The following is a 62,120-nucleotide window of genomic DNA, read 5'->3' as shown; positions in this document are numbered from 1 at the left end:
GCCATCAGCTACTGATGGAGGCTGAGAGGGCGTAACTTGAGGCTCCTCCGAAAGAGAGGCTGAGACAGACCACTCTCCATTCCCCCCAGGGGTCCATGGTGCAGCCTGCCGCGTGGGCCCCCCCGGAGCCCCACGCTTGGGTGAACGTCTGCTCTCGTCAAAGACCGGAAGAAGACCCTGTTGAACAAGGTTCCTTCCTGTTTTCACTGTTTCCAACGTTCTTTCAGTCAGACAGAAGAACCGTTTACCTGCTTGACTAGTTTCGACCACTTCCTTTTTTTTTTTTTTATATATATATATATTTTTTATTTTTTGACCACTTCCTGAAGCCTTTGCGTCGGCGTCTGTCTTACGAAAAAGAATGTTTTAAAACAGTTACACAAGATAGTACTGAGTAAATAATAAGATACACACCTTATTATTTCTAATAAATCGAGCGTGCTTTGAGGGAGCATCCTTCCCGCTGACCCCAGCCAGCCATAGGCTTCGTCTTCTCACATCCATGAAGTCCAATGTAAAACCTGTATACTATACACTATACACTATAAAAACCTGGACCCCCAACACAGTTTAAACATCCATTGACCCAGCAGGAGACGGAACCTTTCCACTTTGTTTTATCTCGACACTCGGTTCACAGCTGCCCGAATTGTCCGTAGATCGCGAGCTAATGCCCACCGTCACGGCGCCGGATGTCCTGACGTCACGTGGGAACTGTGTACGGCGTGCACCAAATCTTTTATTGTAGCTACAGCTCAAGTTCAGACAACAGGAATGTTTCTCCACAACCGATCGTTCCTTCGCAGTAACGGAATGACCCTCGTCAGCCTGTACTCAGTGTACTCAGTGTACTCGGTGTACTCAGTGTACGAAACACACAGACGCTGAGACGACCCTCGTCAGCCTGTACTCAGTGTACTCGGTGTACTCAGTGTACGAAACACACAGACGCTGAGACGACCCTCGTCAGCCTGTACTCAGTGTACTCGGTGTACTCGGTGTACGAAACACACAGACGCTGAGACGACCCTCGTCAGCCTGTACTCAGTGTACTCGGTGTACTCGGTGTACGAAACACACAGACGCTGAGACGACCCTCGTCAGCCTGTACTCGGTGTACTCGGTGTACTCGGTGTACGAAACACACAGACGCTGAGACGACCCTCGTCAGCCTGTACTCAGTGTACTCAGTGTACTCGGTGTACTCGGTGTACTCGGTGTACGAAACACACAGACGCTGAGACGACCCTCGTCAGCCTGTACTCAGTGTACTCAGTGTACTCGGTGTACTCGGTGTACGAAACACACAGACGCTGAGACGACCCTCGTCAGCCTGTACTCAGTGTACTCAGTGTACTCGGTGTACTCGGTGTACTCGGTGTACGAAACACACAGACGCTGAGACGACCCTCGTCAGCCTGTACTCAGTGTACTCAGTGTACTCGGTGTACTCGGTGTACGAAACACACAGACGCTGAGACGACCCTCGTCAGCCTGTACTCAGTGTACTCAGTGTACTCGGTGTACTCGGTGTACTCGGTGTACGAAACACACAGACGCTGAGACGACCCTCGTCAGCCTGTACTCAGTGTACTCAGTGTACTCGGTGTACTCGGTGTACTCGGTGTACGAAACACACAGACGCTGAGACGCGGGCAGGTTTTAAACAAGCAGCTTTATTTCCCCATAATACTGTACAGCTCAGACGTTCCCTTCATCAGCTCCACATGACTTCTGAACACAGATTGATATTATCAGTGTCCACTCTGCAGTTCTTTTATTGCTCGTCTCATCAGTCTTCCTAAAGCCCCCCCACCCTGCCTGTCACAAACATCTTATGGCTTAAAAAAAAGGATTTTAAAGCATGTTCAGAAAATCTTCATTTTTGGAGTCTTTTTCCAAAAATGTTCCTTTAAATGTTTTTTGGGAACCTCTCTCTCTTAAAGGTTGTGATCTTTTATGATAACATTACAGTTCACATTGACTTACAAAGTGTTAAGTAGAAAAGCCCAGATGAGTGTTACAGAAACAGACTGCACCACTCGGAATGTGCTGCATCCATAAAAAACAACTTCCTGATTGTCTCTCGTCACCTGATGCGACAGCAGACCTTTAAAACGTTCATGTCTTTGAAGTCATGCTGCCGAGTCAGCTGTGATTGTCAGTGTCACATCACGCATCCCTAGTTTGACCTTCCAGCAGGAGCACACGGGCCGTTTATCTCCTTTAAAATAAAATGCAACGGGAGGATGTCCGATGGCTGGTGTCCTGCAGCCCTGCGATCATTGATCAGAACCAGCAGTCAGACTTTCCCATTCAGTGGGACCGTGCCGTGTCCGCCGCCCGAGTCAAACTTGGTAGTAGTTTTGGTTAAACTCCACAGGATTAAGACACCTGAACCGTTTAAGCCAGAGACAGACAAATCTGGATCACAAGTTAAGAAGCGACTAGCCAGGTTGGTAAACGGCTGCCTACGCTGGCATTAAACTACCCGTACTGTAAAACCGCAACCTCAGCTCAAACTCATTCAATCATCTATTTGATTGGTTGTCTAATCAAAGCTGAAGAAACTGAAGCGGGGAATCAACAGAACACAAAGACAGATGTAAAGAAATAACTACGGATCACTGAGAGGATCAAACAAGTAGAAAAGATTGTCAACATACTCACATACAAATACACACAAGCGTTTTCTCTGAAATCAGGTGCTAGCATATGGCTCATCCTGCAGTGGTAAATGATCTGGGTAGGGGGCTCCCCCCCCAGCTCTGCATAGAATCTACAACACTGTGACCAGGAAGTGACGCAGCTCATAAGAGATGCTGCAGTTCAGACTTCCTGACTCAGAGGGGATCCACCAGGTCTGAACACAAGCGAGTTCCCTCGCAAACTGATTTAAGCTCCAGGAAGTGAAAACAGATTTCAAAATAAAAGTTCCGGATTGGTTCAATGTCACAGGACTCAGACAGAAGACTTGGGCAGACTCGCCCCAAGTCGAGCGCACGGACTTCACATCCGGTCAGTCTCACAGAGCTAAACACAGACGCTCTACTGACAGAACGAGAAAACACCAGAGGAGCGAACAAATTCATTCTGTCACACATGAAAACTAAAAGGGAGGAGGAGAAACGCATTTCTCTCACCAGCGGAGCGAACAAATTCATTATGTCACACATGAAGACCCAAAGGGAGGAGGAGAAACGCATTTCTCTCACCAGAGGAGCGAACAAATTCATTATGTCACACATGAAGACCCAAAGGGAGGAGCAGAAACGCATTTCTCTCACCAGAGGAGTGAACAAATTCATTCTGTCACACATGAAGACCCAAAGGGAGGAGGAGAAACGCATTTCTCTCACCAGCGGAGCGAACAAATTCATTATGTCACACATGAAGACCCAAAGGGAGGAGGAGAAACGCATTTCTCTCACCAGAGGAGTGAACAAATTCATTCTGTCACACATGAAAACTAAAAGGGAGGAGGAGAAACGCATTTCTCTCACCAGCGGAGCGAACAAATTCATTATGTCACACATGAAGACCCAAAGGGAGCAGAAACGCATTTCTCTCACCAGAGGAGTGAACAAATTCATTCTGTCACACATGAAGACCAAAAGGGAGGAGAAACGCATTTCTCTCACCAGAGGAGCGAACAAATTCATTATGTCACACATGAAAACTAAAAGGGAGGAGAAACGCATTTCTCTCACCAGAGGAGTGAACAAATTCATTCTGTCACACATGAAAACTAAAAGGGAGGAGGAGAAACGCATTTCTCTCACCAGCGGAGCGAACAAATTCATTATGTCACACATGAAGACCCAAAGGGAGCAGAAACGCATTTCTCTCACCAGAGGAGCGAACAAATTCATTATGTCACACATGAAAACTAAAAGGGAGGAGAAACGCATTTCTCTCACCAGAGGAGTGAACAAATTCATTCTGTCACACATGAAACCCAAAGGGAGCAGAAACGCATTTCTCTCACCAGAGGAGCGAACAAATTCATTCTGTCACACATGAAACCCAAAGGGAGGAGCAGAAACGCATTTCTCCGGGAGTGGAGCGTCGAGTTCGCTCAGACGGTGCAGATGCAGCGTCGCCGGGTTCCTGCTCCGTCAGCACGGCGGCCTCTACGTTTCTATGGAAACACAGACAGCGTTAAGCGACCTCGAGGGCCATCAACAACAACCTGCAGCTCTCAGGTAGTACTCAGTACTCAGTTAGTTAGTACTTCAACCGCACTGGAAGCTACGGAAACGAGTCGTGTTCAGCAGAGCTCAGCGACACGTCTGAACTGCCCTACTGCCCCTGTACTTTAATATGAACTGCCCTACTGCCCCTGTACTTTAATATGAACTGCCCTACTGCCCCTGTACTTTAATATGAACTGCCCTACTGCCCCTGTACTTTAATATGAACTGCCCTACTGCCCCTGTACTTTAATATGAACTGCCCTACTGCCCCTGTACTTTAATATGAACTGCCCTACTGCCCCTGTACTTTAATATGAACTGCCCTACTGCTCCTGTACTTTAATATGAACTGCCCTACTGCTCCTGTACTTTAATATGAACTGCCCTACTGCCCCTGTACTTTAATATGAACTGCCCTACTGCCCCTGTACTTTAATATGAACTGCCCTACTGCCCCTGTACTTTAATATGAACTGCCCTACTGCTCCTGTACTTTAATATGAACTGCCCTACTGCCCCTGTACTTTAATATGAACTGCCCTACTGCCCCTGTACTTTAATATGAACTGCCCTACTGCCCCTGTACTTTAATATGAACTGCCCTACTGCCCCTGTACTTTAATATGAACTGCCCTACTGCCCCTGTACTTTAATATGAACTGCCCTACTGCTCCTGTACTTTAATATGAACTGCCCTACTGCTCCTGTACTTTAATATGAACTGCCCTACTGCCCCTGTACTTTAATATGAACTGCCCTACTGCCCCTGTACTTTAATATGAACTGCCCTACTGCCCCTGTACTTTAATATGAACTGCCCTACTGCCCCTGTACTTTAATATGAACTGCCCTACTGCCCCTGTACTTTAATATGAACTGCCCTACTGCCCCTGTACTTTAATATGAACTGCCCTACTGCCCCTGTACTTTAATATGAACTGCCCTACTGCCCCTGTACTTTTTAGAATAAATAAACTCTTCACCATGTACATGAAGTATTAGTGATTGAAGTACATGTTTCAGTACATTGTTGTACTCCTCGTTACCTGATTGTTGCTCCACTTCTTCTGCTCCTTCTGTCTCTTCCTCCTCTCCTACATCTGACGGAGCTTCCTCTTCCTCCTCCTCTTCCTCCTCTTCTGCTCCTAGATTCTCAGCAGCTTCTCTGGTTGCAGGCTCCTCTTCATCCTCTACAGCCTCCTCTTCATCCTCTACAGCCTCGTCTTCAGCAGTCTCCTCCTCTTCATCCTCTACAGCCTCCTCTTCATCCTCTACAGCCTCGTCTTCAGCAGTCTCCTCCTCTTCATCCTCTACAGCCTCGTCTTCAGCAGTCTCCTCCTCTTCTACTTGCTCCTGAGGAGATTCCTCTGAGAGTCCCGTCTCATCTTCAGTGGGCTCCTCCAAAGGATCCGCCTCCTCTTCGGCGTGCAGGTCCAAAGGATCCGCCTCCTCTTCAGCGTGCAGGTGCAAAGGATCCGCCTCCTCTTCAGCGTGCAGGTCCAAAGGATCCGCCTCCTCTTCAGCGTGCAGGTCCAAAGGATCCGCCTCCTCTTCGGCGTGCAGGTCCAAAGGATCCGCCTCCTCTTCAGCGTGCAGGTCCAAAGGATCCGCCTCCTCTTCAGCGTGCAGGTCCAAAGGATCCGCCTCCTCTTCGGCGTGCAGGTCCAAAGGATCCGCCTCCTCTTCGGCGTGCAGGTCCAAAGGATCCGCCTCCTCTTCAGCGTGCAGGTGCAAAGGATCCGCCTCCTCTTCGGCGTGCAGGTCCAAAGGATCCGCCTCCTCTTCTACCACCTCCTCAATACCTTCTTCAGCTGGAGCTGCCTCCTCTTCTGCTTCCTCCTGCACAGTCTGCTCCGCTGCCAGATGCTCCACCTCCTGGTCTGCCATCACCTCCTCTGCAGCAGACTCGTCCTCAGCTGGAGGAGCCTGCACCAAGCAACGTCGTAAAAGGTTAGAGGCACAGGACCAGTTCCACCTTCAATCAATAAAAGGTTAGAGGCACAGGACCAGTTCCACCTTCTCCACCTTCAATCAATAAAAGGTTAGAGGCACAGGACCAGTTCCACCTTCTCCACCTTCAATCAATAAAAGGTTAGAGGCACAGGACCAGTTCCACCTTCAATCAATAAAAGGTTAGAGGCACAGGACCAGTTCCACCTTCTCCACCTTCAATCAATAAAAGGTTAGAGGCACAGGACCAGTTCCACCTTCAATCAATAAAAGGTTAGAGGCACAGGACCAGTTCCACCTTCAATCAATAAAAGGTTAGAGGCACAGGATCAGTTCCACCTTCTCCACCTTCAATCAATAAAAGGTTAGAGGCACAGGACCAGTTCCACCTTCAATCAATAAAAGGTTAGAGGCACAGGACCAGTTCCACCTTCAATCAATAAAAGGTTAGAGGCACAGGACCAGTTCCACCTTCTCCACCTTCAATCAATAAAAGGTTAGAGGCACAGGACCAGTTCCACCTTCAATCAATAAAAGGTTAGAGGCACAGGACCAGTTCCACCTTCAATCAATAAAAGGTTAGAGGCACAGGACCAGTTCCACCTTCTCCACCTTCAATCAATAAAAGGTTAGAGGCACAGGACCAGTTCCACCTTCAATCAATAAAAGGTTAGAGGCACAGGACCAGTTCCACCTTCAATCAATAAAAGGTTAGAGGCACAGGACCAGTTCCACCTTCAATCAATAAAAGGTTAGAGGCACAGGACCAGTTCCACCTTCTCCACCTTCAATCAATAAAAGGTTAGAGGCACAGGATCAGTTCCACCTTCTCCACCTTCAATCAATAAAAGGTTGAGCACACACCATCAGCCTGCTCTAAACCTTTGAACAGGCCACTCCCACTTTGAGCAGCATTTCTGAGCGCTGAGGCTCTGAATGACGGCCGCAACGGCGTTCCACAGTGCAGATGAAGTTTGTAGCCTGGTTAGTAAAAGAAAGTAACAGTAACAGTAACGCCCGGACTGCCGTTACTTTAATCACGAGAACTGGTCTCAGGAGTACACAGGAAACGATCTGTGTACCCATCAGAGGGCTGGCGGTACATGAAAAATGATCTATGCATCAGTTTTGATCAAATGTTTTTGTGCTGATATCAAAATGCTAGTGTAATCAGGTGCACATTAAATGCATCCATTACAAAGACCTATTGGTCACTACGGCAACGGCAGCAGTCAGACAAACATCCGCTCCGCGCGGACAAAAGCGCACTCGTGTTTGCGTTAGGAAATGAATGTAAGCCGTTTTAGAGTACTTCATCTCAGAATGTACGTGACTGTCACTTCCTACTGCGCTCGCTGCTGGTCCTCCGTAGCTGAAGAAGAATCAGGCATGCGTTCCACGCCTTTTCGCCCTGTTCTCCCTCGTCATTGTGAGCTTTTAAGGCCTGGTGAGGGGGACACGTTTTGGCCAGCATGGAATTAATTAAAGGCCTCAGCGCCGGAGGGAACGCAGTCTTCAGCCCTGGAGACGGAGCTATCCTGCCCCCCCCCACGGTTAGGAGACGAGAACGGGAATACGGTAAGAGAAGTGTCTTCTTCATGGCTGTGGACCACTTGGATTCAACATGTGAGAAAAATACATTTGCTAGAGGTTAAATAAATGACAGTTGAAAAGCTAACAGAAAGAGGCACAGATCATTTCTGTAAATTCCTGCTTTTACATTCCTGCCAATGGACAACTGTAGAACAATTCCACTGCCTGCATCCCATCACGTACAAAGACAAATGATATGATCACCAGCGCTACAGCCTACAGAAAACTAATGTAATCAGTCAATGCATTATTATCAATTACCGCATTGGCCCGAATATAACACGATGTTTTTTGCATTGAAATTAGGCTGAAAAAGTCGGGTCGTGTTATATTCGGGGTTTAGACATTATACCCACTCTGAACGCTAGATGGCGCCAGATATCGTTACAACGAATGGTGAACTGAACTCCCCAGGCCAAAGCGAACGCCTATCATTAGTTTATTGCGATGTTTTTCCTTATTCATATGTTGTGAGATGTGTCTGCGTGGATGTGTGTGTGTGCGTGTGTGTGTGCGTGTGCCCCTCCCGCCGGAGCGAGCGAGTGTGTGAGAGAGAAAGAGAGAGAGCACACAGAGCAGCAACAGAGAGAACTAGGAGGCAGAGATATGCGAGCGATAGGAGGAAACGGAGTTTTGTTTAACAGTGCAAGTAAAATAAAGCAGCTTCAGTGATTCAGCACGTCTGGCCGGCGTCCATCTTGCGTTGCCAATAAACCAATAAATTGGTTTATTTACATTTTAAAAACCAGAAGCCATTCATTTACAAATGTGATTGCGCTTTAGTTCACATATTTAAATGTTCAGATCTTAAGATGTGAGACAGTTTTTGCATGATTTGAATGAGGCAAAATAACATGCTTTTTCTCTCGAATTTATTGTTATAATCATTTGTTTCAGACCGTAATTATTTTCTGTATAAAAATTGAATTTGGTCTTCAAAAAGTATTTTCTCAAACTTGTGTCTTGAAAAAGAGGGGGTCGTATTATATCCGGGGTAATACGGTACACACCTCCTCTTCTTCTTCCTCATCTTCCAGCACCTCTGGATCATCTTCAATTGCCTGAAAAGGAATGCACCACCTTAACATCATGCTTAAAAATAACCAATTCCTTATATATTAAACCCTAAATACAGTGAATTGCTGGAGGATTTCCACCTTTAAATTAGAATTAGTCTCCTTTTGCACATTCAGTTCTATAGTTTCCGCTTTGAGCAGTGAAGCTTAACATGAATGACAAAGGCCGTCTGGGTCTGGATCCATTTCCTTTATTAGTTTTGGTCTGGCCTGTACCAACCTCAAAAGTGTCTACGGGTTCTTGTTCAGCCTCAGGTTGTGGTTCAGGTTCAGCCTCTGGAGAGACAACATCCGACTCTAGCGAGACAAAGAGTTGCAGAAATATTGATGCTGGTTTTCAGTATCAGTATCTAGATCAATAACTATCGAAGCCCGTATTGAACTGAGTGAGTGCCTTTGAGTTTCGGTCTGGATCGTTATTGTTATCTCAGAGTAGTGAATTCTCTCTTAATTTAAACATTCCGGATTATATTATTTGGACTCCTTGATGGAAATTAAAGAACAATGCGTGATGAAAGTTTTTAAGAGCCTTTCTGTGACGGAAGGTCTCATTCATTCATTCATTCATTCATTCATTCTGCTCTTGAGATCATGGTGTATTCACAGAGAGAGAAGTGTACTTTGCTTCGGTGACATTTCAAATGTAATATTGAGTTGTAATAGTTTGAGCTGCTTTTACATACACATTCGAGCATCATAAAACTCTGGTTAATTATTAGTTAGTTAAAACCATTAGTTTTAAGAAAAATGTCGCAGAGCCCAAGGAAAACCTCTCAGCATCAGTTCGCAGTCACAGACGACAAGGGTCAAATCATTTTGCTCCCAAATCTGACAGTTCATCAACCACTGATGCGGTAATCATCCTCCTCCTCAAGTCTTTACCTCCGTTAAGGAGGCTATGTTTTCCCCAAGTCGGGTTGGTGGCAACAGTATTGCACAAAAAACTACAAATTTTAAGCCACATTGCAGGTTTGGACAAGGCCCAGTCAGACACGTGTCCTGAGATCTGGATGAACAAGTCAATCTGGGACATCACTCATCCCTTAAATTAAATGTTAAAAAGGCTTGGATCTCATTTTAAGTACCCAAAGACTATTAAACTGCTTTAGAATTTTAGTATTCATGAATAACAAATAATAGTTGCTGATGGGACCGATCATAGTGTGGAAATCTGTCATCCTACCGTGTCCTTTCTTTTTTCAGGAACTACTATCAACTTGGCGCGCCCTGTGTGTGTGTGTGTGTAATGAACATGTGTTTTACCTTCGAGTATTGGTTCAGGTTCTGCGGTCTCCACCCCCGGGGCAGCAGCTTCTTGTCGGGGAGAGACAGCAGTCTCTTTCAGACCTACATGAGATTATCAGGCACATATTGGTGGTGGGAAGTGTGTGTCTATCAGAGACACAGGGTGGGTACATATATACACACACTCTCATGTACATATAGATACATATGTATACAAATATACACTGCCTTGTATGTTGCTGATTGATGTGTGTCTTGTCCTCTGTTCAGAGATGGTTTCTCCAGTCTTTGACTCCTCCCTCAAACCATCTGTCTTCCCTGGCTAACACCTGGGCATTGCTGTCCGCAAAGAACTGTCCAGTTTCTTTCAGGTGCAGGTGGACAGCTGAGTCCACAGTACACTCCATTGAGGACAGTAATGTCCAGGTTTTAGCTAAGGAAGACAGAGGTCAATACTGCATTGTATGTTGACCTCTGTCCCCCAAATCCACAACCCCCAGCAACACCTGGGTGCATCTCACCCAAACAGCTCACCTGAGGGTGGGGGGACAACACCGACTCTTCACCTTACGGATGCTAGTGACTCCCGAGGGTTCGTTAGCCAGGTTTCATGATTGCCTTGGTGATTTCAATTCTCTTTGTTTCCTGCTCCAACAGGAGTATAATGATCTGCAGCCTCGACCAGTCATTCAGAAATGAAGAAGCCTCTTGGATGAGAGGTTAAACACCTTCAATCAAACTTGAACAAGTCCAGTTGACTGTTTGTTTTTTGCTCTTTGTGATTTGAATCAATACCAAAATCTATGGATTGTTCCTCGGTGCGTGCACTCCCGCTACCAAAAATATATCATCTATCAAAATCTAAGGATAAAATATTAGAGTAGAAAACATTACCTCCTCTGCAGAGGTAATAAGGAAATCTGCTGTGTGAGGTCTGCCAGTAGAAAGCAATCTTGTGGTGCGTAAAATGTTTCTAGTGCAGTAAACGTTCACAATTGTGAACTACAACAAAACATGGATCTCACCTACGTTGCACATATTAATTGCCTTAGTAATTTATTGTAATTTATGTAATCTATTGTCATTCATTGTCATTTTGCATCAGTGGTGTAATTTATTTTAGATTGTTTGTTTGCATCGGCGGTGTAAAATCATTTTATTTTTCTAATGTTACTTTGCATCAATGAGTTATTGAATATTGGTTTCATTTTTATTTGTATTGTTAAATTTGTATTGTTAATTGTGGATGATTTATGTACGAAGGACTTTCAACGGAAACAAGACCGCAAGGGGTTTTTAGAAATGCTCCTCTTAGACAGGATGTGTGACTGTACTTGTACTGTAATACATGCTACTGTTTGACTGTACTTGTACTGTAATACATGCTACTGTGAGACTGTACTTGTACTGTAATACATGCTACTGTTTGACTGTACTTGTACTGTAATACATGCTACTGTGAGACTGTACTTGTACTGTAATACATGCTACTGTGTGACTGTACTTGTACTGTAATACATGCTACTGTTTGACTGTACTTGTACTGTAATACATGCTACTGTGTGACTGTACTTGTACTGTAATACATGCTACTGTGTGACTGTACTTGTACTGTAATACATGCTACTGTGTGACTGTACTTGTACTGTAATACATGCTACTGTTTGACTGTACTTGTACTGTAATACATGCTACTGTTTGACTGTACTTGTACTGTAATACATGCTACTGTTTGACTGTACTTGTACTGTAATACATGCTACTGTGAGACTGTACTTGTACTGTAATACATGCTACTGTGTGACTGTATTTGTACTGTAATACATGCTACTGTGTGACTGTACTTGTACTGTAATACATGCTACTGTGTGACTGTACTTGTACTGTAATACATGCTACTGTGTGACTGTACTTGTACTGTAATACATGCTACTGTGTGACTGTACTTGTACTGTAATACATGCTACTGTGTGACTGTACTTGTGCCCTAACACTCTATCTAATAAATATATTCATTCATTCAGATTCATTCAAATGAACAGTTCAGGCTTCTTGGGTAGAAACTACTCTAGGTTCAATCCTTTTAATTAAACTTGAGAAAATGAGCAAACAAATGACATTCCCCCATTACTGAGCAGAGGGACGGTTGAAAACAACCCAGACAGACAACACCTAAAAAGCCTGACTGCAGCAGAACATACTAGTACCTATAAACTGAGAAGTACAGTCCCTCGATATAATGCAGTTCATCTTCCGCAACTTCGCTGCTTCGCGGAGTTTTAATGCAATTTTTCAGATTTTATTTTTTGCACTTGAACGCACCTTGAAACGGCGCAAGATGAAGGGGCGCGGCCGGAGGAACTGTGAAATACGCGCTAGTCGCTATTAATAACTTCTCATGTGCTCAACCTCGTAGGTTGATCATTAAAATTAAATTTGTTATTTCTAAAAGCTATCATGTTTATTTGTTAAGCGTTTGTTTTATAGCGCTCTTATTCTCTGTAAAAAGAGGCTTTTATTTTGTAGGAGCATAAACGTCACGTCCCTTTTGGGTTTTGTTTCTTCCTGTTGATACATGTAGCCGCTGCCGTTCCGCTGTGCTAAGCTATCCAATAAAGCAGCATGAGAGGCTAAAGACAGCACGAGTAGAATATTTGTTCTTCTGCACTCCAAGCGGCTCTTTCCTCGACCTGCACGCCTTAACATTATTAACAGGAAAACGTTTACTGTACGTACTATATATTTATATTCCTCAAACAAATGTTTAGTTCTGAAAAGGTTTTGATCTTTGGTTTCATTCTATAATACTGAAACAATCTATTTAGATTAATGCCTGACTGTTAAACGTGTATAAAGTGTGTGGTGAGGGGTTTTACAGCCTTAAAACATTCATGTACATGTATAATAATTAAAAAATAAAGATTACTACATTGCGGATTTCACTTATTTTTAGACAATTGACAAGTAGACTGGTTATGAAAAACAAACTCCAGCCAAAATAATAAATTGCTTTTTGTTGTTCAATATGCATTCATTTCTTTACATTTAATTGAGTTAAAGTGTCATACTGGAAGCAAATTTAAAGAAGAGTCCAGAGTAAATTTGAACAGGATTATTTTTAATATATTGATGAATGGCTGAGTAAATCAAGACTGAGTACAATTCAGAAACAAGAGACAATCAGAGACTGCAGACCCCGCCTCCAAAAGACTATTGGATCTTGCGAGACAGTAAACAGGGCTTCCGGATCAGAGGGGCCAAACCTGCTCTAGCTTGCTGCTCCGGAACGGGAACAGATACAACTACAACTGTAACACATATGAAACTAGAATGAATTATGAGTGTGCACGCCAGATCTGAAGTCTCTAGCTCCAAAACTGAGGTCAGGATGGACTCCTGAAAAATGTTGATTTTAGAATGAAAATTAGCTCTCAGATCCGGATTGTGATCCGGATCCGGCCGGAATTAGTCCTGGTCATTGACCTTTAAGGAGTACTTATGTGTGATTTATTTCAGATCCATACCGCCATGCATTTTGAAGAAATTAAGAAAAATGTCAAAAAGTGCCCTATCTCGCAATGTTAAAGAATCCTTTAAAACATTCTAGAATCTGGATCCAGATCCGGATCAACGCCATTCTCGGGGAGGACCGAGCCACGGACACAACCTTGCTTGTGTAAAAATATCAAGCCGATTGGGTTACTAGTTTTTGAAGTATGCGCACGGACAGACACAGACAAGCAGACCCAATTGCAATACCCTAAGTCTAGAATAAATGTACTGAGGATCATTTATATGTATCATATATGTAGCTGACAGAATGGGACAATGGAGCAGCTGCTCCAAGAACAAATCGTCTTTGCACATTGTGTTATTTAGTATTGATGGCTGTTTGTGTTCGATATTTTGTGCCTGACTTATTCCCCAGACCAAACCCTGCTTCGCCCAATCACACGATGTTTCGCTCACCCTTTATGGGTGTGGAATGCTCCACCTCTGCTGCAGGAAGATACGAGTAGTGAGGATTCAGACACTTCGTCGCACAGCCTGTGAAACTATCAGTCTCGTTGCAAACTTCTAATCAATGAAAAGGCAGACGACTGTCAATTTGTTTCCTGAACTTTCTTGGTCCTCGTCACATAAAAGAACTCACCATTGATGTGCTCACATTTTTAGTATTTCCTTTTATTTGTACTGAAAACGTTTTCATGAAGTCTTACGTTTCAGAGCGTTCCTGAGTATGTGCAGCCACAGCACAAGGATTGGCATCATCAATAACGTTACGGTCTAGTTCTTGCGGATATAAAAAATGCAGCTTGTTCGTTGAGTTATTGGGGAGTCCAGTCGGTGAACGTCAGAATGGGAGAGACCACAGAGGGGAGACTGGAGGCATGTTAAATCCAGTGTGCAGCAGCAATTTGCCAGAGTGAAATTATAAAGTAGAGCTGCTGGCCGTCCAGACTTTGGGACAACTGCCTTATTTCAGTCGCTCTGAAGTCATTGGTTGTGGAGGCCGACTATGACGAACTTCTGCCCCTGACTTCTATCACCTTTTGAGCCTTGTCTTCTGTCTCTTCCCTCATCCTCGTCCTCATCCTCTTCTTCTTCATGTGCCCCCACAATTCCTACCAAGGTACTGTGCTCCTCCTCCTCCTCCTCCATGGTCTCCAAGGGGTTTATCAGGCCGTACAGGAAAGTGAAGAACCCGTTAAACCAATCAGATCTTCTCGCCTCCACTGCTTCTAACCAATCCAGAACCTCGGATTCACCTTTACCATCACCCTCACTGGTCAAGCCTATGCAAACGGGGAAGGGGGGACAAAAGAATGGAAGCAAGGCAGAAAGAGATGGAATGGAAGTGGAAAAACTAATGAACACAGAAATAAAGGTGGATCAAATCAGAAAAACAATGTAATGAAATAAAGTAGGAAGGAAGAAGGGAAAGAAATAAGAAGGTAAGAAGTTATATGCATAGGTATGAAGTGAAGGACCTAAGCAGGCTTCATCATAAGCAGTTGGGACGTAGACTGCCTGCATATCATAAGTTCACTCACTTCGTGTCTGTGAGAGCCAGTAATTTTATTCATCACTTGCATTTGTCATTAGGGCTTGAAATGATCCCTCAGATAGATAGTGCTTCAATTTCTCATTGAATTATGTGCCTGTTTAAACCCTAACAACACAGCTCACTACTACTCTGTGCTACAACTCGGCCCGCCGCCATCGATTATTTAAGTCATTGATTAATCTATCGAATAATTTATTTGATTAATTGAGTAATCGGAAAAAAAGCAATAAAGTGGTTCATAATGTTTTTAAGAGGTATAAAAAGAAACAAATATTAATGCTTGCAATACTATTGACATTAATTAGCCATATTTTACATATGATGATGATGAATATATTTATTAGAATGTTGGAGTACAAGTACAGTCTCACAGTAGCATGTATTACAGTACAAGTACAGTCAAACATCCTGTCTAAGAGGAGCATTTCTAAAAAGCCCTTGCGGTCTTGTTTCTGTTGAAAGTCCTTCGTACATAAATCATTGAAATTTAACAATACCAATAAAACCAATATTACCGTAATTCCCGGTGTACAAGCCGCTACTTTTTTCCAATATTTTGAACCTTGCGGTTTATGCAACGACGCGGCAAATTTACATATATTTTCCCACTTTTGTTACGAGCCGTGTTTCGTTAAAGCTTATTTATTTTCGTTACAAAATTAACGCCCGCCCGCCCGGAGGGAAAGCCCCGCTTGCGCGTAGCTGGGGAGATCTGCGAGAAGGGCCCGGCGCGCGTCCAGAGTCGCCGCCGCCGGACCGCCGTACCCGGTCCCCGCCGCCTGTCCGCCATCCGCACCCACCCCCTCGACCTCCCGGGCGTGCCCACCCCTGCCGCACTACGCTCCCGCGGACGGAGGATGAGGGGCACGGGGGCAAGGGGGACGGGGACACCTCGCCAGGCGGGCGCGCCGTGCAGCCCCCGACGGGCGGAGAGGGGAGGGCGACGGGGCGACTGCTCCCCCAGCCGCGGCTCAAGCCCAGCCCCGCTTCGCACCCCAGCCCGACCGACCCAGCCTTTAGAGCCAATCCTTATCCCGAAGTTACGGATCTGATTTGCCGACTTCCCTTACAGCTACCTTGATCTAACATGCCAGACGCTGTTCACCTTGAAGACCTGCTGCGGATATCGTTACGAGCCGTGTTCCGTTAAATATCATTTGTCTCAATGCACTTGCGGCTTACGAATATGTGCGGCTTATTTTGGTACAAAATATATATATTTTTTAATTCAGTGGGTGCGGCTTTTTCACAGGTGCGCATAATAGTTCAGCAATTACGGTAAATTACTCAATTGATGCAAAATAACAAAAAAATTACACCACAGATGCAAAATAGCAATAAATTACAAAGACACATAATATGTACAACGTAGGTGGACAAAAAAAAAGGGAGGGGGGTTGTTCCGGAGAGAGTCGTGATGACTATCTCCGTTTCTGTCCCCCTGAAAGGTGTATTTTTAGGGCCGTTTTGAAGGAGGCCAAAGAGGTGCATGTTTTGAGGGCAGGAGTCAAACAGTTCCACCCTTAGGGGGCAGTATTGTCAAAAGATGATTTACCCATGTTAGTCCTGTAGGAGGGGGTAATCAGGTTGTTGTTTGAGCTCCCTCTAGTGTTGTGGCTGTGGAGGTGTTTATTCAGGTATGCAGGGATTGAGGGGACTGAGGGCAGAGCTGCATTGACTATTTTAAATGCCAATCCCATTTTGAGCTGTTTAACCCTGTCTTCTACCCTGAGCCATTTTAGGCTAGCAAAATGTCCAGGAAGAAGGTGGGTCATGGGCCCCAGATTGAGGAGTAGCCGAATCAGTTTGTTTTGGGAGGTTTGGAGCCCGGTTTTCAGGGACATTTTGATGTTGGAATACCAGGAGGTGCTAGCATAGTCAAAGAGGGGCTGAACGAGGCTCCAGCAAGAGTCCGGAGACAAAAGCAGACATTCTGCCCAAAAATCTTGTTCTCTGATTGACTTTTTTGATCACCTTAGTTGCCATACTATCGCCAGACAGGTATTTGTCAAGAACACAGCCCAAATAGGTAATCTCTTCTTTGCTGGAGATTACTGTATTATCGACTGTGACCTTGAAATCATCAACATTTATCTCACTTAGAGAGTGTTTAGACCCAAAAAGAATCGATTCGGTTTTTCCAAGATGTAGTGACAGTTTGTTATCGGTAAGCCAAGTACGGATTCTGGTGACCTCAGAGCTGAGAGCCTCCTCAACCTGCACTTTGTCCTCTCCCGAAATCAGGAGTGCTGAGTCATCAGCAAACAGGAACAATTTGCAGTTACAGGCAGCATTCATGTCGTTAATGTATAGGAGGAACAGTAACGGTCCTAGAATGCTGCCTTGAGGAACCCCACAGCTCACCGGGAGGGACGAGGACAAGGTTCCGTTCATGTCCACCATTTGTTCTCGTCCAGTTTACTGATTCAAGACTCAAGATACTTTATTATCATTATGCAAACATAATAAAATCGTGAGAAGGCCCACGGCTTAAGGCACACATCATAACATAATCAAATCAAAAACTAAATTCTCTCTTAAAGGAACAATATATATATACTAGGGGTGGGACATTAACGCGTTAATTACACTTAATTAATAAGAAGGACGTTAATTAATTCAAAATATTAACGCATTTTAACGCAGTTTGCGTGTCAAAACACCCGGAACGTTTGTCAGTTCACCATGTTCTGGTACGCCACTTATACTGACGCACACAGTCCCAGGCTGGCTTGGGGACGAATGGAGACGGGAGAGAGTACTTTTGTAATGTATTTGGTCCGTGCCTGGATTCCGTAGTCACGTGATGACGTAGGCACGTTAGCTTGTTGTGTGCGTCGATGTAGCATGTAGTTCCGTGACTGACTGCGCCTCATTAAAAGATAAGTTTGTTCCTGAATCTGCCTCCTCCTTCCTACATCCGTAGAGGTGAGAGACAAACAACTCTGCTGGACGGTAAATTCATTTTCAAAAAACGACCAGATGGGAGAATAGACAAAGCCACCGTGTACTGCAAACTATGCAAAAAAGAGTTTGCCTACCACAGAAGTACTTCGCAGCTAGCACAGAAACGGCTCGCGCTAGCGGTTCTGGTCAGCAGCAACTTGACCAAATGACAAATGGATTTAGACGGAAAATGAGCAAGTCAACGTCGGAAACACTGACGAATTCACTCGCAAAGTGGGTTGCCAAAGACCGTAGACCGCTATCAGTGGTAGAAGACAAAGGTCTACAAGATGTGCTACGGATAGCTGCGTGTGATGAAACCTTTGAAATGCCGTGCAGAAAGACTATTTCAAGCAAAATTCTTAAACTGTACCTTTGTTTACAATTTTGAAATGAAATGAAATTACCAGCCATTAAATGAGCTTCAGTTAAAAGTCATGTCTGTGTGTATTATTTGATAAGTCGTCCAATACAATTTATTTGCAGAAAAAAATGTTGCTTTTGAGGAAATTATGGTCATGCGATTAATTTTGATTAATTAATTACAAAGCATATAGTTAATTAGTTTAAAAAATTTAATCAAGTCCCAGCACTAATATATACACACAGAGAGAGTGAGAATCACAGGCAGTAGTGCAAAATAGCAGCAGCAGCAACAGGACCGGCATAAAGTGCAAAATAGCAGCAGCAGCAACAGGACCGGCATAAAGCGTCCCAGATCACTACAAGGGAACGACTGCTTTCACAGCTCGGGGGAAGAAGCTGTTCCTGAGCCTCGCTGTGCTGCTTCTTATTGTCCTGAACCGCCTCCCTGATGGGGGCGGGACAAACAGTCTGTGGCCCGGGTGGGTGGGGTCTGTGGGCGGGACAAACAGTCTGTGGCCCGGGTGGGTGGGGTCTGTGGCGATGTGTCTGGCCCTCCTCTGGACTCTGGAGGTGTAAACAGAGTCCAGATCAGGCAGACGGTGACCCACAATCCCCTGAGCTGTCCTCACCACCCGGGATAGGTCCTTCCTGTCCTGCGCCGTGCAGCTGCCGTCCCACACGGTCGCACTGAGACACAGGATGCTCTCTATCGTGGCCCGGTAAAAGTCTTCAAGCAGCACAGAGGAGAGTCCAGCCCGCTTCAGCTTCCTGAGGAAGAAGAGCCGTTGCTGGGCCTTCTTCACCAGGTGTCTGGTGTTGAGTGTCCAGGAGAGGTCAGAGGAGATGTGGATGCCCAGGAATTTAATGTTCTCCACACGCTCCACTGCTTCCCCTCGTATGCACAGGGGGGCGTGTTCAGTCCTCCTGGACCTCCTGTAGTCCACTATGACCTCCTTGGTCTTGCTGGTGTTCAGAACAAGGCTGTTCCTCGAGCACCACAGCATCAGGTTCTGGACCTCCTCTCTGTAGTGGGTCTCATCGTTGTTGGAGATGTGACCCACCACGGTGGTGTCGTCAGCAAACTTCACAACCATGTTTGTGGAGTGGATGCAGAGCAGGGCTGAGAACGCAACCCTGGGGGGTCCCAGTGTTCAGGATCAGAGGGGAGGATGTGGTGTCTCCTATCCTCACCACCTGGGGCCGGTTGCTGAGGAAGTCCCTGACCCAGGAGCAGAGCGGTGGAGACAGTCCCAGGCTGTGGAGCTTCAGAGCCAGCATGTCCGGTGGGACGGTGTTAAAAGCTGAACTGAAGTCCACAAACAGCATCCTGACGTAGGTGTTAGGCTGCTCCAGGTGAGTCAGGGCCGAGTGCAGTGTCAGCGAGACGGCGTCCTCCGTGGAGGGGTTCCCCCTGTAGGCGAACTGCAGGCTGTCCAAGCCAGCAGGGACGGCGTCCTTGATGTGTTTAAGGAGGATCCTCTCGAAGCACTTCATCTCCACCGGAGTCAGAGCAACAGGGCGGTAGTCGTTGAGGCAGGAGACGGATGATTTCTTGGGTAGACGTGTGCGGCCAGTTGGTCAGCACACGTCTTCAGTGTCCGGCCTGACACGCCATCTGGTCCCGCAGCCTCGTTGGTGTTGATCCTCCTCAGGGCTGAGGAGACCTGGTGCAGCTGCAGTCCGGTCGGCGCGGAGCAGCGAGCGTCCCGCTAGCTCCACCTCTGCGTCGGGGATGTTGGCGTCCAGCCAGGTCTCGGTGAAGGTCGCCACGCAGCTATCGGTCCGGTTTGAGACGATCCTCAGCCGTATTTCGTCCATCTTGTTGACGAGCAACCTGGCGTTGGCGAGGAAGATGCTGGGTAGCGCCGGCCTGTGTGGGTTAGCACGTAGCCTAGCACGCACGCCGCCCCGCTTACCCCGCTTTTGTTTACGGTATCTTCTTCGCCTCCTCGGCCACAGAGGGGGGATAGTGGGGGGCTCTGACGTTCGATGGAGCTCGGAAGGGAAAAAATCCAAAATTCATCCAAGGTTCTGTACGGGTTCTGACCCGAACAGCTGTTATGGGTGCTATCTTATCGATTAGACAGAAATGCAGATTTAAAGGAAGACCAGGTCCCCTCGACAGAGGCGGAGTTTAAAGTTTCAGACCAATCAGTTTCCTCCAGCGCTGTTGTTAGAGCTTCTGGGGAGTAATGCTTCATGGTTCTGCAGTTTATTGTGGTATGGCAATGGGCTGCAGGTCTATGAATTTTTCGAGTGCAGAAGATCATGTTGTGATCACTTAGACTGCACTCGATGACACCACTGTTTTTGATCCTAGATTTGTCCGATGTCAGGATTAGGTCTATGATGGTTCTAGAGGTGGTGCTTATCCTTGTAAATTGCTGAATCAGCTGGGTAAAGTTATGCAGATTACAGAAGCTGCTGAAGGATTTGAAAGTGGGAGTGTCTTTCCGATGGACATTGGTGTTACAATCTCCTATCAGAATGACCTCCGAGCTTCCCAAGCCGATCACATGCTTCTCCAATAAATCATAGAATGAATTTTGGTCTGGGGGTCTGTACACTGCGCCAATGACCAGAGGTTTAGCTCTGGGATAAATGATCTTTACCCAGACAGACTCTGTGTCTGTTCCTAGTTCTGGTAGAACGGTGAAGTTGAGGTCTGATCTGACATAGATGCAGACCCCGCCCCCATGACGGTCCCTGTCCTTCCTGATAACAGTGTATCCCTTAATCTCAATCTCAGTGTCTTTACAAGAATCATCCAGTTTGGTTTCAGAAAAGGAGAGAAATCCAGCCTTACGTTGCCAAACATCGATGTTAACACCCTGTGTATGAAATGATTATACGCACACAAAATGAATCAGACAGACAACCTTCGACACTTTACCGGCCGGCCCAATGAAAATGAAATAATAACTGTAACAATGTTAAGCTGTTCACGTTGAGATGAATAATGTTCATCATGTTATTCATATCCTCCATGGAGTAGAAGGCTTTGTCATTCACCGTCTCCGCGGGGATGCTGGGGGGAGGAGGGGGTATCGGTGAGGGGTTATTGTCCACAGGTTCGCCGATTGGGGTAGGGAGGGGCGGGTGGGGAGCTGGGGTGGCGGTATCGTTCGTAAACAAAGGGAATGGCCAACCTGGGGGGTGCAGATGTTGTTTTCAGGCGTTGCGTCGTGACGAAAAATTCCTGAGTAATAATCCACGTTTCCGAGGCCTCTGCTCGATGTGACCTCGCCTGTGTTACCAGGCTGGGGAGGGAAGCCCCCACCGTCAACGTGACGTATCTGCGCCGGGGGAATTCCGTGACGTGCCGTCGCGCCTTGGCTGCGTTCCTTGGAGCGAAATGCCGGAAGTGAGAACAGGAAGAACGCTTGCGCTGCTCCTTCTCCGGCTTGCTGCTGGGGGGGTACGGCGGCGGGCGATGCGGTGTTGGACCGGGTTGTCTGCGGGAGGTTGGGCGTGTCCTCGGTGCGTCTTCCACGCGCAGCTGCTCCACGTGTTGCTGCTCCAGATGTTGTGAGCGGTGATGAAGCCTGAGTCGAACGGAGTCTCCGTAGAAGTTGAATATGCGTCTCCAGGTCCCGGGTTTGGGTGTATATTTCCAGACAGAAGTAGACTCAAACAAATGATTTTCCTTACTGTCCTTCCGTCCAGATGGTGCTTCCACTCGCCCAGAGTTTTAAAATGCGCCGAAGTAGCAGTGCACGGAAAAGGTCAATTTTTTCCGATATCCTCGGTAAAAGTACTTCCTGGGACTCGATGAAAATTAATCCCTGTAAAATTGCCGCATAGATCAGCACAAAATAGTTCAAATTGTTTAGGATGGTTTTCAGAAGAAGATGCTGCTTTCTCTTGTAGAGCAGTGATCGAGGTGGAATGCAGGAGCTCGCCGGGAGCTCAGCAGCGGTGCGACCGCTCTCACCGACCATCCTGTCACCTGCTTTGGACAGTTTCTTTTGTTTTCTTTGGGCTCCTTCCTCCCTCATCGTCGTTCTTTTCTCCGTCTTTCTACGTGCTCTTGACAGTGTTCACTCTGCTTGCTCTGCTCTTTCCCATGGACGGGCTCGTGCAGAAACAAGCTTTCCTTGAGTTCCGGGCGACGCTCCAACAGTTTCTGGCTGATTTTATTACGCAACACTAATTAAACGAATCCTTGAGGCAACAGAATTGAATTGGAAGGTTTTTTCTAATCGAATTACTCGATTTCATCGATGAATCGTTGCAGCACCAGTTGCAACACACTGTTTCCTCTGTTGCTGTGAGGTCATGAGTGCAAGGTGTGGCCTGCAAAGTAAGTCATGGAGGAAAAAGAAGTGTAGTGTCTGTACTCAATGCAGCAGCACCTTAAACTAAAGCACCCAGTAGTTAGCCATCCAATCCACAGAGCAGACTGGACAACAGATAACGTGAACTGACCAATCACAGTAGCAGTTCACATAAATTGGTGGACCATCAGATGGCCTTGAAGCAATCTGGCAAACCGTCCGGTGCCTCAGGAGGGGAAAGTGGTACGCCACCTCACCGTTTACAGTGGAGGCGGGGATCTGCTGACCTTGACCGGGGACATCGTCAGACGATGGAAAGAACAATTCAAGGGTCTCCTCAATCCTTTTACCATGTCTTCTTTGAAGGAAGCAGCGGGGAGAGTGCCTCTGGACTGGCAGACTGGGATGGTGGTTCTCCGTTTCAAGGAGGAGCGCACGGTGTGCTCCAACTACAAATCACACTCCTCATCCTCCCAGGGAAAGCATATTTGAGGGTGATGGAGGAGGATTAGACCAATAGTCAAACAATGCGATTTTTGTGCCGGGCGTGGAACACTAGATCAACTCTACATCCTCCATCGGGTGCTTGAAGGTTCATGGATGTTTGTCAAACAGTCGACATGTGTTCTGTTGATTTGGAGAAGGTTGGAGAAGGCGTTTGGCAGCGTCGCTGCTAGTATCTTGGTGGGGGTGGTCCGGGAGTCTGGGGTCCGGGGCCCTTTGCTGACGGCTGTCCAGTCCCTGTACGGTCAAAGTCCGAGCTTGGTTCGGATTGGCGGCAGTTTTCAAACATGATCCAGGTGCATGTTGGACGCCGGCAGGGCTGCCCTTTATCACCGGTTCTGTTTATAACTGTTCTGGACGGATCTTGATGACATTTTCAGGAAATGTTGGGAATGTTACTGGATCGGTTTGAAATTTTTGGTAACACTTCAGTCAATGGAGTTTCAAAATTTGTTCCAAAATATCTCGGTTGATTATTGACCAATGTTGAATTTTACACGGTCATGTAGGGGGGAGCTCTATCTCACCACCACCAAATCTGGATCGGATCCAGAATTCAAAGAAAAAAGATAAAATTTTAACATTTTATGGATTCAGTTAAAAATACACATCAACTCTGATATACTTTTCATGGCTGGTGTATAAATATACCAAGTACAATTTAGAACCTTTTTGTGATGAAGATGTGATCACCATGTGGACGGTGTAAATCTAACTAGGAGGGGGATGAGCTGCTCGGCGGAGGTCTACGCTCGGAGTGTTTTTTTTGTTTTTACTGATCGGATTCTCAGACGTGCGAAACGAAGCCAACTTGCCATTCCTTGTCAATAACAAAGACATGTCCTGTATCATCTCCCTTCAACCAGGTACCTTGTCATTTATGACGTTTTCCAGATGCTGGTGACAAACCGCTTCCTTTGCTTACTTTCTGCAGGACACAGAGCAACACTTGCATCAATTGTAATATGTCATGGAGGAATCTACTTGCCTAGAAGAACTTTGGCATCCTCAACATCAAAATCTCCATCGCCGTCTGTGTCGTACCGCACCAGTTTACCTACAGGAGCAGCAAACATGCAGACTGAATGTTTGTTCACACATTCATCACTGTACATTCACAGACATGCATTCATCAAATGGAGACTTCAAGAAATGGACAAAGCTTACAGAAAGAATTATTGAACTCTAAATCTCACATTCAACTCTTTGTATGGTGCAAACTGTAAAGTATTAATAACTTAATTTGCATCCGATTCAACACTTGCACTCATTTTCATAGTACATTAATACCTCTTGATTGAAACACAGTGTAGATCATAACTGCTTACAAGTTACCTGTTGTCACAACACTTAATGTGCAGCATTGTAGTGAAGACTGATAAGGTTTTTTTTTTAATGTACTATGAAAATGAGCATTTTATGTGTATCTTTAATCATGTTATGAAGCAGGCTAATCTACAGCTATCTACATGCAGCCTTGTAACGTCTGCTGTAAAATACAATTAAATAAATGTTGTGTAATGCGTACAGTGACATAAACACAATATAGAATTAAAGCCGCAAGCGGCGTTGTAGGCCCTCGCCGGCCGACAGGCCGTTGAGCTGACCCGCCGACGCACGCCGCTTTTGTGTTTAGAGTGTTTAGAGTGTTTAGATTTGAGCTGCATGAGTAGCTCACAGTTTAGTCAAATCGCTATTTGGATTATATGGCCATCTGCCGTCAGGAGTTTTGAAGTTTCAATCCAATATGGTCGCCTTCCTGTGTGTCTGGGGGCGTGGCCATAACAATATGTTTTTTATGCCCTGACTTGACGCATGTCTGTACCGAATTTCGTGGCTGTCCGACAAAGTTGGCGTCGGACCCCTCTCCATAGGCCCAATGTATTTTGACTTTTGTAGGTGGCGCTGGCGCGCCACTTTTTCATGCCCAATTTTGAAACACATAAAATAATTAATTTTTCGCCGGTTCCGAGCTTGGTTCAAAGTTTGGTGAGTTTTCGTTTCTCTATTTGCAGCGAGTTTGGTGATGACTTTTTTTTTGCAGCACGTTCCTCTTTTTGTACCTCGCTTAGACTTGTGTTTGAGTTTGTGAATTTGCATCGTTTTTGTAATTGAAGCCTTTTTCTTCATGAAGTGCGTTTGGCGTAACTGAGGTGTTGTGAAGCAAACTGTCAGGTACACACATGCGCATAAAGGTACAACTGGAGTTACGCACTCCAAATTTCTGCCACGCATGCGTACGAGTTACGTGCACCCCTGGTCATAAAGTAGACATCAGAGGATAAGAACACGGCTAGCTCTTCTAATGTATGTGTTGCAGAGTACTCACCAAGAACTCCCTGATAGTCGACGAGGTCAAAGTAAACCACAGCTACAGATGTCCAGACACCCAGCAGGGCCAGGACAATGAACCAGGTGAAGAAACTGCTGCTGCGGGACCCAGGAGCTGCCTTCTTCCCATTCTTATTGGCTGACTGAGTTTTAGTACCATCTGCAACCCAAAGACATTACACATTATGTTTAGTTCATTTGTGGCAGGAGCATGTTTTCTTGGAGGCCTCCTTTATTTGTATATTTTACATATAACTTAACGTCATTTGAGTGCAACATCCAGGGAAAATCTAAAAAGTCTCAACTGCATTCTACATTCTATGTCGCACATTCTTTGCGTGTGACTGATTTTATTAACATAATAAGCCGACAGACAATGCAGGAACATTGTGATTCTAGGAGACGTGGTATTTTCATACTTGATTTTGGATAAATCTGTCTTTATCTGCATTAATCCGTCGGGCCACACCCAGAAAGCTGTCAATAACATTTCACAATGCATGATGGGAGAAAATGGGGACACAAAGAATGAACATGTTGTGATGCATGATCTTAAAACAGACTCAGACACACAAAGAGCAGCGTTCACAGTGCAATTGCAAACTACATACAGTAATACTTCGACATGCGAGTGCTTTGACATCAAGCGTTCTGAGATACTGTTCTTTTCTCATCTCATGGAATATAAATCTGAGATACGAGCACACTTCCAGATGATCATGTTAAATGGCCAAATGGTGCGAGGGCTCCAAGCACGCTTCAGTCCTTCAGTGATTTTCACTATATCTGCGAGTATTCCTCATAAGTGATGGGTCCAAAGAAAGCGAGCAGTAAGGATGGCAGTGACGATGGAGATGAAGCACAAAATGATCGCTCAACATGACTGGGGTATCAAATCAAATCAAAGTACATCGACGATATGTACAATCCTCAAAGAGAAGGATGGCATCAAGAACACGATGCCTCCCAAAGGCAGAAATAGTATGTCTAAGTTTATGAAAGATACGAGTCCAACTCTCTCGCCCCCCGCGCTGCACACAACCGTTAGCACTATCGTCCGCCTCGAAGTTAATAGTAGTACAGTAGCACTACATTTTATGTTACAGTAATACTGTATATCATTGTGCGTGTGTCAATATAGCAATTAAAATGTTTTTTCCATTGTTACGAGAGTTGATTTGAGTGTTTTGTGATGGCCGGAATAACAGTTATTTTATATGGGAGAAATGTATTTGACATACGAGCAATTTAGGTATCACTGTATTTTAATTTGACATTAATTTAATGATCAAACGTTCAGGAACTGACTAAAAGGAAACAATCTATGAAATCTATAATCCAATTGAGATACATGCAAATCTCCAATATTTCTGGGGATTCTCGTTATCTGGGGTGTGCTGAGAATCAGTTTTATTTGTCTATTTGTGCAAAGATATGTCTTTGCACAAGTACTCTTGAAGACAGATATTGTGTCAAAGTTGCTGACCTTTTAGAGGACAAAGCACCTTAGGCTCCTTGCTACTACTTAAATACCTTGCAATTTAAGACGTATTTGTGTAAAGCTGACTAAAGACTAACAAACACTATACCGTATTGGCCCGAATATAACACGACCCCGGATATAATACGACCCCCTCTTTTTCAAGACTCAAGTTTGAGAAAATACTTTTTGAACACCGATTTCAATTTTTATACAGAAAATAATTACAGTATATCTGAAACAAATGATTATAACAATAAATTTGAGAGAAAAAGCATGTTATTTTGCCACATTCAAATCATGCAAAAACTGTCTATGTGACAGTTTTGTGAACTGAAAATGTGAACTAAAGTGCAATCACATTTGTAAATGAATGGCTTCTGGTTTTTAAAATGTAAATAAACCAATCTACTGTGATAAAACAACAAAATTGCAATAACTGCATTAACCATCAAAGTGAAGTCTAACTGGGGGGATCATTGCTCTCCAGCGCCTCCGGGGTTAACTTCCAGACCAGGCTGGGGACGAAGGCTGAAGCGCAGCAACACAAGATGGACGCCGGCCAGACGTGCTGAATCACTGAAGCTGCTTTATTTTACTTGCACTGTTAAACAAAACTCAGTCTCCTCCTATCGCTCGCATATCTCTGTCTCAGAGTTCTCTCTGTTGCTGCTCTGCGTGCTCTCTCTCTTTCTCTCTCACACACACTCGCTCGCTCCGGCGGGACACGCCCCAGCTGGATGCGCGCACACACACACACACACACACACACACATCCACACAGACACATCTCACCACATATGAAAAAGGAAAAACATCGCAATAAAATAATGATAGGCGTTCGCTTTGGCCTGGGGAGTTCAGTTCACCATTAGTTATAACGATATCTGGCGCCATCTAGTGTTCAGAATGGGTATAATGTCTAGACCCCGAATATAACACGACCCGACTTTTTCAGCCTAATTTCAATGCAAAAAACATCGTGTTATATTCGGGCCAATACGGTATACACCAACATACATCCAAAAAGTTGAGACCTTGGTTCCAAAGCCATAAAACTAGGGGCTGGCTAGACCAGTTTTCAGAACTCTAAGACCTTTTTTTAATGCTCTCTCAACCCAACTCAATCCTCTCTCAAAACAAAAAAGGTCAACACAATGACCTCCACACTCTTTTCAGCTCTCTTGACCATGAGCTGGACATTTCTCACCTTGCGCTTCAACCGCTATCACCGTGGCGATTGCTGTGGTGAACAGAGTGGTAAAGGGTTCAACTAGAGTGGCTGGACCACCCATCTATGCCAATCTGGGTGGTGGTAATGGAATAAGAAAAACTGGCAAAAAAAAAATTAAAAAGGTACATGCTGAGTGACAGGAGTAGCTCTGCTTCTTAGTCTCACCTCCTCACAGCTTCTTTCAGTCCCTCCCCTTCCCTCCTTCCTCCAACTCTTCCTCATCAGTCAGGAATCTTTTTCTCTTTTTTTCTGAGACTGCATGGCTCTGGGGGTCAAACACATCTATTTATATTTGCCATTAGAAGAGCTGCTCCTGACATATGCAGAAGAAAAAGGCTCTGACAGCTATATATGGATTGGCCCCAGTCCTCTGATTCTACATTACGTATATCAATTCTACATTTCATAGAATATCGAATTTGCTTCCTTCTGTGTCAAGAAATGAAACGACACAGATTCAGCAACAATAAAGCATTTCGTCCCAACACTTGGTTTTAACATTACTGACAGTCAACCTATTCTTAAAAAAGAAATAAAAAGGAAATAGCAGGCCGGCCCAGTGCCCCACCTGCACCCTGCACCCAACGCCTCACCCCCACCCCACCGTTCTTTGGAACCATAACTAAGGGCAAAAGAGAATAAATGCGCAAAAGAAACCGCACATGAAGCGAACGAATTGCACCGTCTTTTCCTATGGCAGGACGACTCAAACTGAAGCTACTCGGGTAAACACAGCCTTTGTTCGTGTGTGCTCGGTTTGCCTCACACCACTTGTGTGTTCAAAGTCCAAAAATGTGTTCACCTTCCAAGGCAGTTCTTCGACTATTGAATCGTTCAATAACCGAAGTTACCTTTAGAGCTGGGCGATAAATCAGACTTAACTTGATTGTCATCCCCCCCGTTTTTGCATGGAAATTTCCAATCCAACAGAAGGGTCTGCTTCAATCTGGGGGTAATCTTTGATCAGGACCTGTCCTTACAGTCCTAAGTAAAGCATATTTCAAGGACTGCGTTCTTTCACCTTCGCAATGTTTCAAAAATCAGGCACCTATTAACCCGACAAGATGCAGAAGAAGTTGTCCATGCTTTTGTGACTTCCAGACTGGATTACTGCAACTCCTTACTGTCCTTCTGGGTCCCAGAAGTGCACTTTGAGACTTGGCTGCCAAGTATAAAGTGTGATCTAAATAAAATCTATTATTATTATTCGTATCGGCTTATGCTTCAAAGTGTTGAATTTAACATTTATATAGTTATTTAGAGGAGAAATCAGAACATTGTGTATCACGATAAAGCTTACAAATATCGAGATATCGGTTTTAGGCCATATCGTGCAGCTCTTGTTACGTTTTTTGATTAAACTGTAAGCACCATCTGGTCACTTGACATGAACAGGGAGGAGCTGATTATTCTCGTTGAGAATCACCTGAATTATGTTTGTTATTCTAATGCTATTTTAACGTATTAGGTGAAGAAGAACAGGTTACTAAAGCAAGGATCACACACTCATTACATTCTTATTCAAACAGTGCCTTAAAGTGAATAGAGAGTGAACAGATTTTCTGCAGAGGTCTTGTTCTTCTTGACCCAATACGTTAGCACCCGGGCATACAAGAGACATACTTGACAACACACATTAAACTAGATCAACTTAATGTAGTTACAATGACAGTAATAACCTTCACAAAATTTCCAGCAAAATACAGTATCAAATGTGGACAAGACTCCTAAAAACACAGACTTGCACAAATAAAAGGTTATCTAACCTCCCCACGTGAACAAATACACAGACACACCCAAGAGATGACAAAAAAAAGATTGTCACATCAAACACACACAAAAGACAAAAAAAACATACCACACTGGTCTACATGCTCCATTCTCCTATGACAGGGGTCGGGAACCTTTTTGACTAAGAGAGCCATGAAAGCAAAATATTTGGACATGTATTTCAGTGAGAGCCATATAATATATTTTAAACATGAATTCAACTAAATGTCAGTATAAGCGGTAAGCAGGTAATAAACTAGTATAATAAGCCTCTGAACGTTACGGACTAACGTGAGCGGACCCCAGAAAGCAGAGAACAGAGACGGTGCGATGGTTGAATTGATCATTTACACCTGGAGCTGCACACAGGACGAGGGGGGGCTGGAGCCCAACGTAATAATACACAGCCGAGAGAAAACCAAAAAGCAAGCGATGCCCTCTTGAAGCAAACGCAGGGCCCCGTCTTTTTCACACGTTTATTCCAAAAGAAGGTCCCAGGTAAGAATACATTAAAATAGTAGTAATCTGGAATTAAGGTGGAGCCAAACAAAGTCCACTCTGCCACCGTGCACACAGCTGGCCACGCCCACCCCTAATGGCGGGATGACGGCCTACTTTTAAAGTGGCAGCCCAGGCTCAGGGCGGAGCCGTTGCAGCGTGTTTCCGCTCTGTGATTTTTCACAATAAAATGTCAGCCGTGCAAAATGCCCCTGCAACACAAGCTCTACTAACAGGCGGCGACTGGCTGGCATGACATGAAGAAGTGCCACATCGACCTTAAATCTTAGGAAGACACGGCAACAGTCAGGGCAACCTGGAGAGACCTTGTTCGTGAGGGGGCGGGACAGAACAACGATGACCTCCGCCATGCTGCACAAGAGAAGTGCAGACTCAGGAAGGAGAGAGCAACCACCAAACAGGCCCAACCCAAACCCACCACCACTACGTTCCCCTGTCCACACTGCACCAGAATAACTGGGTCCAGGATAGGCCTACATGCCCACCTGAAGACCCACAAGGACCAAGAAGGAGGACAGTCATGCTCGACTACGAGAGACCGCCGATGATGATGACTAACAGGCGGCGACTGGCTGGTGCCGCAAAGAAAACGGAACATAAGATCCTGCCACAAGTTACTTACATCAAAAAACACGACACACAACCTGGGCGCACAAACCAACTGCGGTCAGCATGGGCGAGGCGAGTAAAGAAAAAAAAATATATATATATATAAAAATATATATATATATATATTTTTTTTTTAATCTGTGTGCGAGCCATATGCGATCATCAAAAGAGCCATATATGGCTCGCGAGCCATAGGTCCCCGACCCCTGTCCTATGACCACAGAAGCGTATTTCCACACAAATGCGTCCACACAGGCGGAAAACTGTCTCTGCTCAGTCTCAATGGTGAGGCTCAGTACACATTGTTCAGCCTGAGCACTTAGTTACCCTCGCCGAAGGGGAGGCGAGGGTATTGCAATTGGGTCCGTTTGTTTGTTTGTCTGTCCGCGGCATAACTCAAAAACTAGTACAGTAGTCGCTCATTTTCCACGGGGGTTACGTTCCAAAAACAACCCGCAATAAGTGAAATCCGCAATGTAGTAATCTTTATTTTTTTTCAATTATTATACATGTACATAAATGTTTTAAGGCTGTAAAACCCCTCACCACACACTTTATACACTTTTAACAGGCAGGCATTAATCTAAATAGATCGTTTCAGTATTATAGAATGAAACCAAAGATCAAAACCTTTTCAGAACTAAACATTTGTTTGAGAAATATAAATATATAGTACGTACAGTAAACGTTTTCCTGTTAATGATGTTAAGGCGTGCAGGTCGAGGAAAGAGCCGCTTGGAGTGCAGAAGAACAAATATTCTACTCGTGCTGTCTTTAGCCTCTCATGCTGCTTTATTGGATAGCTTAGCACAGCGGAACGGCAGCGGCTACATGTATCAACAGGAAGAAACAAAACCCAAAAGGGACGTGACGTTTAAGCTCCTACAAAATAAAAGCCTCTTTTTACACAGAGAATAAGAGCGCTATTAAACAAACGCTTAACAAATAAACATGATAGCTTTTAGAAATAACAAATTTAATTTTAATGATCAACCTACGAGGTTGAACACATGAGAAGTTATTAATAGCGACTCGCGCGTATTTCACAGTTCCTCCGACCGCGCCCCTTCGTCTTGAGCCGCTTCAAGGCGCATTCAAGTGCAAAAAATAAAATCTGAAAAATTGCATTAAAACTCTGCGAAGCAGCGAAGTTGCGGAAGATGAACCGCATTACATCGAGGGACTACTGTAAACCAATCGACTTGAAATTTTTACACAAGCAGGGTTCTGTCGGTCCTCCCCGAGAATGGCCTTGATCCGGATCTGGATCCAGATTCTAGATTTTTTTTTACATCTGGAATTGTGCCTGTGCTGTAACATGGGAGTGTCACTTTAAGAGGAAGGGACACGAATGCATGATGGGAAAAAGAGTCCAGAGGGTGTGTTGTAGTACGCAGGAGACAAAAATATTACTTGACGTTACTGAACCAAGGACTGTACTAATTAAAAGTTTCCAAACAAAGATGAACGTGAGTCCAGTCATTCATTTCATTTCAGGGGTGCAACATAAAAGTTGTATCTTGTCCCGTTCCGGAGCAGCAAGCTAGAGCAGGTTTGGCCCCTCTGATCCGGAAGCCCTGTTTACTGTCTCACAAGATCCAATAGTCTATTGGAGGCGGGGTCTGCAGTCTCTGATTGTTGTTTTCTAGTTTCTAAGTGTTATGTAAGGGCTGCTCGGCACCGCCTTCATACTTACTTAGTGTTCCCTCTGGCTTTTACACAGTTGCATGCAGTTGCTTGTACACACATGTGCAGGTTAATATACCACAGAGGCCTTTCCTCACACATGCCATGAGCTTTGACACTGAACATACTGTATCCCCAGACATCTAGCAGGTATAGCATCAGCTGAACAAATTACAGACAAGAAACACTTGAAACATGTCCACCCGGCCATCACCTACCTGCACTCATTCAGGACTGGGATAAATCTATTTCATTGTGCTGGAACCTACGATGTACATTCCAACAATCAAAGTTATAATATAGGCAGATTTGTTTTATATTCTTTGCTTTCTTGGGACAGAAAGTTGGATTAACTGGGGATGTTGTTAGATGAGCTAATGAGACCGTCTCATAAGGACTGAACTCTGATGTGGTGTTTGGACAAACAAGCAAGGGAGTTTAGAATTCTTTTAATTTCAACATTATTTCTAAAGACAGACCAGATTTCTATTTTATATGCCTTTGGTAGGTTAATTAATGTACCTGAAATGTTCTTGTGCTCAATCTAAAGGTGACACCCTATAATATGTAAGACATATTCTAACACCCACCTGGATCATTTGAAATCAAACTCAAAGACAGAAATGCTGCAGTAGCTGAAAAATTTAAAAGAAAATAATAGTTTTCGCTGATTTAGATAGACCATAACCTCTGTAATACATTAATGTGAGCAACCTAATAATAAAAATAAAAATCACTAAATAGGCAAATGGAAGAAATGCATTGTAAAATGCATTTAAGATGAATCATTTCAGCTCAACTATCTTTGTTTGATTCAGCGCATACCTAACTTATGTAAATTATACATGATTGTTTAGATTGTAAGATCATATTCCTCTTTTGAAATTTTATTATACCCCCCCCCCCCCCCCCCTCGCGGACCGGAGGGGGGGAGGGGGAGGGGGTGTATAATAAAATTTCAAAAGAGGAATATAAAACTTTATATTATGCACTTGCAATAACTATTAAATAAATATTTAATAAACTATTAAATAAATATTTAATAGTTACACAATATCTACTCACCATAAATTGTGGTCCCAATAATTACTTCTGTCCTTCATGGTTTTTTGTTTTTTAATCCGGGTTCTTGTCTCTATGTGCCGAAGCAGTTTTGAACCCTTCGTTGCTCTTTAACGAAGCTAGTCAGGTTTTGAGTCTTAGTCCGGGTTTCTCTTCTTGGGGGTCATCGGCACCTCTTCTTCCTCCTCTTCTTCTTCCTCAGTTGGACTTTTCTCCTTAGCAAAGAAGCTCTCCAAAGACTTTTGTTTCTTTTTATTAATTTTCGAGAGTTCACGGCTGGTTTTTTTTTAGCAACGTATCAAGAGGCGATTGTTACGTTGGAGAAAATCCGGTCGTTTTTCAAAATAAAACACCTTTTAGACGCTAATAATCGATACAACGGAAATTGTGTACATTAGTTGTTCTTTCTTTGCGGCCCGGTAACAAATGCCTCGGTGGTTGGATTATATAGAATAAAACACAGAACATTTTCTTCCCCGAGTATAATAACTATGAATCCAATCTTCTACAAAGGGGACAGAAGTCCACATATCAAACTTAGAATATCTTGCTTATTTATTTGAAAGGATAAACCCCTTGAGATGAAACCATCTCGTTTTCAGAAGGACCTTCACTCAGAACAACAAAAATATAGCAGCGCAGACATGCAAAAAACACACAAAAGACACACTCTCCTTACACACAGACACACACACACACAGACAAAAATGACAGTTATAACATGCTACAATATACATAAGATACATAGCAAAACAAAGTTAAAAGCAGTTGCAAACATTTTGAAAATATAGAAATAGGGCATTTTTAAGCAGATTATAAGCGCTTATAGAGCGATGGCGGATGGAAGACAGTCCCAACCAGTTTAATCAACCTTCATCGTTCTGAGCACCCCATTCATTCATTTGGAAATTGTGTTCAGCAGGAACAAAAGCAAAGCAAACACAATTATTATAGTAGCTGGCATTTAATACTTCAATCGCGTAAAGCTTCGCTGCAGTATTCGAGTATGGACTATCGACCTATGACTCGTAGAGGACAAAGTACAAAGTTAAATCAGTACCAGGGTTGTTTTAAAGTTGAGTTGGTACTCACGCACGAGAACGTGCACGCTTGAGGCTACTGCTGCATCAGCAGTTTAAACAGCTCTCTTGCTTTTGTGGTATCATGCAGTATAATGCATAATACTCAATGAAGTTTTATTTAAAAGCGAGCCTCTACATTACTATGGTTGAATCCTCGGAGCCCCCCGCCCCCCCAAACAAGCCACGTATAAACCCACCCACGGCTTCTCAAAATGACACGTAAACATCAGAGACTCGACTGCAGCGGGGGGGGGCTGGCCCAGAAGTTAGCATTCCCCCAACGACAGTCCGCGGCTCAGCGCTGGGCCTTCAGGCAGCAGCTACAAGCTAGCGTTAGCTCTCCTGCTGTAATCCTATTAATCTAATGGGACTAATCAACCAACCGAGCAACCGGATACGCAGCTGGTGAATCCCGAAACTGCACTTCTAACGGAAAAACACAATTTAAATCACGTGAAATGTGACCACTACCGCGTCATAGATCAGTCCGTGTTTTACTCGTCAGCTGCAGGCGTCGCAATTCGTGGAGACTTTGGAAGACCTGTGCCAATAGCATGGCTTATATAAAGCGTTTACGTATTTTTAATATTTTTATTTTATCTTTAGTGCAAATCCAGTTCATCTGCAAGCGGCAAGTAATACAATAGAATTGATCTAAGAGTAGGGCCGTGAATAAATTAGCAGCTTGCAAGCTAAATGCTACATGCTACATGCTACATGCTACATGCTGCATCGCACCACAACAAGCTGCGAAAGAAACCAAAGCAACCCACCTTTGTTTTTTACGATTTTAGCTGTTTTCTTGGAAGCCATAGCGAACCTCTAAAAGACTTCTTGAGGAAGAACGGCAGGGACGCTGTAAAAAGAAAATCTCCTTCGCTTCTCTCGCCTCATGAAACTCACACCGACAAGAACCCCGTCCACCGGCCCGGACAGCTCGCTCTCGGGATGGGACGAACCCCAACCCTGGCGCGTCATCACCGTGTCCAGTGCGCAGGCGTGAAAGCCCGGATTGGTGCGTGTCGCTTTAACAAAAAGTCACGTGACCGATACAGGCGTGTCGTCCAGATGTGCCGCGACAAACTGTGTTAATAATAATAATAATAATGCTTGGTTTTATATAGCGGGTTTCTGGACAATCAAAGACGCTTCACATTGTGCATTATTCATTCTCTCCATACTTGGTGGTGAAGCTACTAGCCACAGCTGCCCCGGGGCAGATACAGCTGCCCCGGGGCAGACTGACAGGAGCCCCAGGGCAGATACAGCTGCCACGGGGCAGATACAGCTGCCCTGGGAAACTATCTGTAGATCATGCAGTAGAATGATCGCATGTTTATTGTGACGTATGTCCTACATCAGCTGCCGTAGGTTCGTACTGCGCATGCTCGGGTTCTAGTTGATGGTCTGGTTGTTGTAAAGCCACGCACGGGAGTAAGAGGCAATAAAGACGTGTTACCGAAAATAAGTATTTGTTCTCGTTGCACCAACATTCTACACCATCGACTTGTTGCGGGTTCGTGGATGGAGATCACGTGTTTGATTCCCGCGTTGCTCCCACTCATGGATCGTTCTCGGAATGCGTGAATTAATCCATTTTTAGTGTTATTTCATATGATTGAACACTTTGGTTAATAAAATCCCATAAAACATTTTAACTCTGAATTTTATTACATACAAATGTATATAATTTACATGCCAACTCTTGAGCATTTACACAAACAAGCAAAATGTGAACCTTCACATGAAGAACTTCACTCAGGTGGAGAAAATGATACAAAGATGATCATAGTTTAAGTAAGAGACTAGAAATTGAATAAAGATTAAATATTAAATATTATTTCACAGGCTAATGTTGGGTTTACAGCATGCAAGTTCTTCCATCTTTTTTCATTTTGTTTACCTGCAATGATTTTAGACCTACAGCAGAGGTCACTATCTCCAAATTTAATCCAGATTGCGGATACTGTCACGATACAAAATAAATCTGGATATTTACTTGAAATAATGAAAGCTTTTTCAGAAATAAATGTCTTGTAAAATATGAATCCAATTCACTCTCCAAAAATCAGCCATAAAGGCCTCTAATATGGAGACGTTCTTCCATATGACGTGAGAAAATCAAAATAGCGTCAAGGTACATACGACACCTACAAATATATGGTCACATATGTTTGATTATGATTGCTTTAATGTGTATTTTCAGTGAGAAACCAACTTTTGTTGGTTTTTATAAAGTGTCATTTGATGCACCGCTGAGGTTTCATCACAAGGGGGAGTGTTCCCAAGGCGAGCGTGACATACAGGCCGGCCTTTGTTCCTCAAAGAGAACATCCTCCCGGTGACCCTCTGCTTGATGTGCAATGGGCAGACTGGTGATGGAGAGAATGTGGAAAGGAGGTGAAGAATCGTGTGCAGGCAGGCTGGAACGGGGGGAGGAAAGTATCAGGTGTGCTCTGTGATAGGACGAAGGGACAGGTCTACAAGACAGTGGTGAGGACAGCCATGATGGACGGCTCAGAGACAGTGGTGAGGACAGCCATGATGGACGGCTTAGAGACAGTGGTGAGGACAGCCATGATGGACGGCTCAGAGACAGTGGTGAGGACAGACATGATGGAAGGCTCAGAGACAGTGGTGAGGACAGCCATGATGGACAGCTTAGAGACAGTGGTGAGGACAACCATGATGGACGGCTTAGAGACAGTGGTGAGGACAGCCATGATGGACGGCTTAGAGACAGTGGTGAGGACAGCCATGATGGACGGCTGAGAGACAGTGGTGAGGACAGCCATGATGGACGGCTGAGAGACAGTGGTGAGGACAGACATGATGGATGGCTTAGAGACAGTGGTGAGGACAGCCATGATGGACGGCTTAGAGACAGTGGTGAGGACAGCAATGATGGATGGCTTAGAGACAGTGGTGAGGACAGACATGATGGACGGCTTAGAGACAGTGGTGAGGACAGACATGATGGACGGCTTAGAGACAGTGGTGAGGACAGACATGATGGACGGTTAGAGACAGTGGTGAGGACAGCCATGATGGACGGCTTAGAGACAGTGGTGAGGACAGCCATGATGGACGGCTTAGAGACGGTGGTGAGGACAGCCATGATGGACGGCTTAGAGACGGTGGTGAGGACAGACATGATGGACGGCTTAGAGACGGTGGTGAGGACAGCCATGATGGACGGCTTAGAGACAGTGGTGAGGACAGCCATGATGGACGGCTTAGAGACGGTGGTGAGGACAGCCATGATGGACGGCTTAGAGACGGTGGTGAGGACAGCCATGATGGACGGCTTAGAGACAGTGGTGAGGACAGCCATGATGGACGGCTTAGAGACGGTGGTGAGGACAGCCATGATGGACGGCTTAGAGACGGTGGTGAGGAGAGCCATGATGGACGGCTTAGAGACGGTGGTGAGGACAGCCATGATGGACGGCTTAGAGACAGTGGTGAGGACAGCCATGATGGACGGCTTAGAGACAGTGGTGAGGACAGACATGATGGACGGCTTATAGACAGTGGTGAGGACAGACACGATGGACGGCTTAGAGACAGTGGTGAGGACAGACACGATGGACGGCTTAGAGACAGTGGTGAGGACAGCCACGATGGATGGCTTAGAGACAGTGGTGAGGACAGCCACGATGGACGGCTTAGAGACAGTGGTGAGGACAGCCATGATGGACGGCTTAGAGACAGTGGTGAGGACAGCCATGATGGACGGCTTAGAGACAGTGGTGAGAACAGCCATGATGGACGGCTTAGAGACAGTGGTGAGGACAGCCATGATGGACGGCTTAGAGACAGTGGTGAGGACAGACATGATGGACGGCTTAGAGACAGTGGTGAGGACAGACACGATGGACGGCTTAGAGACAGTGGTGAGGACAGCCACGATGGACGGCTTAGAGACAGTGGTGAGGACAGCCACGATGGACGGCTTAGAGACAGTGGTGAGGACAGTCATGATGGACGGCTTAGAGACAGTGGTGAGGACAGCCACGATGGACGGCTTAGAGACAGTGGTGAGGACAGCCATGATGGACGGCTTAGAGACAGTGGTGAGGACAGCCATGATGGACGGCTTAGAGACAGTGGTGAGGACAGCCATGATGGACGGCTTAGAGACAGTGGTGAGGACAGCCATGATGGACGGCTTAGAGACAGTGGTGAGGACAGCCATGATGGACGGCTTAGAGACAGTGGTGAGGACAGCCATGATGGACGGCTTAGAGACAGTGGTGAGGACAGCCATGATGGACGGCTTAGAGACAGTGGTGAGGACAGCCATGATGGACGGCTCAGAGACAGTGGTGAGGACAGCCATGATGGACGGCTTAGAGACAGTGGTGAGGACAGCCATGATGGACGGCTCAGAGACAGTGGTGAGGACAGCCATGATGGACGGCTCAGAGACAGTGGTGAGGACAGCCATGATGGACGGCTCAGAGACAGTGGTGAGGACAGCCATGATGGACGGCTCAGAGACAGTGGTGAGGACAGACATGATGGACGGCTTAGAGACAGTGGTGAGGACAGCCATGATGGACAGCTTAGAGACAGTGGTGAGGACAGACATGATGGACAGCTTAGAGACAGTGGTGAGGACAGACATGATGGACGGCTTAGAGACGGTGGTGAGGACAGTATGATGGACGGCTTAGAGACGGTGGTGAGGACAGCCATGATGGACGGCTTAGAGACGGTGGTGAGGAAACGGTGCTGCATGTCTTTAAGAGAAACTGAGAGGGAAGGATGAGGGAAAATAGTTACCATTTAGATTTCATCTGCAGACAATAAATATATTTAATTATAATAACAATACTAATTAAAGCCGCAAGCGGCGTTGTAGGCCCTCGCCGGCCGACAGGCCGTTGAGCTGACCCGCCGACGCACGCCGCTTTTGTCCTGAGTGCTTCACAAGTGTTTAGATTTGAGCTGCATGAGTAGCTCACAGTTTAGTCAAATTGTTATTTGGATTATATGGCCGTCTGCCATCAGGAGTTTCAATCCAATATGGCCGCCTTCCTGTGTGTCTGGGGGCGTGGCCATAATAAAAAATGTTTTTGCCCTGACATGACGCGTTTCTGGCAAACTATTTTTTAAATTCCCATTCAATTTTTGTTATCGTTCTCTAGGGGGCGCTGTAAGGCCGATTGTCAAAGTTTCCCTTTTAAAGTGTCCAGATTTGTTTGTGTGTGTCTGTATGTGTGTGTTGTTTAGTGTCGTGTGTGTGTGTGTGAGTGTGTTGTTTAGTGTCGGGGTGTGTGTGTGTGTGTTGTTTAGTGTCGGGGTGTGTGTGTGTGAGTGTGTTGGTCGTCCTCATGGCATCGTTGGATGCCGAGGGTTGACTCGCTGCGCTCGTCAACTTGTCGTCTTCTGCGTTGCAAAAGCAATAGCCCCGCCCCTTACGCCTAGGATAGGCGCTCGGGCCTAATTATATATTAAAGAAAAGTAAAATATATTTCATAATAATATTGCCTTATTTTAAATGTAATGGCCATATTATATATTTGTCTTTTATTTATCAAAGTGATGTTTTGCGTTATTTAATGATGAATCTGCGATGCCCGTGCTCCCTTGCCTTTCACCCATAGTAGCTGGGATAGGCTCCAAGGCAAGTAGCAGGGCGGTAGACGAGAGAATGGGTGGACCTAGTAAACACCGTCATGATCTATTGCAGTGTGTGAGGGGACAAAGCGCTCTGTGAGGGGACAAAGTCCCGCATTGGTTTCTGTGGACATCCAGGAAACTCTGTCTAAACAAAGGTTACACTTTTACCCGCAGTGTTTCCGGGACTTTGCAGGACTGGATGGTGAAATGTCAACCGAGCACAGACGCAATACAAACCTAAAGGGAAGATGATGGAAGACGTATTTCTCCATCGTCTGTTAGCGACACAACCTTCGGCACAGAGATCAAGATTAAGATGAGTTTTTATTGTCATTGTTACACTTGTTACACTGCAAACAACAAAATTCCATTTAATCCCTAGTACAAGGGCCCCTTGAAACAACCACACACACACACCATGCATATATAAACATAGGGCCCCCCAGAGCATGCGGAGAGGTTCCTCTATGAACCGGAATGATGTGTGTGATCAGCAAACTGGATTGCGTGCAGTTCCCGGTGGTTTCTGAAAGCCCTGCTCGTACTTCGGTCACGGTATCGACACGCTCTTGTGATCTGCTTGCATCATAGTTGACTCTGTGAGGTTTCAGTCCCTTTTCCGCCTGGTTCATGTTTTATAATGGGTGTGTATTGCAGGAATGTTGAGAGTGGCCGAGGATAGCAGGAAGCTGTAAATAGTAAATGCCATGCTGGGAAGACCAAAGCCAGGGGAATTCCAACCAACTGCCCTGTAAACGTCCGTTATAATTTTGCCTTAAATATTATGGTCTAGTGTTTGCGGCATGTTTATGGTGTTTTACCTCATTAGCCTGAACAGTTTGATCGTTATCGTAATCCTTGCCATTTTAAACCTCCAATAAGCGATTCCTCTGTCCCTCTATTTTTGCTGCTAAGATCCTCTGCATGAAGCTGAACTTGCTAAAATTGCTTTAATTACTCAATGATAGAAAACTACTACCGCTTTTAATACAGTTTGGTAAATTACACCCTTTCTCAGATGAAATCCTCACCTCATGCCTGTCTACTCATTAACAAACAATCACGTGCAATAATTTATTTTATTCTGAAAGTCATGTGTGATGCTTCCCTTGCTGAGTTCATTCCTTATAATAAGATTTGGTGGGCGTGTCTGTTACCTTACTCGAAGGTGCATGCCCATGTATAGAAAGATATCAAGCCGGAAAGCTTTTGGGCAGCTGGTGGGCGATATATCTTATCATGCACCATATATGAGTAGTAGTTAACTAAAGAGTTTCTGTGAGGAAACCGTGCCACTGTAGAACTGTAAATATTATATTGTAAGAAACGGTGCTCAGTGAAACACCGATTGGTTACTCCCTTATTGATGCCAGGGGCTGCTACAATTTCATTAATTTGTAATAAATGTATCTTTTTTTTTTAATCATACCCTATGGGTGAATTAAGTAAAACCTTTAAAATGTGGTGTGACATTACTTCTTCTCTGTAACAAATAAAGCCACTATAGTTTTATAGCTGTCAGAATAACCTAAACATCAAAGATATCCATTCTGCCAAGAACAAAATCTGTTAACATCTGACTCTGTCTCAGGTTTGACAGCAAATAGTAAGAAATAGGCATTGTGTTCAGCACATATTTACTCATCTCAGGGACATGAAACAGTCAACAGTTACTGTGGTTGATACAATGATGGCATCTTTTCACAGTCACAGTGAGCAGCTCATTTGTTTTTCAAGGACTGAGCTAAGTCATCCCTGATACTTGAAAGATCCCTGAAAAAAATGTTCAATCCACAGTTACATCCAGTGACTGTCCTGCAAGGCATGTTCAGGACGGACGGACGGACGGCCGGACACACACACACACACACACGTAGCTGCGTTTATCTGCTGTATACCAACAGGCGGAAACACCGAGCCGAGCTAAGGCTGATTTGACTTCCAGTGAACCAGGATTTTCAGAATTTTGTATTGTGGATCCAGATCTTGTTTATGTTTTGTAAGACATGAGTAGGAATATTGGGCCTTAGCAGAAGTATGAACATAATTTACAAAATATATCCGTAAAAAAAAAAGTATTAATAAAGTTGGCTATTTTGATTTTATTGTATTTTTAAACTTGAACAGCCTAGTAGCTTGTTCTAGATTACCTGTGACATTGGCGAGTTAGTAGATACATGTGTCACATAGTCCAGTGACTTAAGGGAGAAGAGTTCGCTTTCTTGCACAGAACTTTGTGACGCGATCAGTTCAGAAATTGCATTGTTGTTTTGATCCACAGCAAAAAATCAACTTTCCAAACGTCTCCCTCTGACATTATTCATTTTGAACTTCCTCTGAGAGCAAGGTGCTCTCCGCGGTGTCACCTGTTGGGTGGGCAGCAATCTGTTGCAGTAGATTCTCTGCCTGAAGCAGCTGAGTGGTCCAATCAAGACACACCTCTTCTATCCCAGGTCCCTCCCCTCCGTATTCTGGAGGCAATACAGGTGGCGAGAAAAAGTCGCTTAAGGATTCCTGGAAATCATCACCATGCATATGAACCTACAGAGTAGGGAAGAGAGTATGATTGCAAAAGGTTGTTTGAAGGAATTTTCTACTCTAATTTTTTTAAGGTAAAACAATTTTGAACTAAAAGCCCTCAGAGAGCGTAAACCTCCACCAAGGCACAAACAAATAAAAATAAATAAGCCGGTCATATATTCCTGGATGCGGACGGTGATCTGGATCATCATCAAAAGGTTAGAGATTGTTCTTGGTATCTTTATACACCAACCATGAAAAGTAAAAGTGAATCAGAGTTGATTTAACTGATTTTTGAATTCGTAAATGGGGCTTTCAATGTTAAATTTGAAATGTTTTTCCTGAACTCATTCTTTATCTGATTCAAAATATATTTTGTGTAGTGCATATTGGGCCCCTTTATGACTGTGGTTTTTGGTGAGTGAACTGAATATTTTTTAAGTAAATGAGAAAATCCGTATATATATATATATATATATATATATATATATATATCCAGAGAGGAATCCAGATCACTCTCAACATTTTACAATATTTAAGTTAGACAAAGAACCATCTTCAGATTTATTTTCATCAAGATCCATCCAGCGATTTTTCCGTAATCCTGCTAAAAATCAAACAAATAGACACATGGCGTCAAGAACATAATCTTCTTGGTGGCGGTAATAGAGATAGAGAGGACTTTATTAATCCCTTAGGGAAATTCAGGCTCCAGCAGCATCATTAATAACAGAGATGGTGTCTTTGCAGTGTTGTGCGATCAGTGTGTGAGGCTAACGGGCTGCTCACCCTCTGTTTGATCTTATCTGATAGGAAGGGACGGATCATAGCGAAGACTGGCCTAAAAAACATTGGCTCATTGACCAGATGGATTCCTCTGACCTTCAGGGGGAAAGAGTCCTGAAAACAAAGACAAAAAAACAAATATAATCAAACAATGTGACAACTTGAACAGATTAGGTCCGCAAAAAATATCAATCGTTGCACAACACCAATAATTAAGGACAAAAAGGTATTGTTGTGAAACAGCGTCGAAAGTCAGAAAAAAAGGCAGTCAACAAAACGTTTAAGATGTATTTTTATTATCAAATTGTATGAAACCGTGGGGAATAAAGAATTCTTATTATGATAAAGAGCTTCTATGTGTGAAGAGGAGACATTTAAAGACTTGGATCAAAGACTAATGACGCCCTTGTCACCGCCATCAAAACAGCAAATTGCTCTGGAACTGACAAACATGCAATCTGACGCTGCAGGCTGGCTGAAGCGGGCTGGAAATGACTGGTTTGATCCTGGAGACGTGGAAGGTCGGGTGAATCCTCATGGAGAGAGGCAGGCGGAGGCGAACGGCAGTGGGACTGATGATCTTGGAAATGGGGAACGGACCGACGAACCTGGGCGCAAGCTTTTTGGAATCCACACGGAGGGGAAGGTCCTTGGTGGAGAGCCAGACCCGCTGTCCCGGGGCATAACACGGAGCCGGCGTGCGATGGCGATTGGCCGCCCGTTGATACCGGTCAGAGGCGCGCAGCAGGTTGGATCTTGCTCTCTTCCAGGTTCGACGGCAACGACTGATGTAAGCTTGGACCGAGGGGACACTGGCATCCTTTTCCTGGTCGGGGAATAGCGGTGAGCTATTCCTAGAGAGCACTCGAAGGGAGAGAGTCCCATGGCCGACCCGGGCAGCGAGTTGTGGGCGTACTCCAGCCACAGGAGTTGTTTGGCCAGGAGGAAGGATTGTGGGATGCGAGGCAGCGCAGTGCGGTCTCCAGCTCCTGATTCATCCGTTCTGCCTGTCCATTGGTCTGAGGGTGGAAACCAGATGACCGACTAACCTTTGCTCCCAGAAGGTTGCAGAATTCAGCCCAAAAACGAGACATGAACTGGGGACCCCGGTCCGACACCACATCAACAGGGAGTCCGTGGAGGCGGAAGACGTGTTGTAGTAGGGCCTCTTCTGTTGCTTTGGCTGACGGAAGCTTGGGTAATGGAATGAGGTGAGTAGTCTTTGAGAAACGGTCTATGACAGTTAGGATGACCGTGTTACCATCAGGAGCAGGCAGGCCAGAGACAAAGTCCAAGGCAATGTGGGACCAGGGACGGTGCAGAATGGGCAGCGGTGGCAGGAGACCAGAAGGTGGTTGGTTAGAGCTCTTATTCTGGGTGCAGACCGGACAGGCAGACACAAAGTCTCTTGTGTCCGCTTTCATGAAAGACCACCAAAAACGCTGCTGGACCAGAGCCAAAGTGTGTTTAATGCCAGGGTGGCATGCCAGGCGGGAGGAATAGTCCCACTGTAGCACCAGTGAGCGGAGACCCACAGGGACGTAAACGCGGTCAACAGGGCCGGGGGGTGGGTCCTCTCTGTGCTCGTTTCACCTGCTCTTCGATTTCCCAGGTCACCAGGCCCGCAATGCAGGTAGGTGGGATGATGAGGTCAGGCTGGAGGGATTGATGATCCGGGAGGTCTCGTCTGGACAGGGCGACGAGGCTTAACATTTTTGGACCTTGGGCGATATGACAGACAGAAATTAAAGCGTGTGAAGAACAATGCCCATCTGGCTTGACGGGAGATCAGTCACTTGGCAGACTGAATGTATTCCAGGTTCTTATGGTCCGTCCAGACAAGAAAAGGCATGTCGGTCCCCTCCAGCCAATGCCGCCACTCCAATTTCGCCAATTTCACCACCAGCAGCTCCCGGTTCCCGATGTCGTAATTCCTCTCCGCAGTTAGGAGCTTGCGGGAGAAGAACGCACAAGGGTGGACATTGTCATCCTTGAGGGGGGCGCTGAGATAGGACGGCCCCTACCCCATAGTCTGAAGCATCCACCTCAACTATAAACTGCAGAGAGGGGTCAGGACCGATTAGGATAGGTGCAGAGGTGAAACAATCCTTCAACTTACAGAAGGCCCGTTCAGCTGCGGGGGTCCAATGAAAATGGCTCTTCAGTGAGGTGAGCGTGGTGACGGGGGCAGCCAATGAGCTGTAGTTTCGGATAAACCAACGATAGAAGTTGGCGAACCCCAGGAATCTCTGGCGTTCCTTCCGGGAAGAGGAAGCCGGCCATTCCGTAACGGCTCTGAGACCTTATCCGGATCCATCCGGATCCCCTCGGGGCTGACCACAAAGCCCGATATGGTCATGGTGAGGTATCCACGTTGAAACCCTCTCACTCCACATACACGCACCTCAACAACCCCTTATCCTTGGGTACCCTTGGCTCCAACGCCACAACCCTATCCGGCAGTGGAGCTCCTGATGCCTGTCTGCATGCTTGAGGTCTGCTCTTCCTTGTCCGCTGAGTGACCCGATGGAGAAGACTTCCGCCAAGTGCCATGGCGTCGATGGGCTCAGACAGCAGCTCGTGGTTGATACCCAGATGCCTGGCTACAGAGATGTCCAGGAAGTTGCCGTCTGCACCCGAGTCTATGAGGGTGTCCACCTGATAATCACCCTCAGCGCACTGAAGAACGGGTCGTGCAGGCTTATCCTGGGTCATGGTGTGGCTTACCAGCGCCCTCTGCCTGGACTGGTAAGCCTTGCCGTTCTCTGGACATGAGCGGATGAAATGCCCCGACTGGCCACAATACAGGCAGCTGTTTCATTGATGCCGACGTGCTCTCTCTTCAATAGACAGGAGTGTCCGACTCAACCGCTCCGGTGGACCAGGGGTGGCGCTGTCAGCTGCCGGAACCGAGGGACGCCCTGCTTGCGCAATACTCATCAGTCTACGTGCGGCTTCTCTTCCAGGGAACCTGATCGAAAATATTTCTCATCTCCTCAGAAAAACGGGAAACAGAGGAGCCGATGGGCGAATCCTTTTCCCACACTGCTGAACCCCAGTCCCGCGCTCTCCCAGTGAGGAGGGAGACAATGTAGGCCACCCGGGACCGCTCAGAAGGGAAGGCGAAGGGCTGCTGCTCAAAAATTAACGAGCACTGGACCACTGGTGGCATTCCGGGTGGGGTTGTTCCATGCGGCTGGGCCGGCTTACCATAAACCTCTGAAACTGTTCTTGGACAGCGGCCACAGCACGACCCTGACGGGCTCCCCAGGACTGCAGCTCGTCAGCCAGCTGCGCCAGCTGCTGCTCATGATGCAGAAACAGGTCACTGTCGGCTGGGTTCATGTTTGGCCAGATTGTTCTGTCACGAACCCAAACGCACAACAGATCCGAAGGGGCAGGCAAAGGGAAGGTCTAAAAACAGGCAGGGGTCACAAACCAGGAAATCCAAACAGACAAGCAGACAGAGCCCAAGGGGCAGGCGAAGAGGCAGAGTCCAGGAATCAGGCAGGGTTGGTAGTCTGAGTTGCTGGAATGTAGGATGCATCACTGACAATCTGGAAGGGGTGTGGTGTGTGTGAGTATATGTAGTGTCCGGGCTGATTGCTGATGTGATGCAGGTGATGATGGGAGCACAGGTGATGGGAATGAGCTGATTGCAGGAGCACAGGAGAAGGGAAGACAGGGAGGGTTAGTGGGGGAATGACACCGGCCTGCCTCAAGGTGTGACAGTGGCTGGTGTTGGGGAGGACGATACGAAGGACAGGGCTAGAAGACGACCCAGGAGAAGAGACATGGACGTAGTGAGGGAGGACATGAGAGTGGCTGGCGTTGGGGAGGACGATGCAAAGGACAGGACTAGAGGACGACCCAGGAGAAGGTACATGGACGTAGTGAGGGAGGACATGAGAGTGGCTGGTGTTGGGGAGGACGATGCAAAGGACAGGGTGAAGTGGAGAACGTTGAGCCAAAAGTCGAAAGTTCAGTATTCGTATGTGGTTAACTAAGAAGTTCTCAATATTTGCTGCTTAAACGTGGCGTCTTCTGGATAGCTATGAACATATAACAACTGAAGCAGAATGGCATCACAGCAATTTAAGGAGAAGCTTTAAGGCACGTAGCAGAAGCTGTATTTCTGACATCCAACACATTCCAGTAACGTGACGTCAGGCCTACCGACAGCACAGAGGACATCTTTCTTGCGAGGGAAGGGTTGATCTGTAGTGCGTGGCCTAAAGTCCACCCCTGCAGGTCAAATATGACCTTTAGACCCCATCGCTGCGTCTCCACCTCTCTAGATATGATCTCTGACGTCATCAGACTGACTTTGAACACTTGGATGGCTGACCAGTCTTTAGGGATCCATTGTCCTGCAGTCAGACACAATACTGAATGTTCATAAACTATAATTCAGTGTTCAAGTGCATGAAGTGACAAGGGTTAACTCAGCTAATTACCCCCCCCCCCCCTGCAGCATTATTGTTGTCAGAAAACGTAAACATTTTCAGATGGTTGCACATGTTTTAATAATCACTTTGCATGTTTACTGACCGATCCTGTAGATGAGCACCCTGCTGCCGGCGTGGTCCCGCCGGGGGAGGATGGCATGGTAGGAATTGTTAAGGAGGCCGAGCACCGAGGAGGGACACATGCTCGTACTAATGTCAGGGCTCTCCCTCCGCCACCGCTGGTAGTTCAGCAACAGCTGGACAGGACACATTCAAGGACGTCAGGGAATTCAGAGGTTTCTCTGGTTGAAACAACAGTATACCCAGGAAGAGGCTTCTTGGAGCTGACATGATCAAACAGTTCTTCTTTCTATTTGCACAGCGCTTTTATAGCAAGCCTGGTGCACTTTCATTTTACATTGACGTTCTGTGTTGTTCCACCTCAGTGATGGCTGCAGAGGTAATAACAGAAGTAATAACACCACCAAGACGCTCATCAGTGCGAATGTGAAGTGGAACAGCAGCAACAAATGGGTAATGCATGTCATTCATTCATACATTCATACATTCATACATTCAACCACTGAGTGTGTGCATCAGTTTTCATGTGATTCACAAACACAGATTGACTTTCTAAACCTAATTTATATGGTAGCTTAGGTTTTAAAAATACAGGATTTTACTGACTGGACAACCAGTGAAGAACTACTGAGGGGAAAAAAGCATACACCCTCCAGTAAAAAAAACTCATTAGTTCAATATGTCCAGCAGTCTTTGATATACAGTAACTCTAACTGAATATGTACCAGGAGACAACCGTCAAAAATCTAGTGATAACAGTGTTTAACTCGAAAAGGTGTAACTAATACATTTACTTCCATGGATCACTTTGATTTAAGTGTCCCCGGAAGCGGCGGGACCCTGTCCCTGACGCAGCTAAAAGGAATTCAGCCTTCATTATTTTCTTCATTGTGGATATGTCTGTGATTTATAAAAAATAAATAATAATATTTGGCCATAATACATAGTACTACTAGTACATTAACCATGCATTTGGTACTATTCAGGATTAGTACTTCAGGATATCACTTGAGTAAATGTAGTTAATATATGTCCATAGTATAAATTAGCTGCAGCCTAGCTTTCACCTAACAGTGAAGCTTTGTTTTTGTTTTTTTTTGGAACTTTTTATTTTTTAACAAAACATCATCTGAGACAAGACATTAATAAGCAAATAATAAACAAAAATAATAAACAAAAACAATATACATTGTATAAACAATATATATACATAAGAAAATAAAGTGTATTACCAATAAAAAATAAATAAATACAATAGAAGACACATAATAAAGAAAGACAAAAACAGAAAACAAATCCAAAACTTATAATTAAAATGACATTTACAGATTGAGGTATTCTTTAACTATAACCCATCTCTGATTAAACTGGTCCATTTTCATTTGCAGTGATGCCGTCATTTTTTCATTATGTAAACTTGCTTTAGTCTGTTTCTCCATTCTATGATTGTTGGTGGATTCACCTTCTTCCAGTTGGCAGTGACTGATTTCATGGCAAAATATATCTTTGATCACAATTAAAATGATCCCCTAAAATAACTCCTAATAAATAAAGCAACATATTTGAAGGGGCTTGCTTTTTTACAATTATCTCCGTCTCTTTTTTAACATTTTCCCAGTATCTTGTTAGAACTGGACAGTCCCATAGAATATGAGTGTGGTCTCCTATTTTGCCACATTGTGTCCAACACAGAGCTTTAGAGTGATCTTTAAAAAAAATTGATACAACTAAGGGAGTGTGAAAATAGCGCGTTTTTAGTTTCCATTCAAACTCTTTCCATTGTTGGTTATTGATTCCTTTATGACACTGATTACAGATCTGCTCCCACTGCTCATCTACAATTATTGTGTTGCATTCTAGTTCCCATCTTTCTTTGATGTTTAAAGTGCTTTGGAAGATGTCTGAGGATAGCTTTTTATAGAGGTAAGAAATGTGTTCATGTATAGGAAGACCTGTTTCTATTATTGTGATAAAATATTTTTCTATAGAATTTGGAATTTTGACAATTCTTTCTTTTTCCTCATGGTTTGTGATGTAATGCCTAATTTGTAAATATCTATATAAATCATTTGAGGGGAGGTCGAATTGTTCCTGTAGTTGTGCAAAGGACTTTAAATGCATTTCTTCAAACAGTTGATTAAAAATGTTAAGGCCTTTACTTCCCATTTCTGAAAACCCAGATCACTCATTGACGGTGTAAAGTCGATGTTACCTAATATGGGCATAGCTCGTGAGATTGATCCAGCATCTTTAAGCATTTTCTTTACCTCTCTCCAAACCTTCATAGTATGTTTTATCCATTCATTTCCAATCTTCATTTTATTGAAATGCTTTAAGTCTACAAAGGGTAGGACCGATAATTGTGTTTCTTTTACTTCGCCTTGTTCTATTTGAATCCATTTTACTTCCTCGTCTCCAGTAATCCAGGTCACAACTGCTGTTAGTTGAGCTGCCCAATAGTAATGTTTCAAATTTGGCAAAGCTAAAACTCCTTTATTCTTGGCTAAATGAAGAATTTTAAGCCTAATTCTAGGTCTCTTGTGTTGCCATATAAATTGAGAGAGTAATTTATTTAACAAATTAAAGGTACAAATTGGAATTCTTATGGGCAATGACTGGAATAAAAATAATAACTCTTATTTTTATTCCAACAGTGAAGCTTTATTATAATTGTTACTCCCTCAGAGTTCAATCAAGGATCAACTTTGTTCTTTGGTTTTTAACAGCCATTTATTTGAACAACGGGTCTTGAGCTTGTCCCAATAGTTTCAAATGATGCCCAAACAATGGCTGTTTTCTAACACCCAAGAACGAAGTCGATCCTTGATTGATCTCTAAGGGAGTAACAGTCAGAACTCATTGGCCACATAGACTCCAAGGGAATAAAGATGAGGTGTAACGACTTCTTAAAAGATTACATTCCAATTTCTTGGCCCAGTTCTTATGACTTGTCCCTTTGCAGACATTGACAGTTGTGCGCCATGTGTGGCTCATGGAGTGCGCCAATAATCTTATCCCCTGGGGGTACACGAACATGCAGAATTTAAATTTTGGTTGCTCCCTTGTTTATAATCAAATGAATTACATATATATTAGAGATACCTTGGATGGCAGCTACAATAATAATAAGGTAACTAGAAAAGCACTCAGAGCGCAGACCTCCGCAAGCAGCGCGTTCCCCTCCTAACTGGATCTACTCCGTCCACATGGTGATCTGGATCAGCATCAAAAGGTTCCTAATTGTTCTTGATATCTTTATGTAACATGAAAAGTTACAGTAAATCAGAGTTTACGTGAATTTTTCACAGATTTTTTTAACCCGTAATTGGAGCTTTCAATGTTAAAATTAAACATTTTGACTGACTCCATTCTGCATCTGATCCAGATGAAATTCGGTGGCGCGATAGAGACCCTCACCCTACATGATGGTGTCAAATTCCATAAGCATTGGTCAATAATCAACCGAGATATTGAGGAACACATTTTAAAGCTCCACTGACTGCAGCATTACTGAACATTTCAAAGTGATCCAGGATCCAGGATCTCTTGTGGGTCATCACCAAGCCGAGCTCACGTTTCGCTCTGAGGCGGTTTGATCCAATGGACGCGGTGTTGCCTACCTTCAGCGACAGATCCAGGTCGAAGTCTCTGGCTCGCAGAAACCTGAGCAGAAAGCCGTGGGAGAAGCCCTCGCTCTCGGACAGCTCCCCGCTCTGCAGGGCTCTGCTCCGCAAAGCGCTCAGGTACGGTCGGAGCTGCTCCGCGTCGTCCGGCAGCCCGTTGAGCTGAGAGCCGTTCATGTCGGCCCGAGGTCCGGCCGACGTGGTCCGATCCACCGCCAGCGGGTCTCCTGCAGCAGAGGTGGAGGAGACGGATGCGGGGGGGGGGGGGGGGGGGGTTGTGACGGATGGCCAGGGGCACACCTGGTGTAACAATAATTTTTGCAAGATGAAGTTACACCACTAAACTGTGCGATATCCCTCTGCTGGTCATCGCGCGCTACTGCAAGCACAAGGCGTCTATAATGTACAGTACAGTATACGTGCACCTGTCTTTAATATGCATGTTAATGTGCACTTAAATGACCTGCCACATTAAATGACATGTATAAGTATACATGTGTGTAAATTGACCACCTTGTATCAGCTGTGTGTGTGTGTGTGTGCACGTCTGTCTGCGTGGTGCGAGTTGAAATTTATTGGCACATGGGGAGGGCAATTCCTTAGTGTTTCATTATTTTCAGCAAATAATTTATACATTTAGATCAACATTAATTGTATTCCAGCTTTTAGTTACTAACTAAAACTTTACACCATCTGGGAAAGGCTGATTTCAAAAGAGATTCACAGGAAACTGGGCATGTGGTTCAATTCAGTTAAATTCAGTTTTATTTATGTAGCTCCAGATCATAACATAAAGTCGTCTCAAGGCACTTTACAGGATTAGCAGGGAAACACAGAACCCAACTTGACCCACAAGAGCAACGGAGGCAAGGAAAAACTTCCCTTTAACGGGCAGAAACCTTGGACAGAACCTAGGCTCATGGTGGACGGCCATCTGTCTGGCCGGCTGGGTTGAGAGAGAGAGAAAGAGAGAGAGAGAGAGAGAGTGAGAGAGAGAGAGAGAGAGAGAGAGAGAGAGAGAGAGAGTGGCAGGTCAAAAACAAGGAGATGGATGGGAAGCGAAAGCAAGACAGAGCAGGAGCAGACAAAAACAAATGCTAATGCTAACGATATAAAGCTATAAATGCTAATGCTAGCGATATAAAGCTATAAATGCTAATGGTAGCGATGGACATCGGTGTTGAGGGACACAGGTCCAGGTTCTGCAGCACCACGGACAGAAGGACCTGAAAGAGAGAGAGGGACACACAGAGGGAGAGAGAGAACAAGACTACAGGTAGAGAGAGAGATTACTGACATATATTTATAACATGAATAACCAGATAAAGGGGGAGGAGCTCAGTGTGTCATGATGTTAAGCCACCAGTGCTGCCTAATGACAGCATATTGATTATACTGATTACTGCATTGATTAGTTATAAGCTTTGTTAAAAAGGAAAGTCTTTAATCTACTCTTGAACATAGAGATGGTGTCTGTCTCACGAACCAATCAGGGAGCTGATTCCACAATAAAGGAGCTTGATAAATGAAAGCTCCGCCCCCCTGTCTGGGTGACCCGAATTCCAAAATATGGCCAAGTAAAAACATCAATTAGCAATTGAGAAATGGTAACTAAGTAGCAGAAGTTAAAATTCTTAACATGCACCTTAAATGAGGTGCATGTCCCATTTTTAGACTGATACTGATCCAGGATTTCAGTGTGGAGCCTGTTCAGACAGTTTAATGCAGTGATCCCTCCTGACCTACGGGTCTGGCCCCTCCCAAAGGTGATGCCTCCTGTACATGACTGACTGTCAACAACTTTCACTTTCAGAATCAGATTCTGATAGTGCGACAACCTAGATCTTGTTCCACTAGGTCAAATACCTGGAACTCCGCCCCAGCTGTTCAGAAATGAAGAAGCCTGAAGAGTCAAAAAAAATCGTCAAGATTTTCCTATAATTCCAGATGACTATATGTATAATTCTAGCATGACTGAGAATCTCCAAAAATCTCCGACATCTTCCAAAAGCAATTTAATAAATCTGAAGCGCTCCGTTCTCAGGTGGATTTAAACCGAGGTTCTTCTGATTGTGAGGCAACGGTGTAGTGCAGATAGACCAAAGTGGTGATTACCCTCGCCGAAGAGGAGGCGAGGGTAATGCAATTGGGTCCGTTTGTTTGTTTGTCTGTCCGTCTGTCTGTCCGAGCGCATAACTCAAAAACTAGTAACCCAATCGACTTGAAATATTTACACAAGCAAGGTTCTGTCCGTGGCTCGGTCCTCCCCGAGAATGGCGTTGATCCGGATCTGGATCCAGATTCTAGAATTATTTTTACATCTGGAATTGTGCCTCTGCTGTAAACTGCCACTTTAAGAGGGAGGGACACGAACGGCATGATGGGAAAAAGAGTCCAGAAGGAGTCTTGTAGTACGTTCCGGAGCAGCAAGGTAGAGCAGGTTTGGCCCCTCTGATCCGGAAGCCCTGTTTACTGTCTCACAAGATCCAATAGTCTTTTGGAGGCGGGGTCTGCAGTCTCTGATTGTCTTTCTAGTTTTCTATTCAAATACCTCAACAATTATACTTAAATTACTAAAAAACAAGATCTACGTGTGCTGGAATAGACTGGACAGAAGTCCTGTCCAGTCTTTGGCTGAGCTTGTGGTATAGTTTGTGTTGTGCAGCCTTTGTGTCACTGTTATAGTAGAAAGCTAAAAAAAAAAACGGACTGAGAAACAGTCTCACTTCTTTTATATTTATCCAAACAGAGTATTTTGGTGGACGGCTTAGAGACAGTGGTGAGGACAGCCATGATGGACGGCTCAGAGACAGTGGTGAGGACAGCCATGATGGACGGCTTAGAGACAGTGGTGAGGACAGCCATGATGGACGGCTCAGAGACAGTGGTGAGGACAGCCATGATGGATGGCTCAGAGACAGTGGTGAGGACAGACATGATGGACGGCTCAGAGACAGTGGTGAGGACAGCCATGATGGACGGCTTAGAGACAGTGGTGAGGACAGCCATGATGGACGGCTTAGAGACAGTGGTGAGGACAGCCATGATGGACGGCTTAGAGACAGTTTTGAGGACAGCCATGATGGACGGCTTAGACAGTGGTGAGGACAGCCATGATGGACGGCTTAGAGACAGTGCCTCTGAGGAAAAGACAGGAGGCGGAGCTAGAAGTGGAGGAGATGAAGATGCTGAGGTTCTCCTTGGGAGGGACCAGGTTGGACAGGATTAGAAATGAGACAATAAGAGGGACAGTGAAGGTTAGACGTTTTGGAGACAAGGTCAGAGAGACCAGACTTTGATGGTTTGGACATGTCCAGAGGAGAGACAGGGATTATATCGGTAGAAGGATGCTGAGGATGGAACTGCCAGGGAACAGGACTAGAGGACGACCCAGGAGAAGAGACATGGACGTAGTGAGGGAGGACATGAGAGTGGCTGGTGTTGGGGAGGACGATGCAAAGGACAGGACTAGAGGACGACCCAGGAGAAGAGACATGGACGTAGTGAGGGAGGACATGAGAGTGGCTGGTGTTGGGGAGGACGATGCAAAGGACAGGGCTAGAGGACGACCCAGGAGAAGAGACATGGACGTAGTGAGGGAGGACATGAGAGTGGCTGGTGTTGGGGAGGACGATGCAAAGGACAGGACTAGAGGACGACCCAGGAGAAGACACATGGACGCAGTGAGGGAGGACATGAGAGTGGCTGGTGTTGGGGAGGACGATGCAAAGGACAGGGCTAGAGGATGACCCAGGAGAAGACACATGGAGGTAGTGAGGGAGGACATGAGAGTGGCTGGTGTTGGGGAGGACGATGCAAAGGACAGGACTAGAGGACGACCCAGGAGAAGACACATGGACGAAGTGAGGGAGGACATGAGAGTGGCTGGTGTTGGGGAGGACGATGCAAAGGACAGGGCTAGAGGACGACCCAGGAGAAGACACATGGACGTAGTGAGGGAGGACATGAGAGTGGCTGGTGTTGGGGAGGACGATGCAAAGGACAGGGCTAGAGGACGACCCAGGAGAAGACACATGGACGTAGTGAGGGAGGACATGAGAGTGGCTGGTGTTGGGGAGGACGATGCAAAGGACAGGGCTAGAGGACAACCCAGGAGAAGACACATGGACGTAGTGAGGGAGGACATGAGAGTGGCTGGTGTTGGGGAGGACGATGCAAAGGACAGGACTAGAGGACGACCCAGGAGAAGAGACATGGACGTAGTGAGGGAGGACATGAGAGTGGCTGGTGTTGGGGAGGACGATGCAAAGGACAGGGCTAGAGGACGACCCAGGAGAAGACACATGGACGTAGTGAGGGAGGACATGAGAGTGGCTGGTGTTGGGGAGGACGATGCAAAGGACAGGACTAGAGGACGACCCAGGAGAAGAGACATGGACGTAGTGAGGGAGGACATGAGAGTGGCTGGTGTTGGGGAGGACGATGCAAAGGACAGGACTAGAGGACGACCCAGGAGAAGACACATGGACGTAGTGAGGGAGGACATGAGAGTGGCTGGTGTTGGGGAGGACGATGCAAAGGACAGGGCTTGAGGACGACCCAGGAGAAGACACATGGACGTAGTGAGGGAGGACATGAGTGGCTGGTGTTGGGGAGGACGATGCAAAGGACAGGACTAGAGGACGACCCAGGAGAAGACACATGGACGTAGTGAGGGAGGACATAAGAGTGGCTGGTGTTGGGGAGGACGATGCAAAGGACAGGGCTAGAGGACGACCCAGGAGAAGAGACATGGACGTAGTGAGGGAGGACATGAGAGTGGCTGGTGTTGGGGAGGACGATGCAAAGGACAGGGCTAGAGGACGACCCAGGAGAAGACACATGGACGTAGTGAGGGAGGACATGAGAGTGGCTGGTGTTGGGGAGGACGATGCAAAGGACAGGACTAGAGGACGACCCAGGAGAAGAGACATGGACGTAGTGAGGGAGGACATGAGAGTGGCTGGTGTTGGGGAGGACGATGCAAAGGACAGGGCTAGAGGACGACCCAGGAGAAGACACATGGACGTAGTGAGGGAGGACATGAGAGTGGCTGGTGTTGGGGAGGACGATGCAAAGGACAGGACTAGAGGACGACCCAGGAGAAGACACATGGACGTAGTGAGGGAGGACATGAGAGTGGCTGGTGTTGGGGAGGACGATGCAAAGGACAGGACTAGAGGACGACCCAGGAGAAGACACATGGACGTAGTGAGGGAGGACATGAGAGTGGCTGGTGTTGGGGAGGACGATGCAAAGGACAGGGCTAGAGGACGACCCAGGAGAAGAGACATGGACGTAGTGAGGGAGGACATGAGAGTGGCTGGTGTTGGGGAGGACGATGCAAAGGACAGGACTAGAGGACGACCCAGGAGAAGAGACATGGACGTAGTGAGGGAGGACATGAGAGTGGCTGGTGTTGGGGAGGACGATGCAAAGGACAGGGCTAGAGGACGACCCAGGAGAAGACACATGGACGTAGTGAGGGAGGACATGAGAGTGGCTGGTGTTGGGGAGGACGATGCAAAGGACAGGGCTAGAGGACGACCCAGGAGAAGAGACATGGACGTAGTGAGGGAGGACATGAGAGTGGCTGGTGTTGGGGAGGACGATGCAAAGGACAGGGCTAGAGGACGACCCAGGAGAAGAGACATGGACGTAGTGAGGGAGGACATGAGAGTGGCTGGTGTTGGGGAGGACGATGCAAAGGACAGGACTAGAGGACGACCCAGGAGAAGACACATGGACGTAGTGAGGGAGGACATGAGAGTGGCTGGTGTTGGGGAGGACGATGCAAAGGACAGGACTAGAGGACGACCCAGGAGAAGAGACATGGACGTAGTGAGGGAGGACATGAGAGTGGCTGGTGTTGGGGAGGACGATGCAAAGGACAGGGCTAGAGGACGACCCAGGAGAAGACACATGGACGTAGTGAGGGAGGACATGAGAGTGGCTGGTGTTGGGGAGGACGATGCAAAGGACAGGGCTAGAGGACGACCCAGGAGAAGAGACATGGACGTAGTGAGGGAGGACATGAGAGTGGCTGGTGTTGGGGAGGACGATGCAAAGGACAGGACTAGAGGACGACCCAGGAGAAGAGACATGGACGTAGTGAGGGAGGACATGAGAGTGGCTGGTGTTGGGGAGGACGATGCAAAGGACAGGGCTAGAGGACGACCCAGGAGAAGACACATGGACGTAGTGAGGGAGGACATGAGAGTGGCTGGTGTTGGGGAGGACGATGCAAAGGACAGGGCTAGAGGACGACCCAGGAGAAGAGACATGGACGTAGTGAGGGAGGACATGAGAGTGGCTGGTGTTGGGGAGGACGATGCAAAGGACAGGACTAGAGGACGACCCAGGAGAAGAGACATGGACGTAGTGAGGGAGGACATGAGAGTGGCTGGTGTTGGGGAGGACGATGCAAAGGACAGGGTGGAAAAAGATTCAAGAGTTTATATTGTCATTATGCTAATCGTGTGAAGGCCCACGGCTTAAGGCACACATAGGAACATAAAACAAAAAACAAAATCACCAGATCACTACAAGGGAACGACTGCTTTCACAGCTCGGGGGAAGAAGCTGTTCCTGAGCCTCGCTGTGCTGCTTCTTATTGTCCTGAACCGCCTCCCTGATGGGGGCGGGACAAACAGTCTGTGGCCCGGGTGGGTGGGGTCTGTGGGCGGGACAAACAGTCTGTGGCCCGGGTGGGTGGGGTCTGTGGCGATGCGTCTGGCCCTCCTCTGGACTCTGGAGGTGTAAACAGAGTCCAGATCAGGCAGACGGTGACCCACAATCCCCTGAGCTGTCCTCACCACCCGGGATAGGTCCTTCCTGTCCTGCGCCGTGCAGCTGCCGTCCCACACGGTCGCACTGAGACACAGGATGCTCTCTATCGTGGCCCGGTAGAAGTCTTCAAGCAGAACAGAGGAGAGTCCAGCCCGCTTCAGCTTCCTGAGGAAGAAGAGCCGTTGCTGGGCCTTCTTCACCAGGTGTCTGGTGTTGAGTGTCCAGGAGAGGTCAGAGGAGATGTGGATGCCCAGGAATGTAATGTTCTCCACACGCTCCACTGCTTCCCCTCGTATGCACAGGGGGGCGTGTTCAGTCTTCCTGGACCTCCTGTAGTCCACTATGACCTCCTTGGTCTTGCTGGTGGTCAGAACAAGGCTGTTCCTCGAGCACCACAGCATCAGGTTCTGGACCTCCTCTCTGTAGTGGGTCTCATCGTTGTTGGAGATGTGACCCACCACGGTGGTGTCGTCAGCAAACTTCACAACCATGTTTGTGGAGTGGATGCAGAGCAGGGCTGAGAACGCAACCCTGGGGGGTCCCAGTGTTCAGGATCAGAGGGGAGGATGTGGTGTCTCCTATCCTCACCACCTGGGGCCGGTTGCTGAGGAAGTCCCTGACCCAGGAGCAGAGCGGTGGAGACAGTCCCAGGCTGTGGAGCTTCAGAGCCAGCATGTCCGGCGGGACGGTGTTAAAAGCTGAACTGAAGTCCACAAACAGCATCCTGACGTAGGTGTTAGGCTGCTCCAGGTGAGTCAGGGCCGAGTGCAGTGTCAGCGAGACGGCGTCCTCCGTGGAGCGGTTCCCCCTGTAGGTGAACTGCAGGCTGTCCAAACCAGCAGGGACGGCGTCCTTGATGCGTTTAAGGAGGATCCTCTCGAAGCACTTCATCTCCACCGGAGTCAGAGCAACAGGGCGGTAATCGTTGAGGCAGGAGACGGATGATTTATTGGGTACCGGCACAATGATGGAGGACTTAAGGCAGGCAGGGACGGTGGACAGCTGCAGGGACAGGTTGAAGATGTCCAGGAAAACCCCGGCCAGTTGGTCAGCACACGTCTTCAGTGTCCGGCCTGACACGCCATCCGGTCCCGCAGCCTTGTTGGTGTTGATCCTCCTCAGGGCTGAGGAGACCTGGTGCAGCTGCAGTCCGGTCGGCGCGGAGCAGCGAGCGGCCCGCTAGCTCCACCGCTGCGTCGGGGATGTTGGCGTCCAGCCAGGTCTGGGTGAAGATCGCCACGCAGCTATCGGTCCTCTTTGAGACGATCCTCAGCCGTATTTCGTCCATCTTGTTGACGAGCGACCTGGCGTTGGCGAGGAAGATGCTGGGTAGCGCCGGTCTGTGTGGGTTAGCACGTAGCCTAGCACGCACGCCGCCCCGCTTACCCCGCTTTTGTTTACGGTATCTTCTTCGCCTCCTCGGCCACAGCGGGGGGATAGTGGGGGGCTCTGACGTTCGATGGAGCTCGGGAGGGATCAAATCCAAAATAGACGGTAGTTCAACCTGGTTTTTCTCCAATTCCCACAGTTCAGCGCTTCCATACTGGATGAGGGCCTGGAGTCTCAGAATAGGCAAAAATATAAACAAGAATACAAAAACAAGCACGAAAAGCCGGGAGCCTCGGGCCGCAGCGTGTGTATGCGCCGCCATTCCGGAAACGGAATAAAGGGGATTAAAGTCCCCCCCGTCTGTCACAGGCTGGACCATTTGCACATGAAAACTGGGTGTGATGGTAGCTGAGTCTGGAAGGTAGACATAACTAATAGCTCAAACCCTGACAAGTCCCTCTGCCTTGCAGCTGACCAGCATCAGCATTCTGATTGGCTGTGATCCTGAAAGAACAGATTCTTCCTGACTGACATTGCACCGATTCTGAAAATGAGAAAAATGCCTCCCATCCTAAGATAAAGCGTACCTCCGTCTGGCTTGTGTAAGAGAATAAAACCATATTCAAAGAAGCAGGTTTCACTCTGAACATTTATAAGAGACAGACAGTGGAGAAAGGAGAAACCTCGAGCTGCACTGTTCATCTCCGGGGTTAAAGTTGCAGCACCTTAATCAGGAATGTCTTCCAATGATCATCTTCAGCTCTTCCTGTTACTTTAGAAGTCATGAACAAAAACAGCAACATCAAAAAACATTTCAATCACAAAATGAGCCTCTCTTTGGATGGAACAAATGTATCTGCTGCATGAGAAAGACTAACAGCCTCCTTTCAAGTCTAGACGGGATTATAGGATCCGCACTAAAATACGAACACGGTACCTGTTCAGTATCCTACTGAGTGTTTAAAACCAGATCCTCCAAGAAGCCAGAGTTTGGACCGCTGCACCAAGGAGTAACACAATCCCGAACAACATTTAATGAGCAGTACGTAAACACGTAGTACATAATGGTAAAATGCCTCAGTCCAGTTAGAGATCAGAGAGAACTTGAAATGGGAACACATCTCAGGGTTGTATGGGTAGAAGCTTAGCTTAGAGCAGGCATGGGCAAACCCAGGCCCGGGGGCCATATGCGGCCCGTTGGTCTTTTTAATCCGGCCCGCCAAACTTGTCCAAATTATATCATTAAATTAAATTTTATTATAATTAAAGCTCATTCATTTGACCTTTTACCTGTAATGATACCTGTAAAAGGCCAGATCCTTTCATGTAATGTATTTTACAGATCATTTATATTAGCTCACACAAATACTCCATCCATCTGTTCTTGGTCCGGCCCCTCTGTCAAATTTTAGAACCCATTGTGGCCCGTGAGTCAAAAGGTTTGCCCACCCCTGGCTTAGAGGCTACAACGAAGACTTGAGCTTATGAAAGGTTATAAATAACAACCCTGTCTGGGATCTCGGGCTTCTATTGATGTTGACATTGAGAATTACAATAAAACAGAACTGAGACGTTCCCCAGTAAAGTCCTCTCACTGAGACGGGACCTTTTCCAGCCGATATGTAATCCGATGTAATCTCTGTCTGTCTGTCAGCAAAGCATTCACAGATTGTGATTATTTTGTTAACATTCATTTGGTCCTGCACGTTTCTGAGATGTCGTACTTCCTCATGGATCCACAAAATGTACAGTAACAGCTCGACGTACGAGCGTTTTGACATGCGAGCATAAATGAGCTGAGCGCTCCAAGCGCACGTCCCTCATTCCGTTCAGGTATTCACCAGCTTCCGTCCTCGTCTCCCGCATTGCGTTTACATTACTTTGGCTGTATCTGTGATCGTTCCTTATAAGTGAAGGGTCCA

General features: G+C 46.0%; 2 protein-coding genes across 2 annotated transcripts; both read right to left on the bottom strand.

The window, feature by feature from the left end:
- Positions 1-1,656: 1,656 nt before the first annotated feature.
- Positions 1,657-35,927, bottom strand: asph (aspartate beta-hydroxylase). Its single transcript, XM_068749070.1, has 8 exons — positions 35,768-35,927; positions 25,551-25,712; positions 24,210-24,278; positions 10,079-10,162; positions 9,036-9,112; positions 8,750-8,800; positions 5,243-6,122; positions 1,657-4,141 (listed from the first exon to the last, which is right to left on the bottom strand). Exons 1-8 carry the CDS (start codon positions 35,805-35,807, stop codon positions 4,134-4,136), a joined length of 1,371 nt encoding a protein of 456 aa, XP_068605171.1. The 5' UTR covers positions 35,808-35,927; the 3' UTR covers positions 1,657-4,133.
- A 7,011-nt stretch (positions 35,928-42,938) lies between these two features.
- Positions 42,939-52,257, bottom strand: ttpa (tocopherol (alpha) transfer protein). The gene is made up of 5 exons (XM_068748780.1): positions 52,078-52,257; positions 48,480-48,633; positions 48,105-48,298; positions 43,932-44,042; positions 42,939-43,163 (listed from the first exon to the last, which is right to left on the bottom strand). Exons 1-5 carry the CDS (start codon positions 52,255-52,257, stop codon positions 42,939-42,941), a joined length of 864 nt encoding a protein of 287 aa, XP_068604881.1.
- Between the last annotated feature and the right edge of the window lie 9,863 nt (positions 52,258-62,120).

This window comes from Brachionichthys hirsutus, chromosome 15, assembly GCF_040956055.1.
Source record: "Brachionichthys hirsutus isolate HB-005 chromosome 15, CSIRO-AGI_Bhir_v1, whole genome shotgun sequence".
In the NCBI taxonomy this organism is placed as follows: Eukaryota; Metazoa; Chordata; class Actinopteri; order Lophiiformes; family Brachionichthyidae; genus Brachionichthys; species Brachionichthys hirsutus.
The sequence above is the reverse complement of the archived record's forward strand: the minus strand, read 5'-3'. Positions and strand labels throughout refer to the sequence as shown.

Coding starts and splice junctions, on each gene's coding strand:
- asph (XM_068749070.1), bottom strand. CDS start 35,807: ATGGCTTCCAAGAAAACAGCTAAAATCGTAAAAAACAAAG. Junction 24,279..25,550: donor CGACTATCAGGGAGTTCTTG/GTGAGTACTCTG, acceptor CTGCTCCTGTAG/GTAAACTGGTGCGGTACGAC. Junction 9,113..10,078: donor ACCTGAACCAATACTCGAAG/GTAAAACACATG, acceptor TTGTCTCGCTAG/AGTCGGATGTTGTCTCTCCA.
- ttpa (XM_068748780.1), bottom strand. CDS start 52,257: ATGAACGGCTCTCAGCTCAACGGGCTGCCGGACGACGCGGAGCAGCTC. Junction 48,299..48,479: donor GGTGCTCATCTACAGGATCG/GTCAGTAAACAT, acceptor GTCTGACTGCAG/GACAATGGATCCCTAAAGAC. Junction 43,164..43,931: donor CAGATAAGATCAAACAGAGG/GTGAGCAGCCCG, acceptor CCTACTCTGTAG/GTTCATATGCATGGTGATGA.